Source organism: Hirundo rustica, chromosome 5 (genome assembly GCF_015227805.2).
Source record: "Hirundo rustica isolate bHirRus1 chromosome 5, bHirRus1.pri.v3, whole genome shotgun sequence".
Classification (NCBI taxonomy): Eukaryota; Metazoa; Chordata; class Aves; order Passeriformes; family Hirundinidae; genus Hirundo; species Hirundo rustica.
In genome coordinates, this window is record NC_053454.1 from 59,939,009 (window position 1) to 59,999,428 (window position 60,420).

The 60,420-nt window shown below is 43.1% G+C and overlaps 2 protein-coding genes across 6 annotated transcripts; both read right to left on the reverse strand.

Moving 5' to 3' along the window:
- Positions 1-6,808: 6,808 nt before the first annotated feature.
- LOC120753135 (glycerol-3-phosphate acyltransferase 3) lies at positions 6,809-29,739 on the reverse strand. Its single transcript, XM_040065093.2, has 12 exons — positions 29,574-29,739; positions 19,741-19,813; positions 13,670-13,940; positions 13,118-13,192; positions 12,528-12,617; positions 12,243-12,336; positions 11,714-11,829; positions 10,550-10,605; positions 9,951-10,036; positions 9,398-9,526; positions 8,842-8,921; positions 6,809-7,985 (listed from the first exon to the last, which is right to left on the reverse strand). Exons 1-12 carry the CDS (start codon positions 29,712-29,714, stop codon positions 7,859-7,861), a joined length of 1,338 nt encoding a protein of 445 aa, XP_039921027.1. The 5' UTR covers positions 29,715-29,739; the 3' UTR covers positions 6,809-7,858.
- Positions 29,740-39,092: 9,353 nt separating this feature from the next.
- Positions 39,093-53,423, reverse strand: LOC120752837 (glycerol-3-phosphate acyltransferase 3-like). Of its 5 annotated transcripts, none has more exons than XM_040064514.2 (12): positions 53,118-53,423; positions 46,328-46,400; positions 44,514-44,784; positions 44,054-44,128; positions 43,666-43,755; positions 43,244-43,337; positions 42,840-42,955; positions 42,092-42,147; positions 41,692-41,744; positions 40,885-41,013; positions 40,358-40,437; positions 39,093-39,915 (listed from the first exon to the last, which is right to left on the reverse strand). In XM_040064514.2, the coding sequence occupies exons 1-12, from the start codon at positions 53,271-53,273 to the stop codon at positions 39,801-39,803; spliced, it is 1,308 nt and encodes a 435-aa protein (XP_039920448.1). In that variant the 5' UTR covers positions 53,274-53,423; the 3' UTR covers positions 39,093-39,800. The 5 variants fall into 5 exon arrangements, with proteins under 5 accessions (XP_039920448.1, XP_039920447.1, XP_039920446.1 ...); XM_040064513.2 differs by having other exon boundaries at positions 39,099-39,915; positions 41,659-41,744; positions 44,054-44,107; positions 53,118-53,417; XM_040064512.2 differs by having other exon boundaries at positions 39,099-39,915; positions 41,659-41,744; positions 53,118-53,417.
- Positions 53,424-60,420: the final 6,997 nt, after the last annotated feature.

The window sequence follows — 60,420 nt, forward strand, 5'->3', positions numbered from 1 at the left end:
CCTGAAGATTAAATATACAAATGTTTAGGCACTCCAAACAGCATGTAATTAATACCTACCTGGCACTGAACAACCCTAAAGCCTAAACACCCTCCCTCACCCACCAACTCCCCTCCAAAACCCGACATGTTTAACTTTCACCCTAGCTAAACAGGGGCATTTGGGACTTCAGCTGGTCACTGGTTTCTTCACGTGGCTAACCTGGGAATTGACAACCTCCCAAACAACATTAGTCCTCTCCCTCCCCAAAAAGTAGTGCCACTATTATTATTGAACCAGACAAGGAGGAAATTTCTGCTGCTCTCAAGAGCTCATGCTTCTGAATCCCCATCCCTTTCCCTGAGCACGAACCCAGCATTAGGAGTCGAGTGCACAAGTGGAAGTTTGATTGCAATTGTTGGAAAGGATTAATCCCTGCCCGGGCAGCTGACTTCCACATTGCAATAATTAAGTGGAACCGTTGCACAAGATGAAGCATGAGGAAGGAAATTAGAGTACGCCATGCCGGGGTTGTTTTGTGCTAGAGCTGTCCCCACATGGGCTTACACTCCATCACGCTCACTTTATGCAATGCTGTCAAGCATCTGGACTAATCCATTATCCCAGGATGAAGTGAGGAGAACACAGGGCCAATCTCATCCTTCTTCTTTGTAACTAATCACAGGAGACAGTGACTTGCTACTGTGTGGAGATGGAGGTAGAAAGACAGAGCCCACAAGCAAGCAATATGGGACAATCAAAGCTGAAAGTACATACAGACATCATCCTTCAGTGGCAAAACTTGTGCCTTTCCTAAACACCAGGCATGGAATTGCACAGCCAGAAAACATTAAAAAAAAAACAAAATAAAAACTGGGTTACGACAAATGCATTACACAAAACATAGAAAGGTAGAAAGTCCTGATGAGCAGAGCACTCACAGGAACCTGCTGCTGCCCAATAGAGCTCTGGCTTACACCAACAAGTCACTTCAATGGCAGGAAGTTATGTCCTGCCTAGCCTGACACAGGATCCACATGAGGGTGGCAGCATCGGATGGGAATGCCCCTTACTTGAAAACTCCCAAGAGCTTCAAGGAAGACTTAACTGTAAAAGGCACAAGTTCCCTGCTCCCATCCTAACTCAGCGACAGGTCTCCCAAAAGCCCTCTTCACTCTGCAAAGCAACATAAAAATCAAACCACAACACCCAATAAACCTTCATGCAATCATCAGCTGACAGATGAAGCTGCTTGGCAAGGAAATTTCTCTCCTGTAATGTGGCTGGATTAGGTGACGGTCTCAAGGTTCCAAAACAAATTTCCTTTAGACTTCTGTGCAACTTACTTTTACATAAGACAACTCAGCCATCAAAAAGCTCAAAATACTGAGACAGGACACGTATTTAAGATATAGCTAAAAACCTCACTCCTGAGATCCATTCCTCATCCTGGATGAATGCCCCATTCCTGGAAGCGTTCAAGGCCAGGCTGGATGGGGCTCTGAGCAAACTGTCTAGTGGGAGGTGTCCCTGCTCATGGCAAGGAGGGGTGGAATGAGATGACCTTAAAGGTCCCTTCCAACCCAGACCACTCTGTGATTCCTTAAGAACTGCGGCAACTCCAGTAAAATGAACCAAGTTACACTGATGGAATGGCGCCAAGCCATCACATGACAGAGCAATTCACAAAAGTTTGACAGAGGAAGTACAACTGACACCAAAGAAGTCTCCAAGCATCAGCACCTTGCTATCTAAAAGTCCCTCATACCTTTTCTATGTAGCGTCCCATGGGCAGCTCCACACAGCTCTGGCTCTTTCTCTCCTTCTCTCTTCCTTCTGCAGTTCTGGCTCGCTCCCTCCTGTCCCTAGCACAGCCACCTGACCCTGTCTGTCCCTCACACAACCTCCTGTCCCTTCCTCCTCACAGCAGGGCCAGCAGACCCCAGCTGACCCCTCCCAGCTAACTCACTCACTATCACACCTGTGGCTGGGAGAGCAAGGCTGTTCCCACTCTTGGATAATTAACACAGCTGCAATGCATTGGGGCAAGATTGCCTTCAGCACCATCTGTGTCTTCCCACAGAAGTTAAAGGTTATTCAGCCCACAAGCTCTCTTTGAAATTAAACCCCCTACAAATTAGGTCTCCAAGACACGCTATGTGCACAGAATATCATCTGGGGTGGGAGAAAAGACAGGATACAGTCCAGCCCGTGAACTGCACACTACCATAGCACAAGGACACAACAGAGTCTGCCCCTGGGGGTGCTGGAAATCCTGGACTTCAGTGAGCCAAGTCCAAGAAAGGCCCTTCCCACCACAGAGATACACAGACTGCAACCTGGCCACATCTAGCTGAGTTTTCAGCCTTGTACCATGCCTGGCTTAAGGAGAGAGGTGGAAAGAGGGCAGTGAGATTTTCTGTGCCTCTTCACCGAGCTGCAGGGCAGCTCTGCTGAAGCTCAGATACAAATTCATACATCCCTGCCCCAAAGGTGGCCACAATTTGAAAAACTGAGCCAAGCACTTTCCCATTCCATGCTATTCAACAGAAATATCACTCTTAACCATACAATTATCATATCTTGTGTCTGTCTTTTATTTAAAAACAAAGTAATTTTTCTTATTAGCCAAAGGGTAAGAAGAGGTCACACAAACCATTACAGAGCCTAAAAGCCAGATATTAATTTTAAAAGACTGTAATAGCTTTGTGATCTGTGCAAAAAAGGGGGAAAAAATCATTATTCCAGATGATGTCTTATATGCACTGGTTTCTTTTCAAAATGAATTTACCTTTTCATTACTATTTACTGACTGTGATTGTATTCCATTTGTATGGATTCTATGCAGCAAAAAAGAGCCTCAGAAAAATTTAATAAAAAGATGGAGACAGTGAACAATCATTGGAGTCTGTATCTTGACTCCTGAGGTCACAGTTCTGCTGGTTTTATTATGCTCATTTCAGAGAAACAAAAAACCTTTTTTGACGGGAGCAAATCAGGATTGATAATTGCACAGCCACATTCTCCAGGCCACAGCAGCGCCCAAAAACACATCTGGGACAAAAATCTAAGAATTCACCCTCACTGGTAGACTTGAGCAGCCAGCTTGTCACACAAATAAATATTTAAAATCCCCAAGACTTTACTTTTAGCAGCCCTCAGTCCAACTGCACATCCTCACACAGGGCTGAGTCAAGCTCTGTTCCGCAGCACGTACTGGCCTACATCACGCTCCAGCCCCTCAGAGGGATGTACTGGGACCACTGTTAACTTCATCCATGACATTCTGTGTTCCCTTGCAGATGACACCAAGCTGAGCAGTGCTGTTGGCACACCTGGAGGACAGGATACCTGAACAAGCTCAAGAACTGGGCCCAGGGAGACTTTGTGGTGGCCTTTCAGTATTTGCAGGAGACTTACACCAAAGACGGGGACAGACTTCTTAGTAGGGTACAGGACAAGGGGAAATGTTTTAAATTAAAAGGTAGAATTAGACTAGAGATAAGGATGAATTCTTCTACTGTGAGGGTAGTGAAATGCTGACACAGATTTCCCAGAGAGGTGGTAGAGGCCCCATCCCTAGAAACATTTGAGGTCAGGTTGGACAGGGCTCTGAGCAGCGTGGTCTAGCTGAAAACATCCCTGCTCACTGCAGGGGGGTTGGACAGGATGGCCTTTAAAGTCCCTTCTAAACCAAATGATTCTGTGGTAACACTGTATCGTACCACAGCTTCTATCAGAGCTTGAAGTCTAAGCTGAGGCACCACATATAAAAATCAGGCTTCCTTAGTGCTAGTACTGATAAATATTTTTGTTTGTCCAACAGCTACTTTATGTCCACCATCCACAAAAAAATCAGAACTAGGAACCTCCTTCCAGAGCCTTGGTACTAATACCTTGGAGAAGGCTTCACAGCCAAAGTCTGCTTTCACCTTAGTTGAGTCCCTTTGGGGTTTTCTTTGGCCCTTTCTTTAAATATCTCAGTATTGTCTTGTCACAATATAGCTAGTCCGTAGCTGGACAGATAAATCTGGCCATAACAAAAATTTGGCTCTCCTAGTTCAATAAACAAGTCCCTTGGTGAACTTTCATAAGACAGATTTAAACTCAGACCACAACCAATCCCTTCCAACCCTAAATGCAGGTTTATCATTGACCAGGGAGCTGGGCAGTGTCCAGACCCAGACCAACCAGTTGTCTGGATCTGGGAGTTTTGAACTCCCTATATAAGAAAGTTCCATAAACAAGCTGTTTGTCCTATGATCAAGAGGACTCAACTCATGATGATTTCTGTCTCCAACCCACGGCCACACGTAATGCTGTGTAAATCATTTCCATTCCTCAAGCAAAAATTTGATGTCAGGACTGCCCTGACTCAATTCTTGAAAAGCTCTAGTTAAAATAAGGAGGAGCAGGAATACATTGCATTTGCCAATCTGACTCTTGAAGTCTTCTATGAATTAGACCAGATAAATATTGGGAGAAGACCTAAATCTTAACTACAGACCTTTTTATCAATCTGCTCAGTAAAAAGGGGGACAAGGACATTTTTAAGTACCTTCAATTTCAGGATTGGGCCAGGAACTTCCAGAATCAACACTGAGATTTTAAACCAAGTTTCCAAATACTCTCAGCTGAGGTTTTTTTTATTAGCCTCCTTCATGTCAATTAGGATCTGTCTATAATGACAGCCCTGCTTACATTTAACATATTAGAAACAAAGCAGCATAACAGGATACAAAGAGAGCCCTTGGCTATACCCACTGTGCTCAAGGTAGAAATAACAGATTTCAGCAGCAGAAAAATAATTATAAACACTTGAATTGGATTCCATCACCACCTTTAAAACCACCTACCTGTCCAAGGCCTGTAGATTTCTATCAGAGCTTGAAAGGGGACAACCCTTCTCTAAAACTTAAAGGTCTTTCTCTAAATTGAAGCAAAAATATGCACTTAGCTTTTAAAATAAGAACCAATGCTCCATGTGCCCAGCACCAGAAACTAAAACTTCCGGTTCAAGCATTGATTTCTTGAGCTATCTCTACTCATTCAACCCAATACAGCTGCAACATTTTCCAGGTCTGACAGGAGAAAAAGAAAAAATGCACAAAAAGCTTTCCAAAGGCAGTAGAGAGAAGCCTAACTGGCAGTGAGTCAAGTCACACCTTCTATGCACTGGCCCTCTGCTATTAGTAATCAGTACATTGCTGCCCTATAAAAACACTTCTCCAAAGAATCAAACCACCCCAAGAATGTGGATCTCACATCTGCAACAAATCTGGGACACAGTCCAAAACCAACTCTTGGTTATCACCACTGCCCACACAGCCTCTCTGAATACATTTTCAGAGCTAAGTGAAAAGCCTGGGGATACACCACCAGGAGTCAAAGAACACACAGGACTTTCTGCTTAGTAAAGATGTACAAGCTGCTGCAGGTTCAAGAAACCTCAGCTTGTTCACCTACATATTCTCAATGACTAAGAAATGACAGCATGATGCCTCTTCTCATGGCCAGTGCCATTCATACAGCTAAATCTACACACTTCTTCAACCAATTCTCTCCAAAATAAGGCAGATTTTGTTAAAAATCAGTTCAGTGGAGATTATTTGTACTTAAGTCATAGAATTGCCTTTGGCTTTTCAGGCATTTCATTACATGTCTTGGGTTACCTCGTCATTATCCTTTAACTTAGCAGGGCTTTTTGCCTTAAAATTCAGTTTTGCCCGAAGCAAGAAGCAAACTGCAGCCTTGGGCACTTTTGCCAAAGCTCACAATCCTGTTGCTGTAATCACATGCACCTAACAGAGCATCCAAAAAACCATTGCCTGATGATCAACTCCAAAAGCAGGAAGAAAGCAGAGGGCCCATAAACTGCCTGTGAAAGATCTCTTAAGAATCATATATTTAAACCTTCAACCAGAACAATTCTTGTTCCATCTACAGAGAACATCATAATCTATACCTTATAAGAAACTTCCAAAACATATATATCTCCCAATATTTATACAGAGTAGATTTTCAAATGTGTTACCTTAACTGCCTTTTGTGTGTGTGCATATAAAACAGGCAGGCATGTTTTTAGCAGAGCTGTCCTTACAAAGCTTCCTAATGTAAAAGTGCAATCCAGGAAAGCTCAAGCTCACAGCTAATATCCATGAATTACAACAAACACATTCATTAGCCCAAAGTTTGCATGACCAGTTCACCTTAACAGTAATAACAATTCAGACCACAGTTTCTAAGCAAAAAGCCTTTGCTGTGTCTCACTTGTCTTACCACTCTAACCCTTTTAACATAAACAACTTCCTTCTTGAAGGCCTGCCATGCTAAACCTGAAAACCCTTCCCCATATATTTGTCCTTGTGTAAGTGCATAATGGGAAACAGGAACTCTTTCTGGGAGACTGTGTTCTAACAGATTTTTAAATTTTGATTTATAAAACTGTAACTTTTTTTCAGCAATAAATTTAATTTCTCTTTGCTAAGAGGAAAAGACTACTTAGAAACAAACTCAGCTAAAAGTTTAGAAGCTCAGTTGTTTCCCATTTAAGTCTCCCCTCATGATACGACTTCATGCTATAATTTCAAAGTGAGCCTGCATGATGAGTTACTCCTACTCTAACAAGGATAAACACCAAGCCATCTATGTGCCCTAGAGTCCGAGGAGAGGGTAAAAAAGGAAAGATTCGGTTAGAAATCTGATGAACTACAACTGGTCCTTCATGTCAGTGATTGACGTTTCCATGATTCCAATATAAAGTTCTCAGGAGTATAACTCTTTTGATTATATAGATTTAGAGAACGGTAGTGATGCCACACAAGACCCATTAGAAATATAGAATTTATTTCTCATTACATTCAGACAGCAGTATATTGCAGATTTGGACACGCCATGTCTCGTATCAAAGCTGACTTATGGATCCTATGTTTATAGTTGTGATAGCTATTGCTAGCCCAGGAAATACAAAACGTGTTTCTGGAGCGGCTCTCTTGAGAACTTCAAGCCATCAACAATAATTTTTGCAGATGGGCAGTCTTGACAATCCACAAAAATTCATCTGTCATAGCCTACATTATCCAACCCTTACTGTACCTTACCTTCACAGCTTTAGAGCTCAAGAAAGCAATTTCAACAACAGCAATGGACAGGGAGATTGAGGACTTGGCCCTTATCTTCCCTCAGGCAGCAGTTCTCAATAAAGGCAATACCACGTTATAAGGCAACCAAATTCCTCATGGTCCATGGTCTGTGCTTTTGGCAGGGCAGCTCCTTTCCCATCCTGTAGGGTTTCTGCAGCCCTTGCTTCCACACGCTCCTTGCACATCCAGGTGCAAGCTAACAAAAAGAGTCAATCTTACAAATCTGACAACATCCTAAAGCATGTTATTTAAGTCATCTATGACAAAAAGTCTGTGAGCAACAGAAAAAAAAAGACAAAATTTTGTTACATTTAAACCTTTAAAGTACCATGAACAAGAGGTATCTTCACAACCAGTGTCCTGACAGCATCTGTTCAGTGTACTTCCCTTCATCCTTACAAACTCAGAAAAAGTGGGGTGTTCTTTTCATCTTCTAACTCCGCAGGCATTCAGCTTGTGAATACCAGGAGCTGCAGTGCATCATCACATGAAGATGGAGAGGGGCAGGATAGCGACAGAAGGATCAGGGAGGAACACAGACACTGCCTTTGGCAGGCTCTGCACCAGCCACACAGAGATTATGCATACACACAATAAAGGATTTTGTTGTTTTCTTGCTCTATTTTTTTTGTCAGTTGTTTTTTGGTTTTTTGTTGGTTTTTTTTTTTTAAATTAAAAAACCCCACATTATTCCTGCTAAGGCTGGTTGTGCAAAGTTACTTTTCAAGAACCACCAATCAGTCTGACTCGGTTTCTGCAGACAAGCTTCCTACTGATCCATTTCTCACTAGCATCTTGCTGTAGTTTTTCTGCTGCTCTTCTTTGAAAGTATCTTTGACTTTAGCTCGTTTCAGACCTCCATCCCTGGAACACAGCAAGAGGGAACAATAAACCATCAGGGCTGTTATGGCTATCGTTATCAAACTGTGCATTACATTGAATTTCTACAGTTGATTAAGGTAGGTAATTTTATTATTATTAGTGGGTAGGATTTATTATTATTAGTGGTAGGATTAAAGGCTTTTCTTCAGAACTTCTATAACATCCAAATTAAAGCACGTTAATTAAAACCTTTACCTTAGGCCACAATGCTTTTGCAGTTCAAATTTTGAATTCAGCCCATTAAAACAGCCTATTCATGTTGGTAACGGGCTGTACTTACAGCAGAAATCCTTGGCAACCTGGGATGCTACTTCCCCAGACTGCAGAGGCAGCCAATCTTCTGCAACACTACAGTTGTGTCTTGCCTTATATTATCCAGACCTGGGTCTCATAGATGAATCTATTTGCCCATTCTCTTCATCTGAATTTTGCTCTCAAGTTTGTGTCATGAAATCTAGGCATTATCCTACTACTTGTTGAGGCAGGACATAAAGTCAAGAGCAGAAAGCCTCAAGACCCGTTTTATATTTTGTGGTTCACCAGATTTGCCAAGAAACTTCACTTTTGCTACTTAATCTCAACATGAGAAACAACTGTGAATGGACCTACTTCAAAAACATCAAGACTTCAGATGAAACTGACTCCATGCTACATGCTTCAAAGACTTTTATACATCTTTTACTTTCACATACATGCATGTGGAGTTACTCCATTGTTTTCCCTGAGTGGAATAAAGTGATGCTGAATGTTATCTGTCACAAAGCTAAGGAGGGAAGCACCTATCAGCAAAACTAACCACAAACAGTCCATGAATTCTAACGAGGATGGCATCACTCACCAGGGGAGTTCAGTCAGTCCTCCTTGGCGAGCAATGGCTGACCTCACTCTGTTGGCAAACTGAACAGCATCTTCATCTTCCTTCAAGGGTCATAAATTCAACATAATCAAAGCAGATAGAAGTCAATTGAAGCAGACTTTAATAACTTTTTTTTATCTGCTGCCTCATCAAATTAGCCCACAACCCATTCCTTACAATGCCAGCATCACAATCTGATGTTCCCATGTGATAATAAATAATTTTTCCCCTAGGGTGTTGAAATTAGGGAAAAATTTTGCTTCAACAAGATGGAACATTACCATTATTGCTACTGTGAGAACAGCACTGCATTTACTGCTATCCTTTGCATATTTGATGCACTGCTGATGGTACCAGGCTGCATCAGGAAAAGCCAAGTCCAATCACACATCAGTCAGCACTGACAAAAATTCAGTACAAAAAACTGATTTGGAGTCATGGGGTGGGTAGAGATTTTGGTGGGGAAAAAGAGTAAAAGTGTACTTGCAGACACAGTCAAGGTCTTAAATAGCAGCCAGGCAACCAGCTGCTGGATTACCTTTCTAACCATTGGTGGCAAGTACCACACATTGCAAACGATGGCCCAGCTGGTCATTATTCGCAGCAGATAGCTCACGATGTTGTATTTGCTGCTGTTCCAGAAGGCATCTCCAAACTGAGGATCATACTGCAATGGATCATAAGAACCAATTGATCAAGCCTTTCCCCAGACCATCACAGCCTCTCAGACCTGGGATTACATGGCAGAACCAGCAGCAGATGTCACCCGTTTGCCTGAACACCCAAAAGAATTAAGTCTGCTGTGAGCAGGATGCTTCCCTTCAGCACTGGGAAGGACTAGCTGGATTTCTCCTCCTTCCAGCTTTCTGGAGGAAGAAGCTGACCCAATCAGAGCCTACCAGCCAGGCTCTATAGGCCATAGGACTTCACTTTAATTTCAGCCACTTATTCTCCAGGAGCCATCTACAGCATGCACCCAATTGCCCGAGCTACTGTGCTTTCAATAGCAGCTGTATTGAGACAGCTTCCTGCCCCTCTGACAAAAACCCATGCCCAACTCTGAAATTCAGCAGCCAGCTATTTCCACTTACTTTGATTGCAACAGGATAGATTGTCCCTCCTATTTCAAAGCTCCCCTTCTTGAACATCATCACAGATGTATTGTTTATGCAGGTGCCTGTCCAGAAGAGAAAGTCATTGTTTCACACAGCCATTTCAGGACAACACAACATCCACGTACAGGTCTTACCCATAAAGGGCCTGCACTTGCTGCTCACCGAGTTAAGCATCTCTCCCCTGCTTACTTTTAGCCTTTGTCTTGTGACTGACTCCCTGAATGAAGCCAGAAGATGCGCAAGACAAAAAGCACAAGGCTGAGGTTAAATCTGTAGGACAGCAAATTAATAATCTCAGGGCAAAATAAACAACCTTCCCCTTCTTCTGCCTGCAGCTTCTGCCAGGAGAAGCAACGTCCAGGGACAGTATTGTGTTGTCTCCATCTTATTCATATTATATTCATCTTATATTAATCTTATATTCATCTATATTCATCTTATATTAAAGAGGAAAATCAGGAATGCCCTAACAAAGTTGAAGCCAGAGATGAAGACAGATATGAGCAGCAGAAGCCATGAAAAGAGAACAGGGGTGACATCTACAATGAATGGAGATAAGTAGTTCCACTTCTTACCTTCTGGAAAAATTAGGATCGGGAGCTTGCTTTTATCTGCCACGTGTTCCCTGAGTCTGTGGAAGCAGAAGGAAAGCTTAAAAAAGAGCTCCTTCCCATTCTTCTTTCCCCAGGCAGGAGCATTAAAAATACCTTTATGTATTACATATGTATGAAACCAAAGCCTTTTACTAGACACTAATTTGTACTTTCTTTTCTTTTCTACAGAAACTGAAGCTTTGTGCCAGCCCTTAGGACCCTGGAGCATTACACTGAGGCAACATCCTGTTTTCTTTCCTTTGAATTATTTTACTACTGACTGTGAGAGAGGTCAACAATTACACACCATTAAGCCAGTCCAACTAACTCTGACCAACTCAACCTTCAAGAAATTGCCTACATAAGAAAAAAACTTATTGATGCAGTGGTTCACCCAGCCTCTGCTATTAAACAGCATATTTCTTAAAAAGGGGACTTTTAAATGCCTACCGCTCACACTACTTGAATAACACTTGGACAGCTTGGCAAAGCTGTCCTGCTGTGCAGAGGCCAATAAGCCAGTGAAGAAGTTAAACTGTCAAAATTAACCTAAGAAGTTCTCTACAAATTAGGAAGAATTTTTATCCCTGTACTACAGTATTCATGGGTATGCTTTGCAGAAAACCACTTTTGTACACAGCTTATATTCCTATAACAAGACATTTTACCTCTCACTCAAACAAATAAAGCTTTTTATTTCTAGTGGCTCACAACTTCCAGTGAAACTGAGACAGTTTTTGTCACAGAAAGCCAGTTCTATCATCAGTATTCCTCTTCAACAGAAAGTATCAGAAATTAGGTATCTTCACATCCTTTTAAAATACACACCTGAATTCAGACATTAGTTATTATGCCGATGGCTTCCTGACTGAGGTGCTTTGTGACAGTCTGCAATCCAAACCTTCCCAGAGCCTTTGGTCTGAACCATGACACGCTGCACAAACGTTTCAAGCCTTCCCTGGTGAGCTGGGAACCTGACATTGTGACCGCAGTGGACTGCACCAAAGCCCACACAAGCAAGCACAGGTCACTCAGGTCACTGTGAGCGATGCAGCGCACCGCACAGCACCCCTGTAACTCGTTCCCAAATCCAGGTCTTGGACGGCCCGGTGCCTCTCCAGGGAGGCAGCCCAGCACACAGCTCACCTTTTTGTCACTAGATGGCGGTCCTTGATCTCGGAGCGCTCGAACCAGACGTGCGGACAGGCCTTGACCGTGGCTCGCTGGATAATGCCCATCAGCCCACCGTGAACCTGGCCCACCTGCAAGCCCAGCAAGGCATATCAGAGTACCTCAGACACCTGAAAGGCAGAACTTTCTCCTCTCCACCCCTCCAAGAAAATCCAACAAACCCAAATGCACTGGGAGGCTGCAAGCCAGGATTGAGCAATGACCATGGAACTGTTAAAATGCATTCACTTGAGACAATCTGGACACTCACATGGAAGCCAATCTCAAGTACTTCAACAGATGAAGAACCTGGCATTGACACTCCAAGGACAACTTCTCCAGCACACAGTATAGACCAATTTCAACACAATTTACACTTTTCCCCACTGACCAGTGCTCAAGCAAACGTCTCTGCTGTGAAAGTTCAGCCCTGAAGCCCACAGTAAGCAATACCCCACAATCTTTCCTGGTCCCTCTGCTATGGTTATCTTAGATCTCCTCATACCATCGCATAGCATCCATCATTTGTCAAAATGATCGCATCTATCGGTGATGTGTGGTTGGCAACACAAATTCCTCCTTTCCGAGGTCTGTTTTCCCTGCAGTTAGATATTTTTTTTGTTAGACCGCTAGTGCACTAAGCACCACACTACACACCACATAGTTCCATGAAGCTGTCAGGCGAGTCAGCCTCGTGTGTGACATCAACTTGCAGCTCAGGAGAGAGCAGTGCCCATTTCCAGTGGGATGTCACACACATACAAGCATATACACACTTCTGCTCACTCACTTATTATGGTAATGGATAGTACCAGACAGAGCTCTGACGAGGATGCGGGAGCACGTGAGGTGAACCACTTCGCTCAGGTAGTTTTTCATACTGAAAAGAAATCAGACATCTGAAGCATCCTGGAAAGCAGCAAGACAGACATGCAATATTCTCCAGCCTACTCAACACAACTCAGGGCTGAAATTTTCCTGGTATTCTGGAGCACAGAGGGATGTTCCCAGCTCTACCACTCACTTGCTACAGCAGCTCAGCCAAGATACATCATACCCTTGGCACCGCTTAGCTAGGCAAGGCTGTCTTCTCTTTGGGGGGTGTTTTTCATCCCAGCGCTACTACCTGCCCTAAAATGCCTCCTTTGAGTATCTCATTGCAGCAGGAGGAACCCATCAGAAATCACCAACCTCAGTGCCAAGACTTACAAGAACCCAACCTCAGCCCAAATTCAAAATGCCACTAAAACGAGGTCCACAAATTTGTGGGTGGAATGGACTGTCGGTAGTCTGTTACAGGTAAAAGTCTGTCCACTCCTAATCTCCAGCTGTCTGCACTGATGCAATTTGCTGAGCTCATCCCTCGCACTCAGTGCCTACCTGCTGTTTGGCAGCTGTCCCACTGCTGTCGTTCCCACAATCATTGACGTAATCCCGATGGCAGCGAGGGTAAAACTACAGACAAAACAGACATTAAACCTAAGCAAGGAGCTTTGCTCATTGTAATAACACTTTCCCCCTTTAAAGTGGAAAGGAACTGCAGAAATTCCATTATTCCTCAGATACCTGACATATGCAGTCCTCTAACTCAGCAATTCCCTGCCCTGCTGCCTAGAGTCATGGTGTGGCAAAGGCAGCTGATCCAGATATTCCCATGCACACAGTGTCAGGGACCTTTAGAGCTTGCTTACATTTATTTTGCCAATACACATGGACTTAGGGGAGACGTTCATGGAAAAGGTGACCACCAGCCCTACTCTACTCTCCACAGTGAATAAGGGCTTCTTAACATAAAAGGAGCCTTTAAGCAAGTTAATGTTTTATATCTGCCAATGTTGCTTTTGGGTTAAAGAGAGCTGAGATGACGTTCACCAAGAAAACACAAATTTACCCGTTCCCAGGCTGACAAAACCCCTCAGCACCAGAGCTCACCGTAGGGGCAGCAGGAAGCAGTACCGCACTATCACCCCAATGACCCACACAACTGTCAGCTTCAGGCTGATGTAATGGAAGTTGACATTAGTCCTTGTTAGCAGATTCCAGGAGAGCAGCTCTTCTGAGGAAAACCGCTGAGTGACTTCATCCTCCACAATGGCCTCAAACCCTTTTCTGCAGAAGTAGAAAATGTGGGAGAATTCGAAGTCTGCTCCATGCAGAAGGGCGATTTCTTTCTCCATAGGTGTTTCATCCCTTTCAATGATACCTTGGGAAGGAAAAGGGTAACCACCTGAGAAAATAATTCTGTGATGTAACAGTCACCCTCCAGACCACCTGTCACTCTGTATTACTCAAGGAGATAAATTTACTGTCAGAGCCCCTCCTAGGGCAGGAAGAGAAGCTGTGCAGCTGAACACAGCACATCCTGCAGGAGGCCACTCCCAGCTCCCCTTCCTCACACCAACACCTTGAGCAGCAACTGTATCAAGTTCTGTTACCCACTGTACACCAAGCAAGAAGGCAAATCAAACTTTATCCGGGATTCTCTTATGCTTTCAGAAGAAATTCCCTTCTGTGCTCTCTGTATTTAAGGGCATCCAATCTCCTTGATGGAGGCTTCCCTCTTCCCATCTCTTGCCTGACATTCTGGTGTCCCACACCCAAAATGCTGCCTAAGCCCCAGACCACAACACTGTCCAAGGACCAGCTCTGAGCCAAACACACCTCCCTGCCTTCAGAGCACAAATATTTTCCGTAAGTACAGACAGACCACACTATATAATTTGATTTTACTTGAAATCAAACAAAGAAAAACCCTCCAAAACACCACATCAAAGAAAGTTGGGCCTAGAGGAGCCTTGATTTAGTTCATCACTAACAGCTGTTTCAGCTGAACTCTGAATACATAATGCCTGGAGAGAAACCTGGAGAGTTTAGAACTGCAGTGCAAACAACAGGTATTCCCCCTCCTCGACCCTTTTCATGTTTTAAGCTTATGATCTGATAAGCACAAATTTCTCATCAGAGCTTTTAAAGGCAAGAACAAATTGTGTAAGCTAAACAAAGATCAAGTAGCTGCTTGCTGGTAAGCAAGTCTGGCTCCAGAAACTGATGACCAAAGAAATCTAGAATAACAGTGAACCAGAACAACCATCCCCTGAGACACTCAGCTTGGATTACAGAGGTCCAAGTTCAGGTTGCCACTGTCAGACACCCTCTGATAAATTGCATAATCTCTGTGCTTCCATGCTAAGATTAAAAAAAAAAAAAGGAGAGGACACAGAACCCAATTTCGTTAAGCTGCTAGGAGCTGTCCACATTGTAGGATGTGTTTCTGTAGGAAATCTTCCTCCCAATGAAGCCTTGCCTGCAGAAAAATCTCTCAATATATTTCCTGTGCCAATAACCGTAACATTTAAATTACAAGTGTTAAGGTAAATCTTCCCATCGCACATACGTACATATGAGACAATACAGGAAGCTCCAAGATACAAGTCCCACAAACCACTGAGGTAAGTAAACACTACAAAAGAACAACACTGCAACAAAACCTGTTGGCACCTTCAGCTTGGAACATGGCAGCCACAACTTCCAGTTGTACCAGGGGGCCACCTGACTGTATTGTCCTAGAAACACTGCCCACAAGCTACAAATATAAACCATTACTATGGCACACCCAAAAAGCCACATGCTCTTCGGGATCTAAATCATACAAGCACGCATCACATCAAACATTTACCAAAATGGGCTATGCTTATGTCATACACCAAACCCAAATCAGAGCTCTAGTTTTTGATTCAGCTTTTCTTGCACTCCGACAGTCTCCAGACTCTGAAATATCCAGGACTGTAGGCGACCCAGACCAACCTGTCTGCTCTGTGCTGCTGGAAACAGGTTGTAGGCAAGAAACCAGGGGAACACTCCAGCACCCACCACACAAGTACCACCCCTCTCTCCAGTTCCCAGAGCTGGGAATGTTTCCTCCTTATCCAGCACCACTCAAGCAGCTGGGCCAGGGTCCAAGTTGATCACGCTGCTAGCAAGAAGAGATAGCAGGGCTGTCATGTCTTGCCTCATCAGCCTGTGCCGTCACTGTCACATGACACTGCCATGCACCAGCTGTCCTGCGGCCTTGGGACAGCTACTCCAGGCCAAGATCCCAGCAGCACGTGAAGGTGTTACGAACAGAATTACACACACGCTGCTCTGGTGATGTACTTAGCCTTCTTGTAATCACAAATCACATTTAGCGGCCTTTAATCCCTTGGCCATGGGCAGAACTGAGCTTGCCAAAGACAGCACTACGCAGGAGTACAGCAAACATTACTCTCAACAAAAAAAAAAAAAAGCCACAGTCACTGTTTTTCTCAATATTGCAGCACAAGCCCCAGCCTTCAAGCTCACATACTCCAGTCAACCGATTATACCAGGCTCAAATTTGACACTATCTACTTATATAGTAAGTAGATCTACTTAGTAGTATCTATTCATTAGCTCCTTGGTAGTATCTACTTATGTAGTAATGAGATACTACTAACATTATTTGCATAGGCTTTTCGTTTATTGAATGTAATTTTCAAACCTCTTATTAGCATTTTTGTCTCTCTTCAGCCCATCTTGAAGACAACACAGCCAGCACTCACACAGAGAGCTGAGAGCTGGTTATTCAGCTGCAGTGACAGAGACACCTGCCCTCCAAGCACCTGCTCAGCCAAGAGCTACCACTGGGTCCAGCACACACTGTCCTCCAGCAGAGAAGGATCTTGAGGTGACAGCACCACATAATTCCCCATGTAACTACACCAGCCAACACTCCTCTTGAAGCTATTCCTTGTCACACCACCAACACCGAGGCACTGGCTTCCCCTTCTGCCAAGAGATGTAAAGAACACTGGATTTGATACTGCAGAGAAAGGTGGTATCCCCTCAATTGTGCCCACTTGGTTTTTTTGGGGGTGTTTTGGTTTGCTTTTTGGGGGTTTTGGGGTTTTTTGGGGTTTTTGTTTGTTTGTTTTTGCATTTTGGGTTTTTTTGGGTTGTTGTTGTTTTTTTTTTTTTTTAACTGAGAGATACAATTTCCAGGAGTTTGGGGAGAATGATTTTTGCTCTGCCAGGGAACAGGAAAACTTCCCTTGCACATACATCTGCAGTGCTCCCTCCTATCCTGACCCACCTCCTAGTACCGGCTGGGTGGTCAGGAAATACGTAAGAGGTAATACACGCATTCAGCACTTACACATGGGTGCAGACACACACATAAACATTTACCTTTACCCTGTTTTAATCAACTCCTCTGTAATTCACTATCAGCAGGAGTTTCTCCTCCCTCAGTAAATATTGTGCAATGCCATTGAGTCTCTCTGTCTGCTCAGGTTCTGTCACCTCAGGGGACGCCAACTTACATAATGCACTCTTGGACCTACAACACCTGCCCTGGTCCTCAAGTACTTTCTTCCATGACCAGGAACTCCTAATCACAAGTCAGTTACTCCTATGCTTAAAAAATTCCCAAGAGCCAGATATGGAGCACAGCTTGGTACCACATCTCTCCTCATACTTTCTCAAGTAAGGAACAGTTAAGACTTCAGCTTCCAGCAGAAAGAGCCATCTCCACTGGGGAAAAGTTTTAACTTTTTATTTCAGATATACAAAAGACATTAAAAAGGGCTTCAGGCTACCACTGTGATTGTCTATCCCCACCCATAAGACTGCTTGAATGTAGCCTGCATGCAATCATCTGTATTAATTACCTCAGGCCATTTTTACTATCTCTAATGGTCCTCCAGACAGTGGAGTACACTCAACTTAATGCACTCAACCACAGCACATACTAACACTACACATCCCTCAGCTGCACACAGGAGAAATAGCTACTTGTAGCTTTTTTTTTTTTTAATTATTTTAAAGGTATTTCACAGAACAATCTACGAGCTAGGACCTCTCTCCCTTGATGTCCCTCTACTAGAGAAGAAATAACTATGTGTAGGAATGATCAGATGTCCAGGAGGATGGCAGCTCCTACCACACAGCTAAAGCAGCACAGTAGGGTCTCTTGCCCTCTCACTGGCCCATGACGTGATGGGGCACCATCAGCCTTACAGGAAGGAAAAGGATTTCTTCCTGCATCACTGGCAGCCTGGGAAGCAGACAACATGTCACCGACAATTAGCTGAAAGGACCGCTAACCTTGCCTTTCCCCCTTTCCTCCCAAAAAACCCCACAACTTTCAGGACCCTGATGAATGATACAGGATGTACTTTTCCTCAGCCCCTTGAAAGTCAGCAATCAAGCAAGACAAGTTTTAATCTGTTCTCAGAGCTGCTGTGCAGTTTCTCCAGTTTGTTATCACAGATGCTGACAGTTGCACCTGCTGCCATGGAAGCCAGCTCCATGCCTGGGCTGCAGACAGTGCACTCCTGGTGTTTGCAGTATTGATAAGGATATCCCTTTGGAGCTGAAACACACAGACCCAGCTCAGCAATTCAGTCCCCTCTACTGGATCATGTTCACATGAGCTAATCCACAGGCTCAGGTAACAACTGACTCATCTGCTAAGTGGCAGGCTGGGCCTGCTTCCAGCTGTGCAGCCCAAGGAGGGAGCACACAGAAAATGCTCACACTGCTGCCAAATGCTGTCAAAACAGAGCAATTGAATAACAAAACTGAAGCATTCAGGAACCAGGAGGAAACAAGAACCGGCTGCAATGCCTTGTTCAGCCTTCTCCTGTTTCCTGGGCAAACTCAGACTTCTCTCGTGGCTCCAAAGTCTTAAAGCCAACTCTGACCTACTACAGTCCACCACAACTCACACTCAGTACGGGTTAAGATGTAGTTAAAGAACTAATTTCAAAACTAGGCTAAAGAAAGATGAAGCAACTTTTCAGCTGTCTTTCTGCAGACAGTGAGTGTAAGAAGTTGGGCAAACACTGATATTAACTCCAGAGGGTAAAAGGTCAGTAGCAGCAGACTGAAAAAAAGACAAGTAGCCCACCACACCCTTTCAACTTGCAGTCCTACCGCAGAAAAAACACTGAGCTTGTGAAAGAAAAGTGCTGTCCAACAAACACTTAGATCACTTCAGAGAATATTTAAGTGCACTCTAATGCTGTTAGGACTGAGACAGCTGGCCAGCAACCCTGCAGGCATCAAGGTAAAGACCAATTTCAAGATGAAAATTAACCTCATATTTAAACACAAAAATTTCCATCAACAGAGAACAGTCTCCATCTTAAGCTCTACCTCGTTATGTTAAATTTCATGTTGTTTCACACCCTTTATTTCCTCATCCCCTGATTTTTCAACGACTCAGCACAAGCCAATAAAAGCAGCGTTTTATTCTGCAGGAATTGTTTGCTAGCCAGCAGCACTGCAAAACTATTAGATATATAAGTGTGCTCGTTTTCATCTGGGTAGAGTGAATTTTACTCAGAGTGGCTTGTATGGGGCTGTGTTTTGGATTTGTGCTGAACACACAGCTGATAATACAGAGAAGTTTTCGTTATTGCTGAGCAAGATATACAGAGCCAGGGGCTTTCCTGTTTTTCATATGACCAGGCTGGTGAGGAAGTTGGGGGTGCTTGGGAGAGTGGGAAGAGACACAGCCCAGACAGGTGACCCAAAGTGACCAAAGGGATCTTCCAGAACATGTGGCATCATGCTCAGGATATAAAGTGTAAGGAAGAAGGAAGAAAGCAGGACATTTTGAGTGATGGTGTTTGTCTTCCCAAGTCACTGTTACCCACAATGGGGCTCTGCTCTCCTGCCTGCCCATGGGAAGCAGGGAATTTATTCCTTGTTTTGCTTTGCTTTTGCTTTCCATGTTAAACTGTCTTTATCTCAACCCATGGGTTTTCAGGCTTTTGCCCCTGCGATTCTCTCCCCAGTCCCACTGGGGCAGTGAGTGAGCAGCTGCCTGAGGATAAACCATGACTTGCAGTGAGCATGCAACACCCCATCCCTTCTCCAGCTCTCTCATGCACACATCTAACTGCTTCATTTGAGAAGGCCTCAGTACTCCACTATCACAACATCAGTCTCATCAATGTGACTTTACCCCAAGCTCTCACCATTAGCAGTAGGAGTCCGTGGCATCTGCAGCTGACGCTTTTTGGCACCTTTCTGTAACCGGATAGTGGCCCACTGTTGAACAGAAAGAAAACATTCATTTCACAAATGCTTCACTTAAGGAAAAACGTCACCAAAACAACCCCCAACAGTTAGTCAAAGACATGTTGTGATTTTCAAATAATATCTTTGCCAGGTAATCATCATACATCCTCCTCAGATGTGTCCACAAACCCATACACGGCTCTTATGAAGGAACTCAGAGTAATTAATAACAATTTAAAAAGCCAAACCAAAACAACACTCTGTGCCAGTCAGTACTTCCCAACTCTGCTTTCAGTCTTCAGAGAGCCAGCTCAGTGCTTCACATCTGTTCCAGTTCAGGTACACAGCCACTGAGAGCCTGAAAGGCCTCTGTCAGCCTTGCTGCTGCCACAGCAGCCACTGAGTCCAGGCTGCATGGAAAGCCCCAGGGGCTGAGCTAGACACAGAACATGTTCACAAACCTGGCAGACACACCACAACGCAGCCTGTCTTCTTTCAGAATAGTTTCATCATACTGAAGCATAAAAACCAAAAAGTCCTAACTGGGTTAAGTGAAACTGAAGCCTGCACACAGCTGATTTCACCAAAACCAGCATTTGCAGCATGAAGAAGTTTCAATTAAATTCAGATTCAACCCAAAAAGGATCGCATCCAAAAATTTTCCAAGCTGAACAAACCTGACATTTCCCTTGACTCTGCAATTGTTCGTTTCTCAGCATCTTCACAGAATCGTAGAATGGTTTGGGTTGGAAGAGATCTTAGAGATCCTCCCCTAACTCCAACTCCCTGCCATGGACAGGAACACTTTCTACCAGATCAGGTTGCTCAGAGCCCCATCCAACCAGGTCTTGAACACCTCCAGGGATGGAGAGCCCACAGCTTCTCTGGGCAACGTGTCCCAGTTGCCTTCTCTTCTCCAGGCTGAACAACCCCAACCCTCTCAGCTCCCATTTGGAAGCTCTGAGTGACAGAAAAACAGGCCAATTCACCGGCTTTAGGGTGAGCTACAGAGAGCAACTTCCCCTGCCCTTGGAAAGGGTTACCAGCTCACTGGGGTTAACCCGCTCTTCTCCTGTGGGCGGTCTGAGAGAATGAGATTGAAACAGGGAATAAAGTAAGCTCTGCTCTCCAGTGAGTGTCAAAGCTTCCCAGCTGGCCTGGCTCCTGCAAAACCCTCTGGAATAACCACATCAGAGTCAGAAAACTCAGCCTCATTTCCAGCCCAGATGAGACCGGAGCCAGCTTAACCTGTTCTCAGGGCAGAGGGCTTTCCTGACCTCTCTCTGACTCAGTTCCAGAGAACTTTTACACACCCCTCTATCTCAAGCTTCATTTTTACTGGGTTAATAACTATAATCCTTTTCCACCCCAAAGTCTGTGATGTCAGAGTTAAGGGATGAAAAGCTCTGTCAAAAAAGGCTGAATCGATGGTTCCCCATTTCCCACATCAATTCTTCTTCCAGCAGACTCCTCTCTACTTCTAGGAATACTGTTACAATGGGCATTTTCAAGGCAGACAGATGACCTGGTAGAAATGAGCTCATATCAACAGACCAGATATTATCCTGTTCAAATCATAATAGCTTAATCAGTATCAAAGGCCTATTTTTAAAGAGCATACAGATGATGCTTGGTCTGCACAGGAAGGACCCAGGATCCCATGTTAAACCATTTTCCAGCTTTCCCCTCCAAACGAGCTGCGGGACATATGGAGATGCAGTTCCCGTTTGAAAGGTCTGCATCCTGACTCATGGCATTATCTCCACCAAATAACTTCCCAGTATGAGCCAGTACTGCTTACTCTATCAGGTCTTGCTGAATCACAACCTACCCTGCCAATACAGTCGTCCATTTCCCCTTTTCTGCTGCTGCTAAGGCAATAGCTCTTCCAGGAATTAATTTTAACTCTAGGAATAACTCAGTTCTTTCTGTAGTCCTCAAGTACTTTCAGAAACTTTCTAGCTACACATCATTCTCAGCAGTACTGAGACCATTAAAGTTCTGGGAAATACCAAACCAAAACACTGCTCAAGGAGGAACCTACTCACAGCACTGTCATTTTACATTTTGTCTATGGAACGAATTTGGGGGTGCAGAGGGACCCGCAAATACATTTACGCAATAATTTCCGACCAGACTTGAGCCCCTGAACTCAGTGAATTAAAATCTCCACAAACAGTTGATTCACTTATCACACAGAAGAACAACAGCATATCTGGCTAATAGTCTCAGCCTCACACACCAGCAGGAAAAAATAAGTTTTCATCTTTCAAATCCTCTCAAAGGCATAATCAAAACCTGGCAGAACACTTTGTTTGGTGCTCAGAAAGAGAACGCAACACTCCCTTCAGAAAGCTCTTGCTACAGAAATCCTGCAGTTGTGGGTTCATTCTAGTCAAAGCCTGAGCCTCAGCAGAAATCATGAGGACACAGGCTACTGAGACAGGCCTTTGTAATGCCCAAATGCTTGCAACACCCCCCTGTACTGCAGTATCCTCTGACATTCTCCTATGCAAAGGAGGCGGTGCAATCTTCCCAAAGCAGGGAAACTGCAGGGTCACGTAACTCAAGTCAGTTTCTACTGCTCAGATGCGTTTATCAACCCTATTCAGAAAAGCACATTCCTTCTTCCTAAATGGTCTGACCTTTGCTCCCCAGGTCCATCAAACTCCAGAAAGGTGCAGCAGCACCTGGGGGATGGGGGAACAGTGGCAAAGAGAAAGCCTGGAGAGGACAGTTCCCTTTGCCCTCTACCCGTGCCTTCCCAGGAGACGGGAGCGCTGCCACAAGCCTGACTGACACCAGCGTGGCATCGTGTACAAAGGTTGCACAGAGCATTCCAGGGGACAGCTGACTTGTGCTCCACAAGCCAGCAGCTGAGGCAGTTTTACATTTCATGCCAGGTCTCTCATGGGATTTAAGCACACTTAATAAAATAGGCAATGATGAGAGCAGCTCTCCCTCTTGGTCTGGAGCATTTGGGCATTCCTAAGGACCCACATCTACCAGATGATACTGCAAACAAGTTTTAAGTTCTCTGTTAGCTTTCTTCTTATCTCTATCTATCATATTTCCAAAAACTATACCTGTTCCAGCAATGAAGGAGCAAGAAGTGAGATTTTTTACTTAACATCTAATTCTTTCAGGTATTCTCAGGCACCTGAATTAACGGCATTATCATCAAAGCCAGAATCTCAACTTTGATCAAGGGAAAAAGCTTGTTTATATCCAGGCTGGGAAACAAAAGAGACACCACCTGCAGTAACATAATTCCCCTTCCCTCCTGCTAGCCAGGGATGTGTGCCATCCATCGCTGCCTCAGCTGATTCCTATGCTGAAGGACAATGATATGCTACAAAGAGCTATCACGACGTGACCTGATCCATCCCACAGAGAGGAAAACACGTTTGCATATTAGAGATCAAAGCATCAAACAATTGTAAGCCATAGCCTCCCTTCTGCTCAGGAAATTAGCAAAAAGCAGACTGGCAACTCTTTTGGATCTCTCAGTAACACTGGCACAAATCTAAGTGGCTTCTCCCAGCTGGTGTTGAGCTGGCAGTCCCAAGGACCTCGGTGCAGACCTGTGTTTTTAGTAGGGATTCTTGAAGCAGCCTTGGGGAATAAGTATAAAACACCAGGCTCCTGAACAGATTAGGAATAGTTCTACAATGGGGCTACCCACTGGACTGAAAATGTAAAGTTAGGAAACAGCATGATCCCAGAACTACAAACATCACCACAAGTCTGATTTTGAAACTTCAGTATCCTAACTGCTGACAAGGAAGTAGCTTGGGTGCTTTAACTACACAATGCAGAATCTGATTTACTTTACTAGGCAAGGAAAACATCAACTTTCCCCCGAAAATTTCTCCCTCCTTATCCTCCTAGAAAGGCCTCTAATTTATCAGCACCTTAAAAAAAAGATCCAAAGTGGCCAAAAAACCAATTTCACTTACACATCACTTAAGCAACTTCCACATATAGAGGACCAAGGCTGTACCTGAGAAAGATACTTGTCTGTTTGGCAACTGTCTTATCTGGAGTTAGAAAGGGCTTTTGATATCTCTTGTAATTGTGTGATTTTTGCCTCTGAGGCCTGACTATCTCCAAAGCCAAGCCTGACACGTTATCGCATGAAAGCGCCTCTAGACATTCTTTGCTGGGATCAAAAGCAAATCATTAGGAACACCTCAGTGTTGCCCTGCTCCCCTAAGAAATGGGGCTTAGCCTTTCACCTCATTTACCACCTTTACATCACTTCTGACTCAACAATGTTTCACGATTTTCCGGAAGAGAGAGGACTGAAATCTGCAATCACACGGAGACAGACCACTGGTGTTCCTCTTTTAAAGGCACCACCGGGGCAGGGCCAAAAGTTTATGTGCTACTTTAGGTGAGCACTCCTTGGAACCTCTCCAAACCTCAATAACAACAGAAAGATTGCAGAGCACATCCCACACAATACCACCTTGTTTAAGGCAACACAGCAAAATCTGCATACCAGTTACTGGGTTGTTTTGTGTGAGGCAAGAATATCACCACCACCAAGAGGAGCAATCATTTCCGAGTCAGGGCAAAAGGTCCTCTCTCATGTCCCATGCACTTCTCATTCTGATGGGACACCCTCGGCACTGCCTCCAAGGAGCTTCCCAAATTCTTCTGCAAAAAGGAGTTGCATAGCAAGTCATTCCTGGTGGACAGGTATCCCAACACAATTAAGAGTCTGGCTTTACAGGGTAACACCACTGGCATCAGCCAAAGGAATGCCAAGCAGCTTCTTTTATAGCAGCTTCACAAACTCTTACTTCAAGGCAAGTTCTGAATACAGCTGCTGTTGTTTTTTTAACAGCATTTCCGTATTAACAGTGTCCAAATGCTATAAAAATGAGAGCAGTTTCAGACAGGAGCTGTTGATCTGTAATGTGGTGCATTAATTACTGATGCAACCACAGCCGAGGGTGTTAGGAACCCCAGCCCTGCCAAACTTACTGATAATCTGGGGTAAACATACATAAAGGCCTTCAAAGGACTGGGGTCTACATTAATACAGGATGGGGATTTACTTCCAAGATTCTGCACAAAATTTGCTAAAATACTATCCCAAAAGTCAGCGTGAGCTCTGTAAAGAAGGGTGCATCATTCACATCAGGCACGTCTCCAAGACATGCCTCTCATTACCATCTGAGCTGGCAGCTTTCAGAGCTCTTGGATTCTCCTTTGCCCAGCAGTCCTTGAAGGAGACCAATTACACAGACAGAGGCCCTCATTGACTCTGTGCAATGACATTAGTCAGCAAAGCTTGCTGCCGAGGCCAGTGAGTTACACAAGCAGCAGTCAAAGCCCACAATGATTCATCTATTTATCAGCTTAAATCCTCTCCTTCCCCCTTCCCCACCCTCCTACCCATCACCACACACAGTCCTGATGGTGACTCATGGGAAGAAACTGCAGCCTGGCATACCTAGGACAAGAGTAACAGTCCACCCCACCTGCCCTGCACAGCCATGACCTCCAGTTTGGTTTGACCTGAGGCACTGAGAGGTCCTTTTTCCCCTCACATCTAGGTCCATTCATATTGCCAAGGTCATCTGCGACACAAGGAACCTGGGCTTAACCTCCAGCTACCGAATAACACTACACTCTTGTCTAGCAAAAATACATTCCCGACAGGCAGCAAAATAAGGTATCAGAAATTGCTTCTGTTACAAGGGGCTGCTGTTAAACCCCGAGGGATCAGTTACAGGACATAAACAACACCTACAAGTGCAGCATCTGCTGTGCATTACAGCCAGCCACACAAGAGGCATTCCCTCTGCTCACTGCAAGCCCCCACAAAAAGCCTCAAGAGATTAGGAAGGGGAGTGCACTGTCATCAACAAACCACTAGTCCAGAAACAGACAAAAATGTGATGTTAGTTAATAGCCAGGTTGTTTGTTTCCTGACATAAATGCGACCTAAAGACCTCACTTCCCTCAGGCTTTCTTGTTTCTTAATATTTCACAAGTATTATCCACTGCACACTTTAGAAAACACAAGAATTTTTTCCCATTAGAAAGGGCAAGCAGGGCAGTCTGCACAAAGTGTTGTTGACAACTACTGTCTCAGGCAGCAAGGCACACCCCAAAAAAACCACCAGCAGACTGGGAAAAAAAAAAAAAACCAAACAGTATTTAACAAGGTGAGCTGCAATCCATCAAGCAGAGATCATCACTTTGGGGGTTTATTGCTAATGCCAAATATATAGACACACAGTCCAAAGCAGTCCTCCAGATTTTCTACAATCTGATGGAATTAGAGAAACTGATCCTCTGTGGTAGTGGCTGCTTTATGGGCCTCAATGAAAGACAAAGGACTTGCTGAAAGCCTGGATTCTCCAGTGCTTAGCAAGACAGCTCCAATAGCATCTTTGCAGGGCCCCCCCGACAGCCCCAAATCATATTAAGAGCTCACAAGAGGCAATGGATTAAGACAGAGCAAAAAGGAGACCAAGAGATAACGATGCAGTAAATTTAAAATTGGAAGCTATCTGTTGACTTTGAAAAACAAACAGGGAGTAATGCAGCATGCTGTGATGACTGCAAGAGACAGTCCCCAGAATTTCAGCAGTAGAGAATATTTCTGTGGCAAGTGGCTTCACAAGCATCAGGACGGCAGGTGACTAGTGCAGAGCAGCTCCTTGCAGGGGCAAACAGCTGCTGAAGACATTTCTGCAGCAGTACTCACACATTTCAAAAATATATACTAACACGGTGCCAGAAATCCTTCTATTAACACTGGAAGGAAAGCCACCGTCAAAAATGAGCAATCTCCTAAAGGTTTGCTGAGTTTGGTAAGGTAATTTAGAAGCAAGTTAATGCACTTCCAGGAATACCCACATGACGTAGGTATTCCTTTCAAATAGCAAGTGTTCTGCCAGCTGTACCCCTTTAGCACAACTTTCTACATGCTTTCTCTTATTACACAGAAAAAAAATACAATCACATAGGGAAAATATATCCATATAAAGCTGGTAATCCCTAGTGCAGTACTTCAGGGTCAAATGCAGCCTAACAGAAGCACATCCTCATCTGTACACACGGCGTTTTGCTTAGCAGCAAGCGCTTGCTGAGGCAGCTGAGCGGAGGGAAAAATCTATTGTGCATCAACCGATGTCCCTTGTCAGAAATGTCAGATGGTCAAAGTACAAAAACACTTTGTTCCTAAAAGGAGCTTTCCCCGCCCCTTTCTCAGATCAAGCTTGCAGCACTGGGAACAAGCTTCTGCCCTTCTGAAACAAGCAGAAAAAAGACTTTTTTTTTTAATTGGCAGGAAAAATTTCAAGCACAAGCCCCTATCATCTTCAACTTGCTCCATATTCCACAGCCTACACAGCAACTGAACACCACAGACTCATTCTTGCACGTCTTGTTTTATCTGGCATGACCTAAAGAGGCATCACAGCAAACTGTAGAAGCGTCCCTGAACTATGGACAGACTTGGACCCTCAAAATAGGTTGACTCTAATAAAGCAGACGTTGTAACCTGACAACGCAGGCCACGTAGGAAACAAACCACAGCCACTGTGTCCTAACGCTACGCCAAGATACGGGATGTGAACAGGCAAAGCCGGGGAACAGCTGGGATGCACAAACAGCCTCCACTTTGCAGACAGTTCCTGGAACCTGGCCCATTAAAGAGGCAACGAAAGCAGCAGCAGCATCCTGACTGGACATTCTGCAGGTGCAAGAGCCCACCCTCCTCCTGGGAAAGGGGAAAAGGCCTGGGGAGATGCAGGGCTGGGAGCGGAAGAGGAAGCTTAAGGAAGCTATTAAGTTAACATTCTGCTGAAAAAGGCCTCAGCCATTAGCATCCTGTGACTTCACAGAGCCAAAAAACTCTTCCCAGGAGAAAACGTGCACACTCAATTCAACATCCCAGGAAGTCTCTGACACCCAGCTAGCAGCACATTTCACTGTTAACACGATAGTCATTAATAACTATCCCTTATAAAAAGAAATACACCTCTCCAAATTACTTAATAACCTACTTCTTAAAAGTCTGAGATGTAAGGATACAGTACGTATCCCAAAATTACTCTGATTAATAGCCACAGTTTAGATATTACACTTCAGGTGCTCCTGCGGGCGCTGCTTGGGCCTGGCTGCAGACAATCAGCCTCTGCCGAGCTTCTAACCAAGGCAGAACTGTGAGCCAAGGAAGAGGAGACATCCCACAGGAAACCACTTCCTTTCAGGGATTATCCCCATGCAAGTATTCCGAGGACAAAGAACTCACAGGCAAAGCAAGGCCAAACTGAGATAAGCAGAAAACCTGGGTGGATTGAGCTTCTTCACTCTCCCACAGCAAGGCCAACTTAGCTGACTCCTCTCAGAACACTTTCCAGTTTTCCATCACCTTTTCTTTTTTATATACATTATTTTATATCACATCAATGCCTAATATAATTATGTATCAATATAATTCTTAATACATTGAGCGTCATGCAACCCCAGAAAGTATTTAATGCGAAGGCAATGGTAACTCGAAAGATAAGTCATTGTTGCCTCCCTTAGGCAATAGGAGAGCCCTCACAATTAACCACCGTGGATATGCCATCAGATACTTCTCCATAATTTTGCCCAAAACATTTTGAGTCACCTCTTGTTGCAACATTTGATGGCGCTAAAAAATAATGATTAACGATCTAGGAATAAAGAATGCAAATTGCGGTTATTTACAGGTGAAGGCAAGTTACCCAAACAAGACTATCTCACATCTCAGAAACAAGGCCATCTGGATTGCTCCCTCAGGCCAGGGTGATCTTTACCTCCTCAGCTTCTGCTATTCAAATCCTTTTTTCCGCTAACAACTGCATCTTCTCTCCTCAGCAGTTATCCTGATACTATTCACAGTCCCAGAAATAACAAGTGCTGATTTAATAGGTGGGATTTTCTTTTTAAGCCAGGCACTGAAGTACATGAACAAGGCTTGCCTGAAAACCTCGAGGAACAAGCTTAAATTAGACAAAATCTACTTTCCATGGTCACAAACTGATGTACATTACACGGACACTGACTGTGCTCTGAGTCATTTCACTTTTCCTCCTTACAGATGTTCGGTTTTTTTGGGGCGGTGCCCCTCCTCCTTGGAAAAAAACGTAGTAAATACTTAAATCTGATCATGTCCAGCACCAATTTAAAAACACTCCTCCTCGCCACTTCCATGAGCTTCATAGGGAGGGTTTTCACACACGTATTAAACACGCCCCATGCAGAAAGCAGTTCCACTGCGAGAAACTGGCTATCGCCGAGAATTTAGGGGCAGATGGCAACTGAGGTGCTGGAGAGGGTCAGCTCGGACGGGAGTCGGCGCCTCTGAGCATCAGCACTCCTGGCACGGGCGCTTTACGATCCGGCATCATTTCCCCCAGGTGCAGCACCGCCGCCACCGAGCAGCGACAGCCTCGCCCAGGCCAGGGTACAGCCTTAGGTAACAAGGTTTATCCCGCTCTCCCGCGGGTTCAAGGGAGAGCGCTCCGCAGCCTACACAACCGCGAAATTAACACAGAGCTCCAGTTTTGCCCGAGGGCTTGCAGCCCGAAGCTGCGGCCGGGCAGCGCTGATGCCAGGCAGGACGCGACCCACCCGCTCTCATCTACGGGAGGGGCCAGCTGGGACCGGAGCGGAGCGGCGCTCCCCGGGGACATCCACCCCCGCCCGGCCCCGCGCCTGCCCTGGGCCCGGGGGAAGCCAGCGAGGCGCAGCGCCGCGGGGAACAGCCCCCTTCCCCCCCAGAGCTCCCGCCTACCTCCAGCGTCTTCACCAGCACCCACATATAGGCCTCGGAGATGCCCAGCGAGATGCCCAGCGCCGAGGGCAGCACGACGAGCCCGACCACCACCGCCAGCCACACGGCGCCCACCTGCCCCACGGCCCACACGACCTCCATGGTGGGCAGGGCGGCGCGACACCAGCGCCGGCAGCGGGGAGCGGGCGGCACCGCCTCCCGCCGGCCCTAAAGGCCCGCGGCCGCCCCGGCCCGCCCCCGGCCCGCCCCCGGCCCGCTCCGCCCCGGCCCGGCCCGCCCCGCCCGGCCCGCCCGGGGACCCTGCGCCCCGCCGCCCGAGAAGGGCTGGGCCGGTGCGGGTTCGGGAGCTGATGTGCCTCGGGAGAGGACGCCCGGGGGCGGGAAGCAGCTAAAAGCGGGTCAGTGGGCACGCAAGGCTCCCGGTGTAGGGAAAAACGGCTCCGGCGGGTGCGGGCGGGAGCGCAACGGCGCCGCCGCGGCCAGCCGGGTGCCGCTGGAAAGCCGTAGGGAGCCCGAAACGAGCGGCTCGGGGAGCAGCAGTGAAAAGGAAAGCTGGGGGAAGCTCCTGGGTCTGTGAGTGTCAAAGAGGACAAGGACAGCTAAAGAATGGCAAAGCGACAAGGTCTGCGCTGGCCCGCCTGTGCTTTCTCAGATTTGAGCAGGGAAGAGGGATTCACTCAGGGTCCAGCCCCCACCACGGCATTAGGCCCGCTTCAGGAGAAGGGAAACTTTGTGGTAAGTGGCTGGAGGAGGGTTTCCCTGCCCGGGCCTGTGCACAGCAGTCCTGCAGCACTTGGCGCGGCACAATCCGCTCCAAGAAAGCGGTGTTAGCAGAAAAAGCCTGAGGAGGGATGGCAGCCTTGACAAAGCACCCCGGGGAAAGGGAATAACATCATCTTCTGAGAAAAAGGCAGTCAGGGTATCTTCTGTGTGCATCTTTCATAACTGTTTCATAGAAATGGGATGTTTGGTGTGCCTCTCCATGTTTGAGAGATCAGAAATACATGTGAAAGCCAAGCGCTTAGGATCCAATGGAAAACCTGAACTGGAGTCCAAGGCCTAAAGAACTGTTTTCAGGAGAGTCGTGTGGACAAGGGCGTTGCTTTCTGGCTCCTATTTCTGGCTCTGATATCTCTCCTCCTACTCTTTGCCTCATCTAGTTAACCAATTTCTCTGAGGCAGAAGCAGGATGATCCCTGATGAAGCCTCTAGACACAAGAACCACAACTGTCCAGCTAGATCTGACATTGTCAAACAGCACTTCAGCATCTTCATTCTTCTAAGTGTTTGGATAAGATCATGTCCAAAACGTGCAGTTAGGATCAAGGCCATAACCTGTCAGTGCCATGCACATGGTGATAAAGAGTTCTTAATATCTGCACTACAAGTGGTTTTTAAGTATTACAAAGATGGGTGGATCCAAGTCAATTAAAAGTGCCCAATACCTAGAACCAGAAGCAAATCAAAAGAACATTGTTTTCCAGATTGGCTGATATTTATAATACACCCATGAGTAAGATATTTTAATTTTGTGTTTCGTCTGGCACTTCCCAAGCAGAAAGTCGTACAAGCTTTTTAGTGCTTGCTTGTGAATTTTCATCTGGGATGCAAATGGCAGAGGCCAAAGGCTCGGTTGGTTTGTTTTCATCCGGCGTTAAGGAACAAAAGTCTTCATCCAAAGGACAGGTGTAGCCCAAGCAGTAACAGTGGATACTATCCAGATCCTGAGGAAAACAGTCCAGTGTTCACAGTAGTGGGTCATACAGCTTTGTATCTCCCTGACATTTCAGTACCTTCATTTAGCCAGACAGCAACATCTAATATTGCCATCTGAAGCAGGAATTGCAATACAGATAATCCTCTGCAAGGCAAAGTATTGCCTTGTGGGTTTGCTGAGAAAACAAGCCTTGAAAACTGAAAATAATCTGACTTAGTCCACATGCTTGTTAACCTCTGCTTTAGTGAAATGGCACATCATATGTCAAATTTGGTGGTGTGTGGCAAATTCTTGACTCTCAGAAGGCTCAAATCCATCAGTGTACCTGGAGAAATGAAAGGAGATTCTGAAGACGTCTACTGGTAATATTCATCACATGGAATTAAGGCATTGCGCTTTTTTTGCTGCAACAGCCTGGCTATTGGACCTGCTGGCACTGTCCTCAGGCTCCATAAACAAAGAGTAGGAAGGGAGCAATCCCTACCAACATTTGTGTTTTAACAGCAGGGGAAGGTGGCTGGGTTGACCCCTGCTCTCACTACACACCAGCGGGGAAAAACACGGTGAAAGTGTATCATTTTAGGCACAAGTATCCATCCTGTGTGAGCTGAACAGCACCAGGACGGAGGCAAGGCTCTCCCATAAACACATACTCTTATTTATTGTGCCCAGGCTTCCCCCACATACTTGCATGAATAATTCACAAAGCCATTAATGTTAAATGGGAAGGAAAATAAAAATCAATTCTGTTATTGAGTTGCTTGAAAAACCATCTTCTCTGCCTGGGACAGCAGGAAGGAAACATGCCTGCTCATCCAAGAGTCTCCTGGTAACAGAGCTGGTACCAAAGTCCTGTCACGACTGCGCTGAAGTTCGGCCTTTGCACAGATCTTGCACTCCCATCAAAGAATAGCTGGCTATTAACTGCAAAATATGTTGACTTATTAAAAAAAACAACACAAACCTACTTGCTCTCTTTACCAAGTGCCCTTTGCCTTTCAAAGATAAAGCTGTTATAAACTGCTGATCACCTATCTACTGACAATTTAGTTTCAAATTGATTGCATCATTACATTTTATTTGTTTGCACTGTAATCTGTGAGGGCATAAAATTTCTCTGCCTCACTTTTACCAGTGAGCCTGTTTTCCTAAGAGAGGAGGATTTTTTGTTGTTGTTGTTCAAGCACTAAGACCATACTTTCAGTATGGGTAAGATAGCATGATTCCATTGAAGAGAAAGAAAGAACGCCAGTTATATTTTGCCATGCTTTAATTTTTTCAAGGCCTATTTTACGTAGAAAGGCTACAGTTAGTCATGTTTCTAGTGGAGTATTTTCCAAAAAGAAACACCCCACATGGCAATATACCACTGTTGCTATATTTGGAAGAAAACATTTTCATATATCCTTATTTTTCAATTTATTTCACAAAGTACAGTGCATACCAAAAAAGCTGTGGTTGAAGTGATATGCTTTAAGTTTACCTACATCAGGTGCTCCAAATGCATGCAAAAGGTTGTGTTGTTGTTTTTTTTTTTTTTTTCTTTAACTCTGTGAGAAGTTTCCAAGATTCTTAATTTTTGTCCTATTAATACTAACAATAGTGTTTTCATATGTTTGTAGCAAGACTATGTTTCTTGTCCAGATAAACATGACTCTGTGATGTAACACATGCTTTTATTGTGAGCTGGATTGAATCAAAGGCAGAGGGAAAGGATCAGTCTTACCACAATGCTTTTCTAAGTTGTTTTTTTTTGTGTTTGTTTGTCCACACTTATTTTATATGCCCTAATAATCAGCAGGTCTCAAGTTTTCGTGGTATGGAACATGGCTGCAAACTTGGTTTCCAGGAAAATCTTGTTAAACCAGCCTGGGAAGAGAGCCTGTACCTCATGAGGCAGTCCCAGCCTCCTTTTGCTAGGTTACTGCATGTGTTATTGGCTTCTGGGAGGTCAGATCTAATAAAAAGTAGCATTTCATTTGTCTCCTGTCACTGGAGCCAGCCAGCTTCAGAATATCAAACAATTTCATCTCATGTAAATATCAGCGTTTTATTGCAAGTAAATAGGGTCGGGGTGGTTATCCCAGTGCTCCCTTTTATCTTGTGCTGTTGAGGAATGGCAGGTAGCCAGCAAACCACTCGGGGGAATTCTGCACTCTCTCGTCTGTCTTCTGGCTGCAGGCAGGCAGGTCATGCTTTCTCTCTAGCACTGTATTTGCTATAACTCACTGTAAAAATTGATACCTTTTATACAAGGAGTCAGATGTTTTCAGCTTCACTTTGTATCCTAAGTGGAATTTTACTGCCTGCTGTCATGGACTTCCAATTCTTATTATGCTGAAAATAAATAGAAGCAGTTTGGCTTCCACACAGCCTTTGAGCCTGGCAGCGTGCACTGACAGAGCTGCAGCCCTGTGTGTGTTCTCTCCAGCAAGAGCCAAGGGCTTGTAAGCACTGTGTGCTTCATGAACACAGCACCCAGGAGTGCCCCACCTCAAACAATTTAATTTCCATGGTTTAGAAATTTAGGTTTCTAGGAATTCATCAATCCCGCTGAGATTAAGACCAACTGACCCAGCAGACGTGATAGAATTTGTGACACCAGTACAAGGAGCAGGCCACGAGGATGGCGCCTCCTTTGGCTGTTGACCATGACCTGGCAGCCTGGATTTCTACTGCACTGGGAGAGAGGAAGCAGTGAATGAAAAAACATGGAAGGACCATTCCTGTATTATTCCAGAACTCCATGATCTCTTTAATGACTGAAACTTCCAAAGCAACCAAATTAACCGTTTAAAAGGAAACTTTTTTTCATTCACACCAGGATTTTAAGGAAGGACAAAACATGCTGGTAGCCGATAAATTAATTTACCTTTACATCTTGGTTTGGTTTTGTTGGGTTTTTTTTTGGTTTGGTTTTTTTTTTGGGGGGGTGGGGGGTGGGTGCTGGGGGGTTTTTTTGAGTGCTATTGAAGCTTGCACTTCCCAAAAGAGCGTTAATGAGGCTGTGGTCCTCACGGCAGCTTAGACACACACAGAGGGGTGCCACTTCCTGGTGCTGCCATGCAGTGCAATCCTTGAGCTCGATGCACCCACCGGATCCCGTGTCACACGGACATGCCAAGAATAGCTTAAAAGCCCAAATGTCTTCAGGCAGCATCTGGATAAAAATCAGCCTCAGCTCAAATCTACCAAGAAAGTCATTTTTATATTGATCTACTAATCCCTCGTAGGTGGATTTCAGAAAATTATAGTAATAAAACACTGGACAGAGTGGCCATTTGAAGTGTTAACAAACTTCAATTATTATTTCATTTGAATGCATGTACGTACATCTTATCGAAAGTCAGAAATTTTATGAGAAAAGGAGGCTGCCCGTAGCCACATATGATGAGCATTTTAGGAAAGAAAAATCTATTATATAATTGATAAATTCAGTATTTAAGGTGTGAACTAATGAATGCTCACAAAAGAGGCTGTTTAACAGATGTCTGTATAAATTTAAAAGATAGTTATTAATAACTATCCCTTATAAAAAGAAATACAACTTTCCAAATTACTTCATAACCTACTTCTTAAAAGTTTGATATGCAACGATATAGCACTTTTCTCAGTATTAATTCTGATTAATATCCACAATTTAGGTATTACACCTCTTTTACCACATGCATCTTTTCATACTGTCAGTTAGAAATACCAGGGGATATCAACTGATGTCAATAATCCACAACTGCACACAAATCATGACTACTGATTAGTAAAGCAATTATCATATTAAAAGAGTTCAACAGGGCTGAACATACTGTAAAATTAGGAATCAGTCAATACCACAGCCATTACCTAGAATAGCATTGATTGGATGTACTAAACGTGAGCCCTGATGACAATTGATTACAATGAACTCTGCTCACAGAGGAGTCTGGTGCACTAATTGAGGAGCCATCCTTAAACAGAATAATAAACAGAAGAGAAGGGGAGAGGAGAAACTGTGACAAAGCTAAGGGGTCCTGCCTGTCTGTGCAAAGCAACAATAAAAAACCAAAGAGCCAGGAAGGCCTCTGTGTGCTGTGTGTCCAGTAACTCCCAAGCCTCCTTTTCCAACACCAAATGAACTGTGAACTCCTCACAGGTCATCTCCACAATCTGTGCCACAGCTGGGAAACCTGCTCAAAGGAGTCTGAACAACACCTCAGCAGAAACATTTCCAAGAGCAAATCCCACTAAGAGGCCAGAAACCCCAGAGGTCTCCTCTGTGACACATGTGGCCGATCTCCATTGGTCTGCTCAAAATCAGGCCTCAGACTGCACATGTAACCAAAACCTGTTCCTTAGTGTGAGGAGCTACCCAGGCTGCTTTTGATGGATTTGTTCTGGGCAAGAAAGAAAGAGGGCAAGATCATGCACATGGAAGAGTTTGAGTGAAACTCAATTGTTAAATTTGGCACTAACAGTTTGTCGTTCTCTCTACAGTTCAAGGAAATGCATGCTGGAGATAACAAGTTCCAGCTGTCTTCATTCTCCTGAAAACTTATTGTGAAAGCATTCCCAGCCCCAGATCAAGATCAAACAGCATCAAGGTACTGAAGAAATTCATGCCAGCAAATGCAAAGGTTGGACTGCCTCCAGGATCATCCCAGGTTTGTCACCTCTACTGAGTGTTAAAATAAATTTAAAAAAAAAAGCTCAGGAGTTAGACCTCTACCTGATTTTGAATGAACTAAAGGACAGATGTAGTTCTGATTTTGGTTTGTAACAGGGAAGAGATGGCCCAGAGAAACCCCACCCAGCAAAGGCTGCTGAAACTTCAGGCAAGCACAAGTTTTTTGGGCAGTAAACCACGACCAGCATTCAAAAATGCAGTGTTTGGGGTATGCAACCTTATTGCTACATTTTCACGGTTTCCTGGAAATGGGAGAGCAGGCTGTGCGAGGAAGTTTGCTATCAATGACTGGACGCCACCAGATGGCCCCCGTTGCGCATCTCTTCTGATGCTCAGCGGTGAGCCTTGAACAGCCGGCCAGCTGTGCAAAGCCAGAGATGAGCATTTAAACGTCCCCAAAAGTAGGACAGCTGCAGAAAAAGACATTCGGAGCCAAAGGAATAAAGGACTTGAGCCACACCAGTCGGTACTGCAGGTACGTTACAGGGAGAGATTATTATAAAAATGGGCACACTGCCTGAGTTTCATTCTGGACCTAAAGGTGGACTTTTTAAAATATATCTGTTTTTCCATCCACACAGCTGTTAAAACAGCGGTATCTTCAAGAATTAGAAGCAGCAGCTATTTTCGTTCTCTGCCTCACCCACATAGCAAAGGGAATTATTTTATTCATTGATTCCAACCTACATTTGTTTTCAACTCGTGGCTCATTTCCTTGGGCGGCTCAAGTTTGGGATGAATGCACCCTGGACCACTGTGGTTTGTTTCAGTTTCCTGATGCATTGGTGCCACAGCAACAGTTTAGCATCCCTCACAGGCTTCATACATAGGCACCAGCACCAAACTACAAAGCAAGGCTACCCAGAATGTAGGTCTTCCCTGCACTTATTAGCTATACCATATTTAATTTGGAGAGGAGGTCATTCAGTCAATTAAAAGAACAAGGCTCCTTGGTTAAGGGCAAGTACATTAAATGGTAAACAATAGAGGAAATTTGTGCTCTAGAGGGAGACAGAGCTCACAGGCTTGTCCAAGATGATGATACATGTTTTCTATGTTGTTTGCACAGCTATCAGATAATAAATAAATTAAAAAGTAAAACAAGCAAAAACATGACTTACAGAGTTTGGGCGTTTGGGGTTTTTTCCTTGATTTGCTTTGTTTTGGGCATTAATTGCCCGATGCACCCAAATACTCCACTTGCTTCTATTTTAGCCTATCATTTGTCACAAATGAGCGTGAGACCATGCTGCGTTTGGTCCTGCAAAGGTACATGGAAAAAAGAGGAGCTCTAATAATTAGGAAGCCTGGTTCCTGCAAGACCAGTGAAAGATAAGTAAAGAGGAGGAGTAACATGAGTACAAGATCCTTTATTGTGAAAAATAAGCTGTCAGCTTCCCACTTATGTTGTTGTCATAAGAACGTGTTCTTTTATACTGTTACCATGCCCTCCTGATGGAGGAGGAAAACACACTTATCTGTGGAGACCTTTTGGATAATCAATTCCTCCATAACCTTGGCAGTCTAAGGGCAGTATACAATTTCAGGTAAAAGCAGTTGTCAAGGTCTCAGCTGATATATTCTGTATTTCATTTGCATTTAAAGAGAAAAGAAAGGAGGAGGTAGGAGGTAGAATGTAGGTAGAGAAAATAACACCAAAAATCAGAAACACGTCTTTAAAGCAGGGCAAGACAAAGTAGGTTCTATTTCGAGTCAGATTGGCATTTTTACCAGCAGCTAACAAAGCACACTCCACTTGTAATTGACAAATTTGCGGGTTCATCACTTGCTTTATATTTCCCCGTTCTATATGTAAGTACCCACTTCAGAGTTTTCAGCTTGTTTTGCTAAGACAGCCAAAAAATGGCTGAGAAAATACTGACATCCTCTCACAGATGACACATAATACTCATACATTCAGAGGTCTGAGCTTTACTTTTACACAACTTGGAGTCATAACCATAATGAGGATCACACATTCCAAGGCTCCTCTTCATGAGCTGGAGAAGTGTTGCAGGACTGGGAAAAAAGGCACATCAATCTCCTAATTTCTTACAGGAGCAGAAAATATCTCTTCCAGCAGTTGTTCTTTATCTGCCCATATTTTCCTGTGTCTGGCCCCTCTTTTTGCCTATTCAGTCTCCCATTTTACCTCTGAGAAAGAAGAAAGCACACAGTAGTGTGGCAAGCTCTCAAATTACCTTACTGCAGTCTCTGTTAGCAACTCTCAGAAATCAGACACACAGAAAGAAAATCTCCCAGTTCTAAACTCTAGCACACTGAAAACATTTGAATTATCAGGATTTGCAATCCCATTTCTTCAGATCTTTATACCTAGAAAAAAAAATCAACAGCTTAAACAACCATGGAAGCACATCTTAGTTTAGCTGGGAGCAAGTAGACCTGTTCCACAGCACGAGAGCAATTTTCCTTACTGCCTGGTGGCTTTCCTTTTAGCCTGGCTAGCTAAAAGCAGTGCAAAAGGTAGATTCTCCTACTGCTTACCCATGACACCAACACTTAGACTGATCCACCAAAGAGATTCACATACCTGTGGCAATGCCAGGCCTGGCCACAGAAGAGGAGAGCTCAGTTCCGAGCTACCTCTGTGCTGTGCAGCCTCAGGGCAATTATCACTTGTGTTAGCCCCTCCACTGGATATTGTTTTTCTAGACTCTCCAGGGCTGGGCAGAGTTGTATCTGTGCACCTGTCCCTCTGTAGGATGTTTTTCTGCTCACCAAGACTGATCCTCTGTCTTTTCTGAGACTTCAGCCAACGGGCTGCTGTCACGTAAACGTTACTAACTGTTCTTACCAAGGTCTGTCTCAAGAGCACCTTGGCCAAAACAGCAGCTATTTGTGTGTGTTTCATTAGGGACATTCAGATCGTTAAAGAAGCCAGATCTTTCCATATGGGAGCTACTTACCAGGACAGCAAAGATTTTATACCAATAAATACTATAGGAGACTGAAATATGCCCATTGCATACACCTTAAGTGCACTTGCTCTGTTCCTGGAAGATGTGTTTGTCAGAGGCCAAATCCTCAGCCCTCACATCCAGTGGTAACAGAAGCAAGCAGCTATCCAGAAATAACAGCAACAGAAGACAGTGGCTGTCACATCATAGGTTTTCTTTAATTTGTGTAATGCATACAAGCAGACTCAGAAAGGGATCTTACAAAACCACAAGATATGATTTAAAACCTCAAGATATTGTCTGTGACACTGTCCTTGGCTGTGATTAACTTACCTCAGCTTCACACACCCAGGCATCAGGGACATGTTGCCCTGGACACTGTTCTGCTCTTTGTCACAGCAGAAAACCTTCTACAATGCCATCCCTGGTCTTGTGACGTGGAGGAGAAAGCCAGCATCTGCTTTTTCCCTCTGACATCTAACACTTCCTCTCCAACATGCAATTCAGAAAACATATTTCGGTGAAATGCTTTGTGCCTTCTGACATCAGGAGCTCTATCTCTAGAGCAACATGGTTACTGTGGCTCACAGGAATATTGCTAGTCTAAGTCACTGAGAGAGTCTAGGAGTACAGAGGTGACTTATTGTAAGTAACCATTTAAGTCCTTAAGGTATTGCAAATATTTTAAAGTGGTATTTTAATGAACATTCTTCCCAGCATCAGGGAGAATTTTATTAGCATATTTTATGTTTTGCTATTTATAAAATTGTAGTACTTTGCTTTAAATAAGGATATCTCTTTATGGTTTCCCTGCTGTGACACATGCAAAATATCTTATGGGGACAGAAGGAAAACATATTGGGTTTAATATAAAACCAGTCTATTTTCTGGTAGAGATAAGCCATGGAAAAATTAGATAAAATAAATAGCATTTAACAAACATTTCCATTTCCCACCAATCCATTTTCTATTACTATCTGGCAATATTTTTTCTGTTGCTCTTCCTTGAAAGACTCTTTGACCTTTTTCCTTTTCAGTCCCCCATCCCTGAAAGATATAGAAAAAAAACAGCCTTAAACTCACTTCAGGGTCAAGGCAGGAAAACATTACTATATTTAGACTACGTAGTCAAAGCAGTTTCCACTCTTAATGTTGACTTCTGTAAGACAATGCTAAATTATTTATACTGCCAAGACTTACCACACCACAATGCCCTTCTTTTAACCCAGCATTTAACAGGCAAGTAATTAATTTTCATCTTATACTGCCTGCTGTCTAGATGCATCTGTCAGCTCTGTTTCTCTCTATCCACTATATTATTCTAATTATTCTAATGTAATTGTTCAAGTATTAAAATAATATTTTCTGAACCAGAGTCAGTAAGGGTGATGGACTACAGTGCAAACAAGACAAGTTTTAAAGGATTACATGGTAATGTTTCAGAATACAGAACACCTTTAGAAATAATTCCAGAGGTGTTGCTTCTTACCAAGGAAGCACAGACATTCCTGCCCGAGCAGCGATGACAGCCTTGACTCTGTCAGCAAAGTGAACAGCATCTTCTGCTTCCTGGAAAAAAAAAAATAGTAATAATTGCTTGACAACATAGAGATTTTCTCTGTGCCTGACTTAAAGAGATAGCTTTTGTCAGACAGCAGGCACTGGGGTTTACGTCAGACCCACAGGCCGAATGTGAGCTGCAGGGCAGTTCCAGCTGATCTTGGTTTGCCACTATTTGGTGCCAAAAGGAACTACATGGGAAGCTTTCTGCTTTCTGGGACAGTCTCAAACAACACACAGCCTGAAGTCCCAGGTCTGGCAAGAGCAGGGGATGCATCCCACATAAATCCATGCTCACTTAAAATTAAGACTGTAGTGTTGCTCCCTGGCCTTTGTCCATTAAGTTGTCAATAAAGATTCAGAACTGCATTACTACACAAGAAATGTGTATTAATGCAAACCTCCTTCTTGACAACACTTCACAGGCATTTTCAAAACATACAAAAGCATAAGAACCTCTTTGACCATCGGTGGCAGGTACCACACATTGCAGACAATAGCCCAGCTGGTTAACACATTAAAAGCATAGGTCATCATGGAGTGCTTTGTGCTGTTCCAGAAGGCATCTCCAAAGCGGGGGTCATACTGGAAGACAAGAAGAATAAGCTGCTTTGGTTTAAATCACATAAACTGCATTTTTTGGGGGGTTTTTTTGGGCCACAAAAATTGCTATTCAACTTACTAAATAACAGGCTAATCTAATCACACCTCCTGAAAGCATCAGTAAATTGAGACTAAAGCTCCAACATTTATTACAAGTTTCTAACAGTTAACCTCTACATTACCCCAAACTGTGACAGACCTGTTGAAATACAACTATAGCAAAAGATTTATTTAAAATGTAAAAACTTGTCATCTACAGGTATGCTGACTAAAAAGGTTTCCTTGACAATGCTCACACCAGTTTTAACAACTTCCATAAGATCAGGCAACATTATAGCTCCAGAAAAAGCAACTAATATTTCTAGACCTAGAGTGACCTGGCTAAAGCTGCTCAGAAAGGCTTGAAAATGACAAGAAAACTGTCTTTATCCTCAGAGCACGCAAGAGCCAGGACAGAAATGACATGTTTCCCATACTGCTTAAAACCACGAGCTTTTGTCTTCCAAGGCTTATTCAGTGCTTTATGCACACCAAACCCTTTCCAAGGCTCACACATGAACAGCTTCTCTGACGTGAGAAGCGTTTGCAAACAATCCTTCCATGTTTGCAAAACTGCAGTTACAGTACCTTGATTGCTACTGGATGGATGGTTCCTCCTACCTCAAAGCTTCCCTTCTTAAACATCATTACCGATGTGTTGTTAATGCAGGTGCCTGGTCAGAATTAAAATAGATGAAGGGCTTAATCCACTCTGAGAAAAGTATCAGGAAATGAATCCTAAACTGTCTTAAGGAGACTTAGTTGTTAAAGGAGAAAGTAAGCTTTAGCACTGGAACATAATCCAAGAGCCTTGTATGTCTTCATTACATTATATGCTAAAGCAAATAATCTGTCATAAAACTGTTGAAAAATACCAGAACCTGGCTTTTAATATCTCACAAGAGCTAATTAATTCCGCAAACTAAAAACAAACACCTCACTTCTAAAGACTGGACATAATAAACTGCACTCAATGGCAAGAAGTGAGAAGAGCAATAAAATCAATACCGTTGCTTCCTACCTTCTGGGAAAATTAAAATGGGTAACTTGGCCTTATCTGCAATGTGTTCTCTAATTCTGTGGAGAGAAAATAAAATTGTAGTGTGTACTTCATATTTATGCTTGTCCAAGAATCTAAACATCCATTACTTCTCACACAGAACAGCAAAAGCCCTTGCCCAATTGCCCTTTGCCCAGTCTGTTGCCTCAGTTGGAATATGTTCTGGTTTCAGGCCTTTGTCTCAGTATCTCTTGCTAATTAAAAAAGTGGATTTTCTACAAAGCTTCAAACAAACTATGAAGTTCCATTTTACCATTTTAACCAGAAAATGGTGGTACTTGAAGCGTGTGAAAATATCTTCCCAGATTCCAGCTATGAATGCAGTCAAACTATTCTTTAGACCAAAATATATTCCAATTTTCTCATTTTCATGCTTTTTAGGTTCACAACATCAGTTTTACATGTATCTAATGATTGTCCACATATAGTTAAGTGACAGGTCACTGTCTTACTACATTTGCTGCATCACTTAAAACCACAAATAACACCACTAAGCAGATTACTGACACTGAAATCTGTCATTTTCCAAGACAACTGTCTTTCCTACATCTCTAAGAGCATGGAGCTCCTCTTCAGCCTGTGTTAAAGAACAAAATCAAAACACCATACATCACAAAAAAACCCCAACAACTGATGACAAAAAATGACAATACTGATGACAAATTACCACACCTGACCAGTCAATGAAGCAAGCACCACACTACCTTACTTTTTCCTCACCAGGTGACGGTCTTTCATTTCTGAGCGTTCAAACATGACATGCTGAGAAGTTCGCATGCAGGATTTTTGAATAATTCCCAGAAGCCCTCCATGTACCTGGCCAACCTGCAAGCCCAAAAGAAACTTGTTACAAAGCAAACACACACACACATACTTAAATGATTAAATTCTAAACACAGATGCAATCATTTCTAAGCTTATTGAAAAATTATACCAATCCCCTTGGTCATAAATGTGCACACACCTGCCTGCATCTGGTTTTTTGCAGTCCAGAATGCAAGTTTGAATGCTGTCAAATCCCAGTCTTTCTGCCAGGAAGTTTATCCTCTTACCCAATGCTACCTCTACGGGCATCTCAACATCACTGATATTTACCAACTGTCTTGTTCATACCAAGGAATAGCATCCATCACTGGCCAGGATTAAGACATCCAATGGAGATGTGTGGTTGGCTACACAGATGCCTCCTTCCTGTGGTTTGTTTTCCCTGCAATGACAACCATGAAAGCAATTAGTTAATGATTATTCTCCAGACTGCAGACCTAATCAGGTGACAAGCACTGAAAAATATCTGAGTGTCTGAAGACAGTACTACATCATCTCCACACACCTTGCCAATACACAACAGCAAACACAGGAGGGCATGTGAACAACTCTGTCAGAGTCTGGATGATCCAAACATCTTTTTGGATCAAGCTGTACCACCACCAAGTATCCAGGCAGTAATAGAATAAGAATCCTGCTCCAAAACTTGAGATGTTAAATACTGCGAGAAACAAATTCCAGGCTAATAAGGGCAAGGTGGCAGCACTCACCTGTTGTGGAAATGAACGAGGCCACTCAGACATCGGACACCTAAGGTGGCACATATCATTTGGACCTGGTTGCTCAGCCAGCCTTTAACTCTAAAAGAAATGAAACCATAGATACATTTCCAGTTCTGTGGAGTCACGTATGCAATGTACACTCTCTGAGTTATCCCCAATTGCTGTTACTACAAAGACCATACTAAGGCTTACACTGCATATCTGCTTTCAGATGCCATTGCCGTAACTCTCTCTCACAACAATTTTACTTGACAGAAAAAGTCACCCCGTGATAATCTACATCAATCCTCTGGACTCCAGCAGAGTGTTCCAACTGCTAGTTCAAATCCTTAAAGAAATACAGAAGAAATTGAAAGAGCCCTCAGCAAACACCTACCTGCCATTTGGAAACTGTCCTACTACTGTAGTGGCCAACACCAGCAACAGGATGCTGAAAACAGACAAGCAGATGCTACAAAGTAAAATAATCTTAATTAAATGCCAAGAAGCAAAAACTGGAGAGGCAAGCAAGAAGGTATTCTTATTTGGCCCTTTGATCCACTTCACAATGCTTCCTTCCAGCATTAATAGCATCTAAGTAGCACCAAACCGCTAGCTAACTAGCACACAAACCCCTTAATCCAGCTTTGCCGGGTTTTAAAAGCAAATTAATTACTAATAAAACATACGGAACATGAGAATTTTTTTTTTTTTTTTAAGGGATATTTGAGTTTAGAGGGCTCCTTGGAAAGGTCATGCCAGGTTCTCCTTCCTCCGCTAGCCAACAGTATATAAATTTCACAACTTCTGTAAAAAGTACCATGGAAAATGTTCCCAACAAACTCTGTCTGGCTCACCGGAAAGGCAGCAGGAGGCAATACCGAATTAGGATGCCAATGACCCATACAGCAGCCAGTTTCCAGCTGACATGGTGCAGGTTGGCATTGGTTCTGCTGAGGAGATTCCAGGACAGCAGCTCCTCGGAGGAGAACCGTCGAGTGACTTCATCTTCCGCAACTGCCTCACAGCCCTTCTTGGAGAAGTACATGACATCAGCAAGGCTGAAACATCCTCGGCTCCGGCCAACAACCTCCTCTTCCATGGGGGTCTCATCTCTCTGGATGATCCCTGCATGAGGAAATGAGCCTTTCTTCCACATAGTGAAATGAACAATATGGACTCCAAAGGGAGTAAAATACATGTGCTTTTTAGAAACAGCTCTCCTCCTACTCAAGCACCATAATGGCATTGCAGTGCCTCATTTATGTACTGACAGCTCATTCCACAAGTCACTTCTCTTATCCTATGCCATATAACAGCCCTAAATTGCTGAGGAAGGAGAAAAGGATTCCAATCAAGCTGCAAATCAAGTCTTGAGCACGACACCTACTTCATTGTCATTTACCAAATAACATAGGCACTCACACCTAGAAATGTCACCAATACCCTGCCAAGATGGCAGATCCCTCCTGGAGCCCTGACACAAATTTGGGCAGAATTTGTATGATTGTTGTTCTCGCTGCTGTTGATTAGCTTTATTGTTTCCCAGCTGTGAAAAACACCGTCCTCTCCATTTTTTTTTTTTTCTTGGAACCTTCTATCTTCTCCCATCCCTTCTTCGTGAAGAGTCACTTCACTACCAAGAAACTCCGAAGTGCCTGGATTTCTCCCCCACCCCAGACATGCAAAGCATTACACAGACACATTGTGCAGGAAGAATGACAACACGTTCTTGCTCTGCTATTTGTAAAATCACACCCCATAGCAAATCTCAGATATCTGCTGAGGTCACTCTGAGACCAGTTTCTTATCTGGCTGGTTACAGTGACTAAAATTCTCTTGGTTCATGCCAGCTAACTGTATGCATATATATAGATAGTGTATATTTAGGACATGGCTTTTTTGTTTGCCCCCCACTTTTTTTTTTTTTGAGGAGGTGTATTGGGTAACACTAAATATGCATTATAAAATAGTCTTAATTTATCTTGATCAACCTACCTGCCCCTGATCAGAATCACAAAACTTTCCTCTGTCTGCACTTCAGCAAAACCTTCAACTTCCAGGAAATCATCAGACCAGAAAATTATTAGCTGACAAAACAAGTAGCCTACATGACTAATGACTAAAAATGGCAGCACAAGTAAAAGGATAACTATGAGAACTTAATCCACTCATCTTTGGTCAAGGAAGAAAGGAAAAATAGTTGGGGAAAAAAATTATTTGGATTTTATCCTCGTGTCTAGAAAAGAATGCAAGTTGTAACTGTGATCCATGGGATGCTGTAACTCTTGAGAGACCCTGGATTTTTTGCATGCTAGGAATTACAAGAAGCAAAAGATTACCATGCAGACCCATGTCAAGCACAAAGAACACTCACTCCTCCCAGTCCTGTAAAGAGAGAGCTGATGCAGCCAGAAAGCAAAAAACACTTATGAAAACAGGGATGCTTCACAAATGCCTATCAGCAATGTTTTTCAATACCCACACTAGCCTCTAATTCCTTTTATTCACAGAACTCAATGACAGATTATCTTTTTTTATAACATGCTTATGTAGGTTTGTAACTTAAACGGATAATTTGCTCATCCAACTCCTTTCTAAGTAAGATTGTTAAAGAATTGCCTTTTTACAAGATAAGTAGTGCTGTGTCCCCTTCATCCAGAGATCTTACCAGTGGAGATTAAATTTTCAAGTGCCATCGCCTTCTGCTTTTTTACTCCCTCCTCAATCTGCAGGGTGGCCCACTGTTCCCAAAACAAGAAAAGTAGATGTTGATGGTTTTCATTTCATCATTTCCAGATATTCTGTAATTACCTCAGGTCAATTGTCTGACCCCTGCCAGGTCTAGGATTTTCATTTTTCAAATTCAGCCTGAAGAGTGCCCTGCACGCCTCCTCTTTCATTTGTTAAGTAGACTACCTTTTGCCATTTCCAGGAAAGATTGTTTGGCTCAAACTTCTTTTCAGGACACAGGCAGTTGTCTTTTTTTTCTGGGGGTCCAACAAATTACTGAGCTACCTATGAGACTCTGTAAGATCCAGTGTGTCCAAAACTCTCTCTTCTCCAGTTAACTTCAGGCAATAGGATTATAAGCTTCAGGCAATAGGATTATACAAAATAATATCAGTGACATTAGAGACATGCCAGAAAAATAGACCTAAAAACGGATTTTAAAGAATAAAAGAGATTACTTCATTTTGAGAGCATTTAAGTGGTCTCTGTTGACAGAAAACAGAGCTGGCAACATTTTGTGTTAATAGTATTTCAGATTTCACCCTTCCCTGTATTCATTTATTTGAGCTAAACCATTTCTCCTCCTTGTGTAGAGCATCATAAAACTCTCCATTAGCAAAATCAAATATAAAAATATGCCTGATTTTTGAAGTTTTCCTAGTTTTGAATGTTTTCATCATACATACATAGACATATAAATAGCAGCTCTCATAAGTACTGAAATCTAGCTGTATTTACATCAAGGTACTGGGCCTAACAAAGGGCACAGGATGCTTGAGTGTAGACTCTGCTCATTATTAAAGGCTCAGTGACCTACTCCCTTTATGCATTCACCTGCTATTAAGGGTTCCCATCTACAAGAGATAAGGATAATCCATCTGCTTAATATAAACTCTTGCTAAACATTCTATTTCCCTCTAGCTGACATGTGCAGACACACAAGTCACCACAAAGCTGATCTCAAATAGTCTTCACTACATTACTACGTCTCTTGTGCAAACACCAACCAGCTTTTTGCCACCCTAAAGTTTTGCATGCTCTCTACCAGCTCTTTCTGGAGCTATTGAAGTTAAGTCAGTAACAGAATGGACACTTTGCCTTGACATAATTAGGATATTTTAATTACCTTTGGCTGATTTTTTTTTTTTTTTTTACCAGCCATCATAAAAGAAAAGAAAAAAGTGAAGGCAGAATAGGCTTTGATGTGGTGTTTTAAACTCCACACAAACCACCTCAAAGCAAACAACCTCCCCAAAAAGGGAATTTAAAAACCCCGCACCACAGACCATCATCTTGCCTATACTTCCTAATTATTGTCCTGAAAAGGTCAACAGGTACACCATCTCCCTCAATCTTTTGCAACACATGGAGAGTCACTCAGAATGGTGGAGCCAGGGGATGTCATGAAAACAGCAGCCCACACACTAAGAAATGAAAGAACACACAGAACAGGCACAGGAACGTTGCAAAAGAGAGTAAAGGCAGAGGTGGCAAATTTAACCTCTTTACAAAATACTGCTGCTCCTCATCCCTTCCCCAACATCCTTTAGGATAGATGCATGGCACGAGGGAGGAAAAATTACAAAATTTAAAATATTTGAGACGAACAAATAAAGCCTTCTGCCTTAGTCTCTGCTTTCCTGTCTTCTGTCTACCACGCTTATCTTGCTCTCATTGTCCTCCTACATAAAAGAGCACCTGTCAGCTGGCCAGCACTGCCAGAAATGAGCTTGCTCATACTGTCCTGAAGGATCTGGAATACCTCCAGAAGGCTGGCTTTTGATTCCCAGATAGAAAAAGGGTGACAATCACTGACAAAGCTGACTCTAAACATGCACGTTAACTAATCTAAATGAGCAAGACAAGTCAACACCAACAAAAATTCATAAAGCTTACTAGTAAAGGATAAAATCTTGCCTCCTAGCACAGAGAAAGAGTGAGGTGAAAGTGGCAGGCTTTAACCAAATAGTCAAGGCTACAAAGACAGTGTCCAAGGAAGATGAGGAAGAGCTTTCAAAGGCTGAACACAGGGCTTGTTAACTCGGAAAAGAGCTGGCTGAGATGGGTTAAGAGAAGCATCTACAAAGTATGGACTGGCACAGAGCAGGTGCTGAAGGAACAGTTAACCATTTTCTTTTCTACTATGAGAACAAAAGTTTACTATGGGAAAGCTTTGGGCAGAGTTTGTGAGCAAGAAAAAAGGCAATATATTTCCACAAACCATCGTGGGACATGAAATTCTCCTAATTCCTGGCTTGGCACGGGAGGCTGAAGCACAAGCAGCGAGGAAGGAATACGGCCGTGCAGACACCCAAAGGTCTTTGGCTTTCAGTCATTGAAATTGAATTGACCACGTCAAATTGAATTGGCACCTGTCAAAGCCATCTGCCTGGGTCAAACTCTGGATTAATTGACTCTGGAGTGGCCACTGTTTTGCTCTGCCTTCGGTAGCATCTGTATGTATAATTTGTTTTCAAAAATGAAATAAGGCTTTGTGATCGCCTTTGTATTGCACAGCATTGAGACAGAGCTGTCACGCTGGTCTTTGTTGCAAAACAGTAATGAAAGGATGTTTTAAATACCTTACAAAAAAACACAGATGTTGCAACTAACACAGAATTTAAGTATTAAATGTAGCAACTTCATTCCTACATTTGCTGACTGAATGAGAGCTCAGGTGTTGCACTTTCCTCACTCCCATTTATGAAGTGATAAGAACAAAAGAAGTCCAAACATCACACAGTTGCTCCCACCTGGAATACTGAATACTTGACAGCTTAATTCCAACAGTCCATTTGTTTGAGCTTCCTGTAATTAAATTCTAAACAAAATGAGGGTGTCCAATACTTCATTAGGTTAATTACTGTCTTCACAGGACATGACGTGAAATACAATGTGGAATGTTCAGTTCCTGAAATCTCATTTCTTGCAGGATTTTTCCTCCCGTTTCCCTTTCAATTACAGCTCAGTACTCCATTTTTCTGTACTATGTAATAATTCAGTTTTGACTCTCTCCCCATTTTTTACTACATCTTCTCCCATATTCTCACAAAAGGCTTTTCTAATCACTCATTACATGAACTTTGCTCAATCTTTTCCTCATGTGTGACAAAGGCTTTGGGGCAATTCCTTTATGTAAAATCTTCCACTACGGTGGCAAAGAGAAGGTTGGTAGGTTTTCAGCACAAACTAAAATCACCATCTAAGATCAAGCACTTGTGCCCCCTTCATCCAACAGTGGTTTCTGCCTGGCTTCTTTTTCCCCTGCCCATCACAAACACAAACCCAGATCAAATGGTGTGAGCTTTACGCTCAGTGTCTGAGAGGATGTGACTGTACACCCTCAGGCTGTGAAAAAGGACACACAGATCTCCCAGCTGCTCCATGAGGACTGATGAAATGGGTTGAGAAGGGTTTGTTTGGGATAAAAACACAGGTATAATTTGTTTGGGGTTTGATGGAGAGGCCAGCTAAGGATAACCATGCATTTAAAAGCAGTGCAATTTCTCACCAGCTGAAGCGTCTGCAACATCTGCCATACTCCAGTAGGAGTTTACAGCAGGAGTAACATCCCTAGCACAGTTTTGCTACTATTTTCATCTCTACCAAACCCCAGGACAGACAAAGCTCAGAGGAAAGACATTATTTATAAATAAAAGTTTACAAGCATAGGTGAAAGAATAGCCCTAACAAAACCCAAATCATCTTCACCTTTATCATTTCCAGAAATATTTGAAGGATAAATTCAGGGTAATAATAATAATATGGGCTAATAGATATGCAATCAAGAAATTACTGCATTGGAGGTCTTTTGCTATTATATTATCCATATGTCCTCAAGCCACTCCCCCCCCCAAAAAACACCCCAACCAAAGAACTAACCACAAAAAGCACCTGCAATAAAAGCAGTCACCCCAAATTTTCAAACCTTGAATCTTGCTTTTATAAAATGAATTCTTTTCTTTCTAAAATAACAAGTATCTAGAATCCTTGACAGAAAAGCAGCAGAGGGTAAAAAATATTTCCATACATGATTTCATCTTTGCCCTTTATTCCAATCACCATCCACAGTGCTAAAACACTTCAGTGAAGTCAAGAAATCAGTGACTTATCTCATCATATGCCACCATTACTCATTGCTTAGTGATAGAGCTGAAAACTTGAGTCTTAGTCGAAAACACCTTTTTTGCTCCCAACAAATTGTGTAAGGTCTAAAGATACACTTGCTTTGAAAACAAAACTTAAAAAAAGGACTTTGAAGTCTTTGATTTCAGTCTCCTATTTTTCTCAAGTTGCCAAACATGGAGGAAAATAAAACATGCTTTCCTCTGCTCAGCTGTAAGAAACAGATATAAAGAAACTTCTCAGGTGAGAAGTTTTCTATTAATTTCGCAGACTAAGCCAAATGCAACACAATGAAGAGACCAGCCATAGTGCTCAAGGTTGGATTTTTGCTGAAGCATCACCCAGTTGTTTGGCACTTCCTATAGCAGTGATATTCCTGCAATATAGTCAGTAATGTGCTAATATGTGACTAAGCATGTTCAGCATTCCCTGCTCAGCTCTCTGGGAAGACATCCTGTTTCACCATTCCAGAGGATGACAGGTACCACAGATGGTGTCTGTGCATTATCCCATCAGCAACATTGCAGGAACACAGCACCACAGCTAGAAACCAGTCCACACCTCCCTAGGCTTCCAAGGTCAGGTTGTTCATATCTCAAACAAGCCTGCTTTAAAGCTGACTTATCCCAAGCTGCAATTTTGACCATATTCTGGTGAAAAAGCCCCAGGACCCCAAGAATAGGCCCAGCAATTCCATGCACAAGCTTTAAGCCAGCATTTTCCAGTCCAACCCTTTCTTCCAAAGAGCCTAGTGGGCCACATTACAAGCAAAGGGGACCTAATATCCCTTCCATCCTTTCTCCTTCCCATTTCCCACCAAAATAGCTCTTAGCTACCCTTGTGGCACAATGAGAAGCTTTTGACAATACTTGAAAAAAACCCACTGGAATTAGCTGTAAGGTGAAAACAGAGGAAACTCCTTTTTTGCCCACAGGACAATTAGGGAACAACTTCGAACAAAAGAGCAAAACAAGCCAGCCTAAACAGCAGTGCATAGAGTTGTGCTGTTCCTGTTATTAGCTGCTGTGGCAACAGGGAATTAGACACAAAAGGCTATAGCTGATCACATAACAATTAACTTAATTTGTTTTTCAATACATTGATTCTATACATTGTGAGCATGGAATTATCATGCTCATAACCTGTTCCAAAAACTGTGGAGAGAAAAATACTTAATGTGCTTTACAAAAGAGAAGTGCCTTCCTAAATAAAACACACACTGAGTGGGCCAAATGTCTCTTGAAGTTGGGAAATGCATGGGGGGAAAAAAAAGCCCAGAAATTATTTTGATGCCCAACAACTGCAGCAGCAATGTTGTCCAAAGACAGGTTTGATATGAGAGTAGCTCTTAATTAGAGTACGAGTAAGAATTTAATTAGCATACCACTGGCTGATTAAAAAATATTTCACATATAAAGGCCAATATTACAGACAGCCACTGCAGGCAGTCATTGCCTGCTGACATCACTATCTGGAAAAAATAAGTAATCCCTAAATTTTGCAGTCATGTGCACCATGCTAAATGATATTCATACAGCTGAAGACAGATACTGCCCAACAGCTCTTAATCAGTAATAAAACAAACAAACAACCTCCCCCGAACCCACAAACAAACACCCCCCAAACAACAACAAACAAAAGAGAACATAAGAAAAATAAAAGACAGAATTGGCAAGGTAAGATGGTCGTGATATTAACTGTATCACACCGTTACAGACATGTTCTACTGCAAAATGGATTACTCCAAGGGCTTAATAATAATAGCAACAATAATAGCAACATGTTTTCTGCCACAAGGAGAAAGTATATGCACAGAAAGCAGGTTTATACCAGAAGCACAAAGTTAATCTACTGGAAAATGGAAATGCTTCACTGTTCAATACGATGAATTTGCAGCACCTACTTCTGGCTAATAATGGATGTCAAAAGTCAAACTTGAGAAACTAAATGGAATTCTGGCTTATAAAAAGCTCCAGAAACCTTTTACTGATAGAAGCAGGATCAGGATTTTAGCCATGATCTCTTTCTCTCTAGAAAAATTACACTTTTAGAAGGTTACACACAGATTCCTTTAAGTCTTGTACAGCAGAACTTGTAACTGCTGGATCCCCCAGATTTATAACTGAGTGAAGCAAACACACAGAATCAGTTTTCTTACCTGGAATATTAATTTCATGCAATTAAAGTTACCCAAATAAAACCACTGAAAGTTATGTACATCTAAAATACATGTTCTTATTACTTACCAACTCCCACAAACTAATAGATCTTTTTCCTTATACTTGACTTGTCATGAGTATTCAGCTTGCAGAAAACATTCTAACAAGCATGAACTCGAAGAAAGTATCATGCAATCTCTACTTAAACCCCAAAAAACCTCAAACCAATAGCAGATTATAAGCCAGCACATAACTAGATGTCATTAAAGGCATCCCTCAGAAGATTATCAAATAGAGTAAACCTGCAAACAACACATGCAAATTAATGGATTTTTTTTTTCTGCTGACTTTTATGGCATTTCTATCAAATGTACAGATTTTTATTGTTTTATTAAACATGTCCTGTAGCAAACACATACCTTTTGAACCCACTTCTCAACTTACCTCTAGCATTTTAACTACAATTTTCACATAGAAATGGGAAATCCCCAGTGACACTCGAAACATCGAAGGCAACAAAACTAATGCCACAAACAAAATCATCCAGACAGACAAAATCTTGCCTTCAGCAAGGCCATGGCCTTCTCTATTTTCTTCCATGTTTGCTCCTCCAAAATGCCAACCAGCTGCCTTTCTGAGAATATATCCTCATCAGTAGTGGAGAATCTAGTAAGCTTCAAGAGACAGAGGCAAATAAAAATTACACATTCTAAGAGCCAATGCTGCCTCTAGGAGAAGGCTGTTGCTCACTGAAGACTGACACTACTGATACTCTCAATGATAAGGTAATTTCTACCCTTTGCCCCGCCCTAACTCCACCCACTTCCTTGTAATTGATAAGCATTTGCTCACCAGGGGAGAAGAAAGAAAAAAACATGATAAGTAATAATATATGTTAGATAATTAGATGCTGCCAGTAATGAACTTTGTCAGCGTGACACGTGGTTTTCACAAGGTGTCCTGCCAATAAATTACAATACAGAACTAGGTGGGTGTGTTTTTCAGACTGCCTAAAATCTTCTCTTCTACATCTTATTAATACAAATGAAGCATTTCTCCAACTGACATTTGCACAAATCTCTGACTTTATTCAGCCAGATTTTCTGTTTCATGGTGATATAACTGCCTTGCTTTGGTACTCAAACAAATGAATGAAACAGAAGCTTGAGGTGCAACTCAGTTTTTTCTATTTTATTTTATTTTGTTTTTTAATAACACATATGAAACGAAGATGCAAGTTTCAGCAGGCAAGGATTGACAAGACAATAAACCTGCTCCCTCCATTCTATCCCTATCAGAAATTTGCCAAAAAGCCTGTATTACAGCGTTACAAAATACACTGTGGTGAAGTAACAAGCCATCTATCTTTGCACCTATTCAACTACAGAAATGAAATGCAAGAGTTAATCCTGTTTCTCTTCCTAGCCTATCAAATTTCAATAATTGAATTCAGTATTTTTTAGAAAATACCCAGCTCAACCCCTTACAGCCACCCCTCTCCTGCCTCTTTTTGTGCATCACAGATGATACAAAGGTGAATAACTCTAGAACCTCAGGGGAGCCTAACAGCTGCTTATTTACAACATTCCCACAGAACAAATTAACCAGCCTTGGTAGAATGGGCATTTAGGGCACAGCTTCCAAGACAGTGACATGCTGGTCCACAAAAGATCTTCCCTTTGCCAGTACTCACATTGCTGTGTTGGTCTGAAGCCAGGGCTGTCCTTTTAAAATATTCCCATCCCCAAGTACCATTGCTTGGTTAGTGTTGTGGAGCAGCTGGATTCTTTAAAAATGGAAGCAGCCCCAAAGATGCCATGTAAATGTGCACCCAACGCTGTCCAGGCAGTAAGAGAAGCACAGCTGTCAGAGGGGGCTGTGCCACCTCTACCTTGCACCACGCACCCAGGCGCCAGCACGCAGCCTCCGGACACTTGCAAGCCCATGTGAATCCATGGCACAGTTCTTGTGCCACATAGTGAGTCAAGTAGCCCTAGTACTTTCAGATTTGCTGCTGCATGACATCCCTCAGGTCTTTCAAACTACATTGCAATCTTTTCCAGCAATATAACTTCTCCTTCGCAACTTTTCGTTACTTAGCTTCTTTACCGTCTCTCCTCTCGTTGGCAGCCTTCCAAGCCTTCTGTATCCTCTACAAAACCTCACCGTTTTTTAAGTGTTTCTCCCTTCCCAGTGGCAACCTTAAGCCCCTCACTCTCCACCCTGCTGCTGCCAGGTACACCATTAGCACTATTTGTCACCTGCCCCACCAAAGGGCTTCTCTAGGAGCGATGCTCCTAAAACAGCCTTGCTCACCCATTTCTCTTTAGCTACCATTCCTTATTCTCCTTTCTGGTCTCCCCCTCAAGTGGCTTGCCCAGCTAACACCCATTCCCTAGCGTGGCCTGTGGTGGAGAACTGGAGGAGAGGGCGTTGATCCACCTGGCAGCAGCTGTGAATAGCTGCCATCAGCCTCGGCACAGGGGATCGGTATGCACGTTGTCCGGGTGCTAAAAACCCCGTGTGGGCGGGAGGGTGGAGGTAATTTCTGGGACCTGATTTGAGGCAGGAAAGGTGGGCAAAATGAAGTATTGCAAGGAACAGGAAGCTGTGGCGACTCGCTTGGTGGGATGCCACAGCAGTAAGTTTAGGCACACAAGACAGATCGTTTCTTAAAAGCATAGAGGGAAAGACAGACTTCCCTAGCCTGGGTGGGAGAAAGAAGTTTCCTCTCCTGAGTAAGGGAGAGTTGTTTTTCATCCTGCGAAACCATATAAAGAAGGAACTGAAGAGTTTCTAGTAGCCTCTCTATTGAGGTGGCCAAACCATCCAGCCCAAAGGTACTACAAGATCCACATGGCCAAGGCTCTTCTTACATTTATCCTTTGCTTTATCCACTTTGTACCTCCTGAAATAATGAAAACCATTTCGATGTTCTTACTACTCTGTGTACCATCCATGTCATGTGGTTTGGAGAGAAAAAGCAGCAATCAAACACACAAAAAGCCTGCACCTTAACCACCCAAATTGGGAATGACACCAAAATCAAGGAGATTCTGCACATCTACCTATTAACAGTATGTAATAAAAATTCTAATTCAATGGAAAATTGTCCTAAATAGCACTAGGGAATGAACCTGAGTACTGGAACTTGTCCAATCATGACCAAGGAGTTAAATCTTGTTAAATTTCTGCCAAAAATGGCTGCCAAAGCTTCTAAAGCACCTTTCTGCTCTCGAGACCATGAGCATAAAAACAATTGAAACATGGGGGCCTAAGCACTGTACGCCTTAACTCCAAAGCACTTGAGACTGCTAAAGAAGTGAATGTGGATTTGAATTTTATCTCTACCCTGAATGAAGGTAAGGAACTTGCTCATGATGTGAAGAAGAAAGGAAATTCTTCATTTCTCCAGTCAATTCATAACATAGCTTCCTATATTTTGGGCAGAAAGTTGGCATAGCTTTTTGCACCCCATCACAATAATTGAATTATTATTATTATTATTATTATTATTATTATTATTATTATTATTATTATTATTTCTTCAGAAGAGCCATGAAACGTCATTTTTGTCAAATTCCAATGTGAATAGATATACATCCAATACTAAGCCGAATAACTACAGTATGCAATGTGGCTACATACATTTCCTCAACAAAATAATTTCTTTCAGAATTAGTTGTGCCATCCACTGACTAAACAGAGATTCTGCATGTCCTTCTTCTGCCCTTTTTGTCCCTCTTACCAACAGCCAGAATCCTGCAATCACATCTGTTTTGAAGCTGTGAGAGAGGCTTTATCCAGAAGTGGGAAGGTATTGCAAATAATTCAAATAAACTTGCAGCAACAGAATGTAGCACTCATTTGTAAGGTCCAGTAAATAATAGCTGATGAATTTATGGCAAATAACCACAAGCACCTTTTTTATGATGGAATATCCCATATGTCAGGAAAAGCCATCAGAAAATGGGCAAAACTCTCTGTCCATTTGGGAGAATGGAATCCAACTTAGAGGAAAGCTATGTGGGTGACACAGGAGGAATCCAAGAGCAAAGCTCCCTTAAATTTAATGAATCTCAAATTGACACCCACAAGCATAAGAAATTCACTTGAAACAATTCCTGGTCTCCTAGGGAAATGACAAGGAGATGGAATTGGCATCAGCTGCCTGCTCTAGGTTTCTACATCCCTTGAGGTCATTCTACTACTTTCATATTGCAAAACATTGCCTATTGCCTAACTGCCAATTGTCAGAGGGAACCGGAATTACGACCCATTTATTTTTTCAGTGCAAGAAGCAGCAAACACAGCACTGACCTGTGTCTATCTGTAGTGCCTTACATGGAAGGGTTAAATCAGGTATAAACAGCTCTTTCCTGCACAGCAGTGGTTACACAGCAGCCAGCTTTTAAGCAGGTTCGTATACACTGTGAACAGACAAAAACCTGCAGTGGGAGGTGACAGCTTTCAAGAAGAGCCACTATGGTTTTGCTTTCCCTCTGATACACAGGGGGAACACAGCCAGGAAATAACACTTACCATGGTCTTCAAAAAGGAAGGAATCACACAGTGATAGAAATCTTGCCAACCACTCTTTCCACGTATGCTTCTTTCCTGTCCAGCACTAACCATTCCAGTGACTCCGAGGGGGTCTCAGGGGAGTTTGCAGCCTGCCTTTACTGCAACGCCTTTCTTATCAGTCACTCAAACATCACATGTCCCCAGCACACGCTGCTCCAAAGCAGCATTGGCACATCAGCTTCAGACAGGTGGTGCTTCAGATGCTTAAGTAACACACTCCCTAAGGGTTAACAAAGAAGTATTTCTACCCGAGGCAAATGACAATGATCATGACTGCCAGTCAAGGTCAAGCTTCTGTCACTTGATCCTTTTTATAGGAAATATACAGGGTATAATTTTTACCTGCTTGGAGTAGCAACATTGTCAAAAGCTGCTTGCATCCAGTGTACAGAAGCACATCCTGACATTGCCATTGGGCATGGGAAAGTGTTAAATTACTCTTCTGACTCCGGTTGTAGGGCTCTCTGGTATTTCTCTGTGAGTTTTGCCATGATACAAAGCAGATTGATCTATTTAGAAAAGCCTTGTAAGTCAATGACACAGAGTCGGACAGCAAACCTGGGCTGATTTACCAGCATCACTTAACATCCAGCAGGGATATCAGGATTATTGCAGGATAAGAAATTCTGCAAACAGGACTGATCAGAACATTCTACACCCCAGTAATTCTGATGAGTGTACTCAGAATGAGAACTACTAAGAACATCTCTTTTTCAAATAACCTTTAACCAGCTATAACAACAACAAAAAGCCTTTTTTTAGTTTTGCTTATGTCTTCTCAAAGTTTCAATCCCACATTTATCAAACTCCTTACCTGATTGCTACTCAAGGGTGAAATAATCTCTGGCAGTTTTGTTTTGATATTTATCAAGGCTGTGGTTCATGCTTTACTTGTGGAAAATCCTCCAAAAGTCTAGAATAACCTTAGAGGTCACAAATTGCATGGTAAGCAGTGTCGGGTGGAATACTTGCTCATGGAAAACACACTGTCTTCATGCACTAAAGTGCAAATATGTTCTCCTCTGCATTCTCAGTCTAACTGCTGCTACATCTGCTGCTCTTTAGGACTCTACAGATTCCATCTACGCCACCAAACAGGAGTGTGTTTATATCTGACCACAGTAAGACTGTGCTAGTTACCCTTTATCTTTGGCCATCAACAGACAAATTATGAAAACACTGAAGATGTATCTCTCTAGCTACTGTATTGCACATTAGGACGACTGTAACACATTTAGTGCTGACCACAGAAGCATTATTGTTTCCACACAAGATAAATTCAACGATTACAGAAAGTTATTTATTGTATTCTAAGTACTGTATTACAATAGTCTTGAGTCTTTGTATCTCAAAACAGAGGAATCCACCACATGTTCTGATTACATTTGTTTGCCTCAGCAATGTATAAGTACTCACAGGTGTGTAGGCATTGCATGGCTGTCAACACATCTCTCATATGTTGTCACATAAATCTTGTATGTGGTTTGTGTATCATTGACACTGAATGCAATTAATTAATTTGTCAATGCCTAACACTTATTTCATTGAATAAATGCATGCAATTTTCTCCCAGCTCTTGCTTAGGAGTGAATGCAAGTACAGCACAGGGTCCTTTGGGAGAATTCCAGAACTGGGTCAGCATTTCTTGTCCACTTTCAACGTTTTCTCCCCAAACAGCTATAGAAGCTTGTCATACTATCTGTTCTTGTTGCCTCTACCACAGCAACATGGTCCATAATGGAATCATTTGTTGCAATATATCCCTTTAGATGTGTTGTACCTGTTAACCATTTGTTTAATACCACGTGGTCTGCATTGCAAGAAATGCACGCTAGCTCCTTCCCATCAGCCCTGTCCATTATTCTGTACCATCCAGAGACTTGTCATCCCCCTATTCGGAGATCTAGATCATTTATGAGTGTGCTGAGAAATGAAAGTCTTACCTGGTCCCTCTCTCCACTGCAACAATAGTTAAGCATCACAACAGGTTTTTTTTTTCCCCTTCTAAATACTGGCATCATTCACATGCATTTTAAATAATACTTAAAGAATTTGATTTAAATGTAAACATGCCAGAACTAACCATTCTCCTAAATCTTGGGGGGGGAGGAAGGGGGAAAAGAAACTGTACTGAAAATATTAATTTTACATACAACCTAAAAAAACATATGTGAGACCCAAAAAGCATGGAAATACCTCTTGAAAGACCACAGGTCCACACATCGTATTTCAAGAGTCAGGAAATTAACATCTAAGGCTAAGAATGTGCTTACCTATAGTCCTGATCAGGGATGAAATCAAACATTTTCTCTCCTGAAGTAAAGGAGCAAAATTCCTGTGGCCTTTAGACCAGATCTCTGATCACATTTCAAAGAACGTCATCACTTTTAACTCTCTCTCCCTGACATGGTTTTCTAGGGCTTTCTTCTGCCTGATATGTCAGGAACACCTGCTAGAACAGGGAAGAAAATGTTACTACAAATATTAAAAAGAAGTAAGATGTGACAACTGAAAAAATACAAAACACGCATTCTGCAAACAGTCTGTATCTGAGGAAGAAGTGGTACCATTTACTGCTGTCAGATCATTATTTAGCATTATCATTTTATTACATCCTTATTACATTTTATTAGGTTATTAACTCAGAAGATTTCTCCCCACAAAGAGCGGCTTGCGCCTCCATACACACTCACAACTGCCTGCCCTGTTTCGAAAGGCACAGCCTTGGTACGGACAGGAGCTCAGCCAGTGCCATGCCTTTTCATGTTGCAGGCTGGCGTGACACAATCCTCATACTCAGGAGATGGGAGCACAGCTTGTTCCACCCACTCTCCCAATGGGACAATGTGGGCCTGGCAGCGGGTTCAAATGCTGATGTTTTGGTGAAAGCATCGAACTAAAGCTCGCAGTGCAGCTCAGTGAAGCGCTTCCATCAGCACAGATCCTGCCCTTCGTCCCAGAGCTTGCAGGAAGGGGACTGGGAGCCATGGCTGAGGACAGGACAGCTTGATTCCCCCTCAGGACAAACCCTTGACCTGCCCCTAAATTCTGCATTTTTCGTATCCAGTATGGGCATCCTTCTTCCCAAGCTTTGTTAGTCTCCCGCGGGTGAGACCATTGAAGCGTGTCCAGCCCTAAACCTTAAAAAGACAATTCTACCAAC

What these genes read in the sequence shown, in the direction of transcription:
- LOC120753135 (XM_040065093.2), bottom strand. Translation starts at nt 29,714, where the DNA reads ATGGAGGTCGTGTGGGCCGTGGGGCAGGTGGGCGCCGTGTGGCTGGCG. An exon ending in TGCTTCCTGCTGCCCCTACG is followed by an intron (nt 13,193 to 13,669) that starts GTGAGCTCTGGT and finishes TTTTGTCTGTAG; the next exon opens with TTTTACCCTCGCTGCCATCG. An exon ending in TCTATCCTGTTGCAATCAAA is followed by an intron (nt 9,527 to 9,950) that starts GTAAGTGGAAAT and finishes GATCCATTGCAG; the next exon opens with TATGATCCTCAGTTTGGAGA.
- LOC120752837 (XM_040064512.2), bottom strand. Translation starts at nt 53,273, where the DNA reads ATGGAAGAAAATAGAGAAGGCCATGGCCTTGCTGAAGGCAAGATTTTG. An exon ending in CTCGTTCATTTCCACAACAG is followed by an intron (nt 43,338 to 43,665) that starts GTGAGTGCTGCC and finishes TTGTCATTGCAG; the next exon opens with GGAAAACAAACCACAGGAAG. An exon ending in TCCATCCAGTAGCAATCAAG is followed by an intron (nt 41,014 to 41,658) that starts GTACTGTAACTG and finishes CTTGTCTTCCAG; the next exon opens with TATGACCCCCGCTTTGGAGA.